Raw genomic sequence first — 63,857 nt, forward strand, 5'->3', positions numbered from 1 at the left:
AGGTTTGTAATAGCGATAGAATATGCGTAGTTATTCGATTATACTTCGATTTAGCGATAAAATTGGTATGATTACATTATGATCCGAATCTCCGGTGCTAGGCGTAACGAGTGTATCGAGTAGTAACAACGCACAAAGGTGCGGGTTGTTACAAGTGTCTGAGTCGAAGGATGAGCAATCGAAGGATTATGTCTATCCTTCGATTGGCTCGAAAGATAAACCACGAAGGATACTGATGGACTTCGAAGGATATGCTATCCTTCGAAGTATATATGGATCCTTCGATGGCCATTGTGGTCGACAGATGGTCCTTCGGACAATCTGTCTAATCCTTCGGTCAGACCTGCTGTGCTGGGTATATAAATACCCATGTAGTGTGTTGTTTTAGAGAGACTTGAGAGGCTTGTTGGATAGTTGCACACATAGAGAGAGTTTGAGAGCATTCTATCCAAACACACACACACACACTAGAGAGTTTGCAAGTTAGATTTGTAAACATTGTGCTTGTAACCGGAACCTTCATTCGTATTAATACAGTGGTGTTAATCGGTGAATCCTTGTGTGTTTGTGTTTATACTTGTCTCATCCCGGTTTGCTTGCTAGCTTGGATTCCGCACTCGCTAGTGGGTTTGTATAACAAGGTTTAGGTTCGTCATCCTCCGGAAAGGGACCTACACATTACACATCCAATCAACCTAAAAATTTATTTTTGTGACACATTGAGGACAATGTGTAATTTAAGTGTGGGGGGAAGCTAAAACCTTGAAATTTTGCAAGTCCTAACAACAAGCCTTACACAAAACTCTATTGGAACCGCTAAACACCCCAAATTTTTTCAAAAAATTTTCATTTTTTTACTTGTCTAAAGTTTAAGTTAGGAATCCTAAGTAAGGTTATATTTTTACAAATTTTACAACCGAGAGCGTCGTGATAAACAAGAACCAACATAAGAAAATTATGAAACGGCATAACAAGTCTAATTAAAATTTGATTATATATACTTGATCACATTAAAAACCCATTCCCACAAAAGTGAGTTTTGAGCCTTTATTGAGCATACAAATTTACATCCTTAGACTAAATGCTCATTTTTCGTTTCTTGTGTGAATAGCCGCTTGGTTCTTACAACTCTAGAACTTGCCACGACGATTCATTCCCGGTCCTTACCAACTTAAACCCAAGTAAGTAAATGATGGAGGCATTAGGACTAACCATTTTTCTTTCTACACCATTATTTTTCATTTTTTTTACCACCTACCCAAAATCCTCCTAGTTAACCCCTTTGAGCTTAAACCTTTCATTTCTTTACCCTAAAACCCATTTTACCCACAAAACCCCTTTTTATTTTCACCCTTTATTTTAGTAAAAAGCTCGGTTTTTCGTAAGCTCGGTTTTTCATGTGACCAAAAAAAAAAACGAATGATGAAGTTAAAAACAAACAAAGCTATGAAAACAAAAGCTTGTTTGGAGAAATACTTCAAAATAAAAAGTCACTAAAAACAAAGTGTTTTACGAAAACCGACGCTTTTTACGCTTTTCGCCCTTTTTACTAACCACTAACCCAACCACCCACCTTTAGCCCAAGCCTAACCCTTCACCCAAAAAAGTCCTCTTGATATTTACAAAGGTATATAGTTAAAAAGGAGGAGGATTGATTGCTTGGCAAGCTTATGGTAGGAATAAGTTCCATGCCGCTCTCGAGTGATTCACTAAAAAACTACACCTTCGGCCGAGTGTTGAGTGATTTCTCCCGTAAGGTATGTGAACTTGTATATAAATGAAATTTTAAAAAGGCATGCTAAGCCTAAATAAGTAATTTCTCTTATGAAACGTTCTAAATAAATCATAACGAATATGATTGTAAATAAAATAAAAATAAAACCAAAAAGATCTTGGATTCCCGACACTCTATGACAAGCCAAAAACCTTCTCTTCTACCTATTCCATTTGGGAGTGTAAGCCACATATTTAAAGAGTTTTGCTTGAGGACAAGCAAAAGTTCAAGTGTGGGGGTATTTGATGTGTGTAAAATGCAACATATAAATTACATCAAATGTGGCATAAAACTAACCCTTTTTGAGTACTAATGTTGGAAAAAGAATGTTTTTGTCTTCCTTTTGTATTTTCAGGATGAAATGAGCTCAAATTCACAAAAGAAGCAAAAAGACAGCTAATTCTAGCATCAGAAAAGACAAACCTATAGAAGCTTCCATTGCCCACCACGGGGCCGTGTCCAGTGAGCACGGGGGCGTGGTGAAAGTACAGCAGGCGCATTAATTGTAATTGCGAATTACAATTAATGAAGAGAGAAAGTGTCAGACGGGCACGGGGGCGTGTCCAGTGGACACGGGCCGTGCCCAGCCTTCTGTTCAGCCTATAAATAGGAGTGCTTGGTTTCATTTCAACTCATCCCTTGGCACACCACCTCTCTCACACTTCATCCACCACCCACCACCACCATAATACCATCATCCACCACCATCATCCATTGTCCATCGTAGAGTGTGTGAGTCGTCTCGGGATCCAAGATTGATTGTAAGAGTTCTTGACAATCAAGGCCATGTTTGCCTAAGTCTCTTACATCACTTGGTGAAGACAAGTGTTTAGTATAATACTTTTTATTTTTAATCTTTTGCACTTTTTATTTGGTTTTGTATTAATGACTTTAATAACTAGTTACTTATGTTGAAGGTGATCTTTCCTTATCGTTTGTCCGTGGTGTCTTGGCATTATTTTACTGTCTATATAAATAAAAGATTTTCACCATTCATATCTCCACGGTCTATATGGAGGTATGTTGGCTACCTGGTCGGGGGTTAAGGAAACGGTTTGGTAAGGGTCTTGCCCTTGTTCAGCGTTTAGAGGTCCTGCAAGGGACCTGGGTCAAATTTAGTAGGATCTCCTTCAATGCCCATAGGTATTGGATGGCGGGGATCCAAACTCTTTGACCCCCTCATAAGTTAACTACTATTAATACTATAACCCGGCTAATTAGGACTGTATCCCTGCTGACTCAGACTACTTAGCCGAGGGTAACGTCACCGCCAAAAGCGGGGCCTACCACAATTTGCATTAATAACTTTATTCATTATCTTCCAATAATCCAACCCTTTAGGATTGTATCCTTGCTGACTCAAACTACTGGGTTGAGGGTAACGTCGCCTTCAAAAGAGGGGCCTACTACAATAACTAAGATAATCTCTTAAACAAGTGCAAAAGTGCGAAAATAATCAAAGGTTATACTAATACACGAGTCGGATCCAAGTGATTCATCTTGTCTATCTGTTTTTATTTTATTTTTATTTTTCAGCATTTAGTTAGTTTTTATTTTCTTAGTTTAAAAACCTTTTCTAACTTTTTGATTTGATTAGACGTTGAGGATAAACCGGTACTAAAAGCTCTTGTGTCCTTGGACGACCTCGGTATCTTACCAACACTATACTACGTCCACGATGGGTGCACTTGCCCATATGTGTGTTTAGTGTTAGTGAATATCGTGTTTTATAAATTTAAAACTTGGCTAAAAGTGTAAAAAGGGCTTAAATATACATTAAAAATATATTACACTACACGCACATCAGGAGTCGTCGTCCTTTCATTTGACAAGCAGAACTGGGGTTACCCAGAACGGAAATTTTGGTCTGTTATCTTCTTTCTCTATCCACAACTGAAACTACACTGTCAATTCTTGCATTTCCGAAGGTGTAACGACTCTCACTAAAATTAATACTTATTATGTCAATTGTATAAAAAGGAAACCCTAATTGAGACACCCAAGTAATCCTGCACAATCCCTAAAAATTTCAGAACAATCAGAATCAGGATCAGGGCTCCTAAAACTCAGGGGGGGGTATTCCCTACTCGATGATTATCTTTATAAAACGTTGTCAAAATTTAAAATTAAGGAGACATCGACTCAGCAAGCCTAGTCCCACGCGTGGCAACCCTATGACCCTTAGGTATCCCTTACGGACCGTAAGGGAATAGTCTTACGGTCCGTAAGCATGTCAATTTTCGTGTATAAATAGCAGGCCTTGGGACTCGAAATCAGAAAGTAAAACGACGTAAAAACTCCAAATATACGTCGAGTTATAGCCGAAATAATCTCCAATTAGTATAGCAGGGTGCTGCTACGATGCCGGATATTAACTCAATCGCTGTTCAATTCTTTTCTTTCCGTCAGCTTTTATTTTTGTAAATAATAGCTCGGGATTTTACCCTCTAAATCCCTAAACTCTGCCCGTTATTAGGGTAATAACTCTAATCACTGGTACGATACTTTATCCGATCGATTGAGACTATCCGATGGATGTTTAAGTGTTGCTCAAACTCGGGTTATACTTTGTCATTCGTCGTGATTCCGACAGGATGTTTGACTGTTGCCCGAACTCGGGCTATACTCTGTCATTCATTGCGAATCCGCTGGATGTTTAAGTATCGCACTTTGTCATTCGTTGTGAGGATTTCTATCTCGTGATTATCGTTAAATTTGAATTGAGTTAATACACTAATACGAGTTCCATTATGTCTAGAAATTAGAACCTGTAATCAGGAAACTGCTAGAATACTTAATAGTTAAGTAAACTTAAATAAACTTAGCAGTTAAGTTAACTGAGTAGATTAATTAATCTATTAATCAAGTTAAGTGTGATTAATTAATTAACTAAGTGGGATTAATTAAGTTAAACTAGATTAATTAAGCTAAGAACGATTAATTAAGTTAAGCAGGATTAATTAAGCTAAGCAAGATCAATTAAGTTAAGCAAGATTAATTAAGCTAAGTAAGGTCTACTAACCACCTAAATAGAAATATATATAAATATAAATTAGATAATATCAAAAGAAGGTGCTAGGAAGGCGTAAGAGGATAGATATCTGTGGATAGGAAGCTTCCTAGAAGATGTATAGCTAACTTCCTAGAAAAGCTATAGGAAACTTCCTAGAACTTTCATACTTCTTACCTATAAATAGGAAGCTTAGGAATTCATTTTCCTTTGCTCATTTCTTCTATTCTTCTCTCTATACGTTGGTGTTCTAACCAATAATCACCAAAGCGATGTTCTGTCCGATTGATTCAGGAACCAACTAACGGATGCCAAAGTGTTGTACTTTGTGAATTTCGATAAACGGAATCCAAAATGTTATACTTTGTGAGTTCGTTAAATGGATACCAAAGTACTATACTTTGTGAGTTCGTTAAACGGATGCCAAAGTACTATACTTTGTGAATTCTGTTAAGGTTCGAATCTCGTGACTACCGTTAAGGTTTGATTTGGGTTTTACACAAATACGTATTCTATTCTGTTAAACTATATGTTTAACTACACGGATACTCCCAACTACACACTTACAATCAAACAAACTATTACTTCATCAGAAGATACAGAACAATGAAGTATACGCTTAATTATCAAAAGGAATAGTATCCAGAAGCTTGTTAAATCAATACTGCATGCTTATAATGTGAGTCATTCTCTTTTTATCAACTGTTTACAATACTCCAAAGTTATAATTACAGGGACTAAGTCGTGGATATCTTGCATCACTGGTTAGTGGGGTGTTGTGCATGTTACTAATTTGCTCCCAGTTGGGTTCATTGACCTACTAGGGATAATCACTCACTATCTGGGTTCATTGACCTAATAGTGGTATGACTATCGTCACCATTGTGACCTGTCACCATTGTGACCTGTCACCATTGTGACACAGTGCCAGATAAAAATAAGATACTGCCATTGTAATCGCTCTTATGCTGTAATTTATAACTATGGGTCATTTTATAAAACCTGAATGAACTCACTCAGTATTTCCCGCTGACAAAACCTTTTTAAAACGCGTTTCAGGTAATTACAGTAGATTGGTGTAAGAATTGGATCCGGCACTGAAGGCATCAAGAAGTGGCTTATTTTATTAATTAAATCAAATTAAGAAATATCATTTTTATTAAAGCTACCTTTGTAAAACATGGGTTTATCCCATCTATTTAATAAATAAAATCCGGTGTTTTAAAACTCTGATATTTTTCCTAACTCACGGTCCTGATGAAATTTCCGCTGCAATGTTTTTCAAAATAATCACAGGTACCACTGGGCTGCTCGCGGCGCCCGATTCCGTCCAGGATAGGGTCGGGGGCCGTGACAGTAAAGGTGGTATCAGAGCTAAGCCACTGCTTTAAGCCTATAAGTGTTGTGATAACAATACTTAAGCTTAAATAAAAGAGTTAGGAGATTGCTATTAACTGGTAGCACATCTGATAGCCTTTAGACTTGAACATAAGAAAAGATGCCTTAGTATAAGCTAAGCCACTTGTTTAAGCAATTAGGTGTTGTAATAATACCTAAGTTTAAACGGAGAATTAGGAACTTAATAGTATCTGGTAGCACTCAGAATAATATTTAGACTTGAACTTAAGAATTTTGCCTTAATATAAGCTTCAAGATAAATTACCTATATAACTATAAGGTGATGAATATTGGTATGATTATAAGAATGACAATTAGCAGGTAATAGCACTTAATTGCTATTTATTCTTGTTTATCGATATTACCTGGTCTAGAATAAAATATGATATGGAAATACAAATTTCCTTGATTCTGGATAAAAGCCCTAAAGAGGCACTGTTAAAATCTTGAAAAGATATTATTTATGGGAAATAGAAAATTTTCTCCGGCAAAACTGGGTATAGAGTAGCAGACTCTCCAGCTTGTCCGGATATACTGAGATTACCGCTCCGCCGCGAACCGGATAAGACGGGGTATATAGTATGTCAAACAAGTGACAAGACTTCCCTAAATAATATCATAATTTGATATCTGATTTGTTTTTGGAAATATGAATCTGTTAGATACATTGACCTGATAAATGGTATGTTTATTTCAGCATATGAAATATGTGATTATATAGATAGGATATCTATAAGGAAATTCCAAAAACCATAACGATTGGTAATTAAGAATAAAACACAAGCATATGTGTCAATAATAATAATTCTAGATTTCTTTATCAGAAATCTCTCATATATCTATAATTCCGATGTCAAACATTATTTCGTTTGACCATTTGTCTCATGTGACAAAATAAACAATGGAAACCCTTTAAGTTGAAACACCATCCAAAAATATAAAGAATTTCCAAAGCATTATCATAAATTATTAATGCACATAAGAAGCATGTAAAGTTGTGCGAATGCACAAGAAAACACATGAAACTTAAATTATACGTCCACAGACGTTAAAGTATGTCACACACGACTTTCAAGGCAAGACCTTTGGGGAATATAAATTAGGCACGATGACGCCAATACTAATTCCATCAGTAGAAAAACTACTAATCAAAAAGAAGCATTTTGCCACATGATCCTACAAACGATCTGAATATCGTTGAGGAACGTTGGAACAATATTTCACAACCATAGGTGCACAGTCTAATCAGAGTCATGATTATTGGCACTACGTACCTTTGCAATTCCCCTATTTCATTTCATTTCATTCGACATTCCTGGTAATATCACTTAACAACAGTTATCACATGAAATTCCAGATAAAGTTCCTATATTCCTTTCGTTGTAATTCTGACTTCCGCCTATAATAAGTTGACTTTCGCGTTTCTACTTCCCCAAATGGTCATCATACCATGAGGATTCCTTTCATAGTAGCAAATATTGATCCATTTCATTTCTTGGTAAATCCACACGTTACATATGCTCTGTTTGTTGCGCATATGATTCGCTTGCTTTATGAAAACCACAGGAGGGCTTCATTCCGAATTATTATTTTATCCAAACTCAAATATCATTTCGTTATATTTAATTTTCACTACAAACTGCATTATTGCAAAACGATAAATCTTTGATATCAAGTCAATGATTTTGTTAAATAATTGAAGTAAAGAATTTATACTTTTATATATATATAAATTATGCTGAGGTATACTTTCATTTTAAGTTTATGTTTAAGTTATCTGTTATTAATAATTTTATTATTAGTAATAATATATTAATAATAATAGTGTTAATGTTATACTATGGTTATTGTCTAGGGCAGGTATTGAATAGCCTAGCCTTAGTTAGGCATGGATTGGCCACCTATGCTTAAACAAGGCAGCACTATCCAATACCCAACCATGATAATGACCAGTTAATGTATATAAATTAAGTCATCATACTTATTCAGTAAATTTTAATTATATATATAAAATAATAATAATAATATTTTTATATATTATATATAGAAATATATATACTTTGTACTGTAAAGAGAAGACATATTTTCATCTAAATAATTGTCTGAGTATTCATGGACAAGACATATTATAAATAATTGTTCATCTTGATTAATATTTCACATTATTTTATAACATATATATACTTTAATACATTAAAATATCAAATGCTATTTACTCAAGCCAATATTTAAATATGTTTGGTATTAAAATAAACATTTATTATTTTACTTTTATGATTTAAAATATCTTGTTATAAAATCTTATAGTTAAACATGCTTGATCTTAGAGAAAATAATAATCGTAAGTTCTAGGATATTTGGATAAACATATTTATTTTGTCAAAATGACCATAGGTTTTGATATATTAACACTCTCTATATTAAATTATTATTCTACTCTATGATAACATAAAAGGAAAAGGTATTTAATAAAATAAAATATCACCTATCTTTAATCATACATTTTGGTCAAAATCATCTAAATGCAATTAAGTATTAAGACAAAAATACACTAACTTTATTATCTTCTCGTATATTCTTACAATTCACTCATCTCAACGCATCAATTTTCTCATATCATAATTCAATATGTGACAAATCATTTTCATGCTTTTATTTCATTTGAACCTGTCAATTCTAAGTCTTCCTCAGTTGCCAATCGACAGTAAGCTTTCTTTTGACAAAGAATTTTATTGATTCAAAAAGTCCTTCACATTCAGTGATTATATATCTTTTGGCTTGAACCCAATCACCTTGAAAATTATATCATTTCATCTCATTCGTTTGAACATTTCATCTTTTGAAATATCCAGATTCGCTTCCTTGAAACTCTCAGTTAATTTCAAAAACGGTGAATTCATTCGGTCATCATAATTATTAAGTTCTTTCAATCATACCAATACCTTGCAGTATCCGTATAAATTTGTAACTTGTGCTAATAATGAACCCTATTCGTACGTCACTCGTTTGATTCATCATTTTAATATTCTTGGTACAATTATGTCCTCAGATTACGATACACTAAATTCTATTGTCTAGTGTATCCTTACCATTTAAGTAAACAATACTGATTTTCGGGATAATCATTAACAAATCATTTTTCATACTTCCATTCACAAAATAGAGATTTATCAAATTCAGAAGCTCCCTCAATAGATCAAAGTAAGTTCTTTTCTGACAAATCATTTTTTATTTTCAAAATTCATACCCCTCAAATATCTTTTAATTCCATTCCACGATACATTGTTTAAAAGAAGTAACATAACCCCAAGAAAATATCATAGTCCAAATCTCGAGGACGAGATTTTATTAAGGTGGGGAGGATGTAACGACTCTCACTAAAATTAATACTTATTATGTCAATTGTATAAAAAGGAAACCCTAGTTGAGACACCCAAGTAATCCTGCACAATCCCTAAAAATTTCAGAACAATCAGAATCAGGATCAGGGCTCCTAAAACTCGGGGGGGTATTCTCTACTCGATGATTATCTTTATAAAACGTTGTCAAAATTTAAAATTAAGGAGACGTCGACTCAGCAAGCCTAGTCCCACGCGTGGCAACCCTATGACCCTTAGGTGTCCCTTACGGACCGTAAGGGAATAGTCTTACGGTCCGTAAGCATGTCAATTTTCGTGTATAAATAGCAGGCCTTGGGACTCGAAATCAGAAAGTAAAACGACGTAAAAACTCCAAATATATGTCGAGTTATAGCTGAAATAATCTCCAATTAGTATAGCAGGGTGCTGCTACGATGCCGGATATTAACTCAATCGCTGTTCAATTCTTTTCTTTCCGTCAGCTTTTATTTTTGTAAATAATAGCTCGGGATTTCACCCTCTAAATCCCTAAACTCTGCCCGTTATTAGGGTAATAACTCTAATCACTGGTACGATACTTTATCCGATCGATTGAGACTATCCGATGGATGTTTAAGTGCTGCTCAAACTCGGGTTATACTTTGTCATTCGTCGTGATTCCGACAGGATGTTTGACTGTTGCCCGAACTCGGGCTATACTCTGTCATTCATTGCGAATCCGCTGGATGTTTAAGTATCGCACTTTGTCATTCGTTGTGAGGATTTCTATCTCGTGATTATCGTTAAAGTTGAATTGAGTTAATACACTAATACGAGTTCCATTATGTCTAGAAATTAGAACCCGTAATCAGGAAACTGCTAGAATACTTAATAGTTAAGTAAACTTAAATAAACTTAGCAGTTAAGTTAACTGAGTAGATTAATTAATCTATTAATCAAGTTAAGTATGATTAATTAATTAATTAAGTGGGATTAATTAAGTTAAACTAGATTAATTAAGCTAAGAACGATTAATTAAGTAAGCAGGATTAATTAAGCTAAGCAAGATCAATTAAGTTAAGCAAGATTAATTAAGCTAAGTAAGGTCTACTAACCACCTAAATAGAAATATATATAAATATAAAGTAGATAATATCAAAAGAAGGTGCTAGGAAGGTGTAAGAGGATAGATATCTGTGGATAAGAAGCTTCCTAGAAGATGTATAGCTAACTTCCTAGAAAAGCTATAGGAAACTTCCCAGAACTTTCATACTTCTTACCTATAAATAGAAAGCTTAGGAATTCATTTTCCTTTGCTCATTTCTTCTATTCTTCTCTCTATACGTTGGTGTTCTAACCAATAATCACCAAAGCGATGTTCTGTCCGATTGATTCAGGAACCAACTAACGGATGCCAAAGTGTTGTACTTTGTGAATTTCGGTAAACGGAATCCAAAATGTTATACTTTGTGAGTTCGTTAAATGGATACCAAAGTACTATACTTTGTGAGTTCGTTAAACGGATGCCAAAGTACTATACTTTGTGAATTCTGTTAAGGTTCGAATCTCGTGACTACCGTTAAGGTTTGATTTGGGTTTTACACAAATACGTATTCTATTCTGTTAAACTATATGTTTAACTACCTGGATACTCCCAACTACACACTTACAATTAAACAAACTATTACTTCATCAGAAGATTCAGAACAATAAAGTATACGCTTAATTATCAGAAGGAATAGTATCCAGAAGCTTGTTAAATCAATACTGCATGCTTATAATGTGAGTCATTCTCTTTTTATCAACTGTTTACAATACTCCAAAGTTATAATTACAGGGAATAAGTCGTGGATATCTTGCATCACTGGCTAGTGGGGTGTTGTGCATGTTACTAATTTGCTCCCAGTTGGGTTCATTGACCTACTAGGGATAATCACTCACTATCTGGGTTCATTGACCTAATAGTGGTATGACCATTGTCACCATTATGACATGTCACCATTGTGACACAGTGCCAGATAAAAATAAGATACTGCCATTGTAATCGCTCTTATGCTGTAATTTATAACTATGGGTCATTTTATAAAACCTGAATGAACTCACTCAGTATTTCCCGCTGACAAAACCTTTTTAAAACGCGTTTCAGGTAATTACAGTAGATTGGAGTAAGAATTGGATCCGGCACTGAAGGCATCAAGAAGTGGCTTATTTTATTAATTAAATCAAATTAAGAAATATCATTTTTATTAAAGCTACCTTTGTAAAACATGGGTTTATCCCATCTATTTAATAAATAAAATCCGGTGTTTTAAAACTCTGATATTTTTCCTAACTCACGGTCCTGATGAAATTTCCGCTGCAATGTTTTTCAAATAATCATCGGTACCACTGGGCTGCTCGCGGCGCCCGATTCCGTCCAGGATAGGGTCGGGGGCCGTGACAGTAAAGTATATGTCCCAAAAGTGCATTAACTACAAATGTGGCGCCTGGAACTCAAATCGATGTGAAATTCGACTCGTCGTTGAGGAGATGATTCTTGCAAGTCTTCAGGGAAGACTTCGGGGTATTCCCTTATCACAGGGGTATTTCCGAGTTTTGCTTCTTCGGCTCCCTCTTCCACGACATGAGTCAAGAAAACAACACATTCTTTACGCAACATTCTTCGTGCCTTTAAGCAATTAGTAATTTGCAGAGGCGTATCCCGCTTGATGAGTCAAGATTGTTTCTTCGTTCGCCATCGCGGTGCGGATATCAATCTCCTATTGATCCAATCCATCCAACTGCCTTGTTGAAGTCTCCCAATTCACTGGCAGTAGATCAAGCGTGAACTTACACTCTCCGGGTCCTATCTTGCCATGTCCCATTTACTTCGTTGGCTTCTACTAGCTTCCCATTAGCTAGTTCTATCGAGTGCGGGTTATCTAACTTACTTACTACTAAACCGAGTATTCTCTCAAACCCTAGAGATGCGAAGCTAAAATTTGCAACAGTATCTAGCAGCGCAAATGCATAGCGTTGAGTAATATGGGGCGTACCTATATCCATGCTTGAATCCCTGGCGTGCTCCCCTAGCTCTGCTACTGAGCTTTTATCCTTGTGCCTGGTTCTTCTTAGGGCAGTATTTTCTGAAGTGCTTCTTGCTCCCACAGTTAAGACAACCTTCAGCACGTTTTTGTTTGTCACTCGTCCTGCCTTCGTCGTTGTCGTTGTTTCCTCCGTGATTCTCGCTATCATCTTGACCTTTATTTCCACTTTCAATACCTTGTCTACAAGTCTCTTTGGGATGCCCCCTCTTACCACAGTTATCACTTCTTCCATATTTACATCGCCCGACATGATAACGTAGACAATTGTCACACTTAGGTAGGATACCCATGTAGTCTTTTCCCTTTTTGGCCTTCTTCTTGTTACTCGCCCGAGTAATCATTTTGAAATTTGCGAACTTTCTCTTGTTATCTCCAGATGACTCTACAGGAGTCTCCTCTTTCTCTTCCACACTGGAAAATTTTCCTTGTCTAATTGCTTCTTCAGTGAGTGTAACGCTTATGCTGATAGCCTCGGTGATCGTTAAAGGTTTAGATGTTGTTACCAGGCTTAGAATCTGAGGTGTCAATCCCCCGATGAAACGTTCGATCTTCCTAGATTCTGGTTCCACCAAACGCGATGCAACTTGTGATAATTCGCCAAATCTCTGCACATATTCAGCTATCTTTGGACCTTCCATTTTCAGGTTCCACAATTCAGTTTCCAACTTCTGGACTTCGGCCCGAGAGCAATATCTCTTGCGCATTAGTTCCTTCAGTTCGTGCCACGTCAAAGCATACGCAGTAGTCTCGCCCATTGCCTGAACCTGAAAGTTCCACCATGACAGAGCCCTATTTATTAATAGTCCAGCTACGTACGTGACCTGATGTTCTGGGGCACATTTGCTCAACCGTAAGACAGAATCTGTCTTCTTAACCCAGCGCACGAAGGCTAAGGCACCCCCAGTGCCGTCGAATCCTCGAGGTTTGTGGTTCAAGAACTGCTCGTAAGTGCAGCCGCTGGGTGGGTTATTTCCTGAGGTACCTCCGTCGTGTTTGGGGCGAAGGGCCTCGAGTTGTGCGATGTCTTGTGAGATGCGCTCTTGTAGTTCTGACTCTGTTGTTGTCGGCAGAGGGTTGTTGGTATTGACGTTCCCTGGTATCGACATCTTATGAGAAGAAGTTTGGTTAGGTTAGGTCTTATTCGTTCGGGGAGTGCATACAGTTGTTTAGAGATCATATGCACATACTCATAATAGGTTACCAACCAATCAAGCTATAGTATAATCATAGTATAACTAAGCAACTTGGTAATTATATTTATAGCAAGTAAGCACGTAGCATTATAATTATAGCACACACATATAGGTCAATAACGCGCTTAACGAAGACATAGCGACTGAGCTTTTGTTGGTCATTGGTCACAAAGTATCGTCGCATGCTTAATGGTGATTGGTTTCTCATTATTTCCTGGCCACAATTGTGTTGTCTTCCGAAATGTATCACATCAACAGGGACAAAGGGTCACCCTACCCTTGTCCATTAAATATGTTAGTGTATCAAAATTACGTAGTCAGATGTGGTCTTCAAAAGTCTCCACAATCTCAGCTTATCACTAATGTCCTACCCAGATGTATTGCAATCCGCATAATCCAGAAACCAACTATACTGGTGACTGAGGTGGAGAAGGAAAGAAAAGTAAACTGTTAATATGCTTGAATTCCTCCCCGAGCTTGCATATTTGTCGAAGTAATTAACTGATCTACTGCTTGACAGTAAAGATACGAGCCTTAATATCCAAGAGGGTGTAATAGCAGCAGGTGAGTGTGCCAAAGAAGATAGTGATGAATGTGGGGGGGGGGGTCAAAGTATACTGGCATAGACAGGGTGGAGGACGTGGTGTAGCACAAGCTCCAAAACTCTGCGAACTATATCCTCAAACTGTAGCTAACGTTACAGCTGTCCTTGTCCCGTGTGTAGTTTCCACAAAGTGAGGGATGGTAAGGGTCTAAAATCAGTATAGTGTGTCATAGGAACCATTGAAACGGTTCGTCCAGCGATGTAGAGGCGAATGTATCAAACGGTGCGGCCGGTGAGGTCGTAGAAAATGTTGTTGTAGCAAAAGGAGCCGTTACGCGGGTGCTGACCTGGAGTACCTTCCCGGGGTGTGGGTATGTCTTGAAAGAAAGCGATAGGCATGTTAGCGCATTGGACGTCGATCTTCACGAGAGCAACATCAGCGGGCGAAGGTGCAGGTACAAACGTCTCAACTAATAGGAAGATTAATAGGTGCAGGTACTGGGTCGGGTATAAGGGATGCAATGTCTGGTAAGTCAAAAGAAACAGGGTCATGATCCATCAAGGGTGCGGGATCAGTAGGTGCAACATCGAGCTGCCCCACAAAGGTGCAGAAGCTAGCTCAGGGGCAGTCTCTGGGTCATGTAACGGTGTGGTGCGTTGAGCAAGTGATAGTTGCAGCAGTTATAACGGTGTCGTCGTCTGCGTCAGTAGTCGAAAGCTGTAATCTGGCTGTCTGTAAGGCTGCAGATGTCACAGACTCAAAGGAGTCTGAAATTGGCTGTATGTTAGAATCAGTGGATAGCTTGTTAACAGGGGTCTCAAAAAGTGAAAATATTAACAACGTGCTCGTCGAACTTTCCCATCATCATAGGTGTTATCAGAAGGACCATCAATAATATGCCAATGTCATCATCAATTATTCGTTGAATAGCCAACCTTCGGAAGAATGTCCACAGGAGGCGCATTGTCGAGGATCGGAGCCATAGTGTGTTCACCATCGGGATAACTAGTGATAACATGGTCATGGATTGAAACAAGAGTGATAGAACGATTCTTGTCAGAGAAGCCATCAGCAGGGGTAATTCTTCACCAAGAATCTGGCGGCGCGGATGATTGGACGTCGTCCTCGGCCTTGGTCAGCATATCAGGATCACTTCTCAGTGTCTGACGTAGATATCTCTAGCGTAGATGTAATCTCATCATCTGTGACGGTGGTCGTAGGGTTATTAATGTCTGATAACACGCTTTCTAAATAAAGTGACATGTGTGCCGGTACATAATAGTCATAGTATGTATATCCATAGTAATTACTAACAATTAGTGTATGCAAATAAAAGTAGTTTATCATGTAGTCATGTATACACCTTGTTCTTTACAAAATTTTCTATCCTCCCTAGTCTCTCAGACTAAACTTCCCAGTCTCTTAGACTACCCTTCCCAGTCTCCTAGACTGACCTCCCTAGCCTCTCAGACTAAACTTCCCAGTCTTTCAGACTAAACACCCAGTCTCTCAGACTAAACATCCCCAGCTTCTAAAACTGAACCTCCCAGGCCTCTAAGACTGGACCTCCTCAGCCTCTAAAACTGAACCCCTGGCCTCTAAGACCAAACTTCCCTAGTCTCTAAGACTAACTCCCTGGTCTCTAAGACCAACTCCCAGTCTCTAAGACTAAATAAACCTTCCCAATCTCTAAGATTGACCCTCCCCAGCCTCTAAGGCTGAACTCCCCCAGTCTCTAAGACTGAACCTCCCTTAGCCTCTAAGGCTGAACTCCCACAGTCTCTAAGACTAAACCACGAATTTTGAAAAGTGCATTTGTGCCTTTTGTTTGTAAAAATGTTTTGTTTTGTTTGTAAAAATGTTTTGTACCCTGGATCTGGACGTTTAGTGTATGCAATGTAAAAATGTTTGAAAATATTTTCGTGAGAGCCCTGATGATCATAGTCTAGACTCGAGAAAGAATCCTAGTTCGCTATGATCGAGGCTCTGATACCAAGCTGTCACACCCTGACTTTTGCGAAAGCGTGATTATGGTGTGACTTTCTTAATATCATTACATTCAATCATAACATCAACTATATGATAAAACCATAGGTTTGTCATCCATTAAATAAGTTTAAAACATAACAACATCGTTTTAAAACGTAGACTACAAATTCTAGTTTTACAAATCGTACAAAATGCTTTTGAGTTCATTAAAGACTCGACAAAAGATATTGAATAATACCAAGGTTTGGAAGACATGTCTCGTCCAGGAATAAGACACACCGCCCAAACTCAAAGACCATGGATGACATCTTTATTCTTAACGCAGCATAAAAACTTCCAACGCCCGCCAGATCCATTAAAATTTCCTGAAATACATGTAGTTTGAAAAACATCAACAAAAGTTGAGCGAGTTCATGTGTTTGTTTGTGTGTATGTATAAGCCTTTGAAAAATGTTGTAAGTATGTATGTAAGTCCCTGGTAATTAGAGTCACCCTTCCACCTAACGACACTGAGTGAGCCTTCCATTTTGACAACCGATTTTCCACGATGTCAAATATGATACGCTAATTATTTATCCGGTTCAAGTTATCCCCAACCGAAATCCCAAGATAAACACAAGGAATTTGCCCCGTTTGACACCCCAAGACAGCGGCCATCCGGTTAGTTTCCGATTCGTCCACACCAATACCATATATACATGACCTAAACATATTAATTTTAAGCCCCGAGCACACATGGAAACATCTAAGAAGGCGATCAACATTTTTAATATTAAAAATCGAAAACTCACCCATAAAAATGGCATCATCCGCGTATAGAAGATGAGAAATCGAAGAGCCGCCGTTAGGCATTTTGAATTCGTCAAAAGAACCCAAATTGCAAGCTTTCTTCATCATGCAAGATAAAGCCTCCATAACAATAAGAATTAGAAAAGGCGACAAAGGATAGCCTTGACGCATTCCTTTATAACACTAAAAATCAAAAGTAGGCGATCCATTAACGAGAACCAACAATCTCTCCGATTCTAAAACACCATACAGCCACTTGACCCGTCTAGGCGGGAAACCCACTTGCTCCAAAACAGCTCCGACAAATTTCCAGTGGACATTATCATAAGCCTTTTCGAAGTCAACCTTCAAAATGAACGCCTTCTTTTTCGCCTTCTTTATCCACGAGATCATTTCATTCACTATGAGCCGGCCATCTAGGATATTTCTCTCCCTTAAAAAAGCCGACTGAGTTTCGGAGATAACCGACCCTAACACCTTTTTGATACGGTTAGCAAGAATTTTTGAAATTACCTTGCTAATCACCCCAACTAGGTTAATAGGCCGGTACTCACAGTGTCACACCCTGACTTTTGCGGAAGCGTGATTATGGTGTGACTTTCTTAATATCATTGCATTCAATCATAACATCAACTATATGATAAAACCATAGGTTTGTCATCCATTAAATAAGTTTAAAACATAACAACATCGTTTTAAAACGTAGACTACAAATTCTAGTTTTACATTAAAATTTCCTGAAATACATGTAGTTTGAAAAACGTCAACAAAAGTTGAGCGAGTTCATGTGTTTGTTTGTGTGTATGTATAAGCCTTTGAAAAATGTTGTAAGCATGTATGTAAGTCCCTGGTATGTAGCAATAAGGAAAAAGAGATCACCAATGGTTTGCAAAGCCATTGATATGTGTGAAGTGATGCAGGAAGACTCAAACCTAGCAGATTTTGGCGTCAGGCACATAGTCACCTCATGGTCCACTCGGCGGACTCAGGAGTGGGGCTCGCTACACCCGAATAGATCTATCACTCATGTCCCTCGGTCCTACAACGAGGATTAATGGCCTTAAGCTCCACCTACCCACTCACATGATCTAAGTAGTAAAAACCCTCCCTACGCTAACCATACCATGTAAGTAAAAGTTTGTAACATTTGTCGCATGTATTTCACCCCCGAAGTATAAAACTGAAAACAGTAAAGAGAAAAGGGGGGGGGGGACATGAACTCACTGTATTGCGTCTTCAGTATGTGTAACCCAAGTCTCCTCAGCCAACACGACTACCAACAGTGTACTAACGTCTATTAGACGAACAGGTCGTGCTTTGTCTTATTATTTATATTGTTGAGTTACATTCTGATATTATTCCACGTTATAATAATGATATTTAGTTTTGGAATAATTGTTTATGCAATATCTTTGTATTAATACTTCTCAAGTATTTTAACTTCGTATATTCCTTCCCAAGGATGGGGGTATCTCATACATGTATTTTCGTATTTGTATTTGTATATCTCGCCAAGTAATGGCGTCATATTTCGGTGTATTGTTCTAAATAAAAATATGTTAATATATTCCCAATATATATTTCTAAAATCATATATTTCAAGTCTCACTTAAAAATATAAATAAACCTTGTTTTGTTTAATCATGTATTGTCCCAGAATATATATTTTTCTCAAAAATTATATATCTTCTAAATATACTAGGAAAATATATTTTTAACTCCCAAAAAAAATAATATATTTTCTCGTTGTCAAAAATATGATAGACTTGGTAATATTTACAAAATCATATTTTCACTTCTTTCATTTCCAAAATAATATTTACCAAAAATATAGTGTAATGGTATATCCCGGAATATTTCATAAGTTACGTTTTCTTGTTCGGTTTCTCAATATTACGTGTGTAACTTAAATATTTTATTCCTTGTAATTTTTGGTATTATCTTGGAGTTGTAATTTCCATGGTATTTTGTTAAGTTATATTGTTTTACCCTAATATAACTAGTTCACAAAATATACAGATAATCACACAAGCGTTTTAGTATGAGATATATATTCTAAATATATATTTATCAAATTTTACTTACGAAAATCAACCTCCGGCACTTAGTATTTTTTTGTAATAAAAATCATGGCGAAGTTTATTTTGAAAATAAAGTTAAAAAAAATATATTTGTAAACACTTACTAGAAAAATATTTTCTAAGTGTTGGATTTTTAGAAAAATTTCGCCAGAGTTTCCTTTGTAAATGGAGGCGTCCATGCTTACTAGCATATTATTTTCTTTTTGTAAAATCATTCAATCATTCATCAATGAACAACATACAATCTCTAATCACCAATCTTGACAAAAATAAGCATAAACCATAAACTTATGAACTTGAAAAATTTATAAAAACATGTAGTAACTTACTAGTATACTTAGTAAGCCTTGTTACCTTTAAAAATGTGATTGGTTCTTTAAAAACTTTATTTTTAAAGGATTTGAACATTTACAATTTCTAGTCATAATTTCTAAAAATATTTCTTTGTGAAATTTTCTTATTACACAAGTGTTCCTACACTTGTTTATCTACTAAAAATGTGATTAGTTTATGTAAAATCCAAGTTTTAACAAAACTTATTCCTTTCACTTGGTTCTTTCGAAAAACCACCCATAGATCTTTAGATCTACAAGATTACAACTTATTTTGGCCTTTATTTTTCAAGAAAACACTTATTTGTTCAAGTTCATAGTTTATGTGTGGATGATTCCATCATCCACAACATCTCTAACATTCACATCTTGCTAGTTCATGTCTTTAAACATGATCTAGCAAGTCCATGAGATGGACCATACCATTTTTACTAACAAACAACAAACAATAATCATAACAACACAAGAATAACATGATTTCATCTTCATTTTAACACTACTTCATCACTTTGTTAGTTTATGTTTCAAGACTTGATTATGTTCTTTAGAGTTCTTGAGATTTGACCATTCTTTTTACTATTAACCATCAAAAATATGAAGAAGATGAAGATCTAAGACACTTACCACTAGCACAAGGCTAGGGGAGTTCAAGAAGATAAATGAAGTGGATAAAAGCAAATGGTGATGGTCCTTCAACTTCCGAAAGCTCCAAGCTTACTTATACACCTTCTAACACCCTTGTATATGTGTGGAATGTATGTAGGATGGAGTGATGATGGTGGTTGTGGGGTTGTTGTTTGCGGCCGAACCAAAGAGAGGAAGAGAGAAGGAAGTGTGTTTTGGTGAGGAAGATGAAATGAGAGTTATAACCTTCAAGTCTTACTTATAATCCAATTTATCACTTTAATCCTTGGGTCTTATGTTCAACATGGAGAAACATAATCTAATAAAGTATTAAAACAAATCAAAAGGTGGGGCCCATGTTCATAACCGGTTATGGGGGGGGGGTTGGTTTAGTTGAGTTTCAATGGTAGTTAACTTAGTTAGTTAGAAGGTTAAGTGTTTAGTTGGTGGTTTATGGTGTGTTGCTAAATATATAGTGTGTTAGGGTGTCCGGGGATCCTAACTAGCTTAGAAAAATAAAAATAATGTGTTTGGCAATATTTTTGTGTTCCAGGTAAAGTCCGGTTGTTCGGTTGGGTGTTGCCCGTTAAAGTGCTAAATTAATCCATAAAGTGTCTTTTATGTTACTTTTAGTGACACATTAAATTCCCAACATTTTGGAAAGTATCTAGGACTATTTTGTCAAGTTTTTGCACTTTACTAGCATTATTAAATGCTGAATTTTTGTTATTTAGTGCAGAATTCTGCATTTAAAGTATGTTTTAGGCACTTTCCGGCACTATAACTATCACCTAGTGACGCAATTTGATGGTCCTCACTTCCCTACACTCCCTACCAGTGTAGTATTCTATCTCTGGCTCATTCTGGCCTCAAAAACATTGTCTGTCTAGGTGCTGGCATTGTCAGCATGTCTCTGGGTTATCCGCTCACTGTGCTTTGTGCATCCAGTTTGTCACTAATGTTTGTGTGAAATAAATGGAGTGACAGTGTAAAATGTGATGCATATGTATGTATGTAACAGAAAACAGAAAGCAGTTTAATCATAGTTGAAATTAAGCACAGTCATTAAGCACAAATTAAATATTAATTAATTGTACGGATACCTGTAAATGTGAGGGTTGTCACATTCTCCCCCTGTTAGGAAAATTTCGTCCTCGAAATTTGTACTACCTTAACTCTTTATCCTTCAGCTTAACCCACTTCGCTCGGGACTTTTATTTAATATCCTTCAGCTTAAAAGTCTCCATCTCGATTAGATCTTTTTTGCACTCCTCTCTAATCCAAAGCTCTTCTTCACCGAGACTCGCACCCTCCATTTTTTCATCCATGTCTTCCAAATCTTTCCTCAACGTCTTATCCCTAGCCCCGTCGTTCACCCTAATCTCTTCTCCCCACTTTTTAAGGGCCTTCCGAATATGCTTAAGTTTTTCCATAAGCGTCACATCCGGGGGTTTCAAAAGTGAAAGAAGATGAGGCCTCAAGCACCACACTTTCAAAGTCTTTCCTATCAAGCCATGAGTTGAAAAAATGGAAAGTTTTTGCTCCATAATTCAATTGAACCGTGGTGAGGACCAAAAGACTATGATCCGACAGAAACCTAGGTTTGGCATACAACACTGCATCCGCCCATTTAGAGAAAAAGTCATTGCACACCAAAACCCGGTCAATAAAACCCGGTCAATTTTACTACACTTATCCCCTTTGCTTGACACATAAGTGAACCTTCTACCCTTCATAGCATATTCATTTAGACCCTCATCGTAGATAAAACAATTGAAATCTCGCGCACTAGAAGGTTTAAATCTGGAATTGAGTCTTTCATCCGGACTTCTAACCATGTTAAACTCCCCCAACATAATCCATAAGCCTTGACTACTCTCTTTCACCAGTCTAATCGCTTCCCACACCCTTCTTTTATAAACATTCTTTTGGGGAGCGTAAACGTTCAAAATGTTTAGCTCCTCATTAGAACCTTTAATTCTACCTTTAATGACTAGAAAATTATTGTTTTTTTTTCCACCCCTGTCATCGAAAAATTCTTCGGATCCCATATACTTACAATAAAGTAAGGCCAGTTCCAATAGCATCCATAAAGTTAACTAGATAGAGTTTGGTGCTAGGCCAGTTCCAATTGCAACTATGAATCAAATTTCACAACACTCAAACTAACTAATATATGCACATGTTTGAAATGGCCTGCCACTAGTGCTAACTAGGTCCATGCATGCAACTGATAGTGCTCATCTATCAATGGTGAAAGATCTTCCATACCAATACATAAAAGCATGCCTTGAATGCTAGTTGGTTGCTATCTTTGTGAACTGAGCCTAGCTTGCCCATTAATGTGATTGACTTTTTTGAAGTCTTTTATGTTTTTACATTGACATCTTTTATTTAGCCTCAAGAACTCATCATTTAAGTCTAGATGTATGTATAACCTGTCATAAACACAAATTGCACTAAAATCTATCAATTCAACATAAACAAGAGGCATTTGTGTGGCGTTAGGCATCTTAAACTCATATATAAAATGGATTGTCAACTTAAGATAAATCTTTTACATGGACTAACTTTTATTGTTCCAATCTTGCTACACATGCCCTTTTTCGTTGTCTCTTGAACCGAATAAGTTCTCATCTAAGGAAACATGTTACAAACACAAGGTTGGGTATAAAGCCCTTTGAGAAGGAAGAAAGTGTTGGGTGGTGTGTGACAGTTTCAAATTGAAATAATTCAATGGTTCACTCGAATTTTTCAAGTAGATAAAACTCAAAATCAAAATTCTTCAAGTACATATATGTTAGTGTGATGAGTTCGTCAACCAGATCATGACCAAAAGAGTATTTTGATGATTTTTGAAAATCAAAATGCCTCTCTAAATGTGAGCCAAACATTCATCAGAAATGAATTCTAAGTGCAATAATTCTAAAATTAAAATTCTGAGGATTTTTTTTCCAATCGACCTCAGCCCCCCGTGAACCCCTTCAAGGATTGCCGCCCTTTGGACCCTGCTCTTATAGGAGCTGCCCCCAGACCCTCGTCAAGAGGGCATTGCCCCCTTGGAGCCCTCATTGCGTAGGGACTTCACCTCTAAGAACTAATGAGATTTCCAAATCCATAAAATCATAATAAATTCAAACAAGTGTGCGTTTTGCTCTCTCTTAACTTGTTTGATGTATGCCATGACACATTTTTGTCAATAAAACAATTTAATTACACTAAAATAATCAGCAGAAAGCTTGGAAAGCGTCACGGGTGAAGAAAGTAGAAGAGGCTTAATTTCCATAAGAAGAAAGGCAAGGAAGGTTTGTCTGGAAGAAAATAGAGATGTTTAGTTATTTTTTTTTAGAATAGTTATATTTAATAGTTACTACTTCCATCAACCCATTTTATATGAAAAAAAATGAAAGAGTCATTAGTCCTTCGGGTGTATTTTAACTTTATTGGTGTTAAAGAGGACAAGACAACTTAACATGTCTTTCAAACTACTCCTTCCCCGTGTTAAGTGGTGGCTTTAACCATGTTAATGGTCCCACATTATTGATATAAAAAATCAAAGTGGATCTTACAATAAATTACGAAATGCTATTGTTCTTAGGCTATAGGGTGTGGGGATCATGGTTGGGACATGATTTGCCACCTAGGAACATGAATGAAAGGCTACACCACCCCCTTGATTGATCCACCATGGTTTGCATGGATTAAACCATGGCAACCATGGTCCTCCTTTCCATTTTTCAACAAATCATTTCCTTTTTTTTTAGACAAAGATAATAAATAAGGGGTTAATGGTTTGAGTCATGACCACACCCTTAGGGTAGTGATTTTGGATGGTGGATTAGAGGTGAGTTACATGGCACTAACATGGAGGGTCATGGTGGTCATGAGGGTCATGACCACACCCTATAGCCTTATATATGATTTCTAATTTATAATGAAGTAATTCATGAGATCATGTACTCTTTTTTCTTAGATATAACTTTCCTAGTTATAACAAAAAAACACATCTTGTTGGATCCAGCATATTCTTGAAATAAACAGCTCGCTCACACTCCCTTTCCAAAAAAGATCAAGACCCCAGGTGCTACACTTAGATTTATTAGATTTGTTGCTAAAATATGGGTATTAAACCTGAAACTCCCGGCTGATGACAAGTAGCCCAAATAAACGAAAGAATCGGTTACATTTTTCATATGATCTCCTTATATAGATAGACCAAAAAATCGAACACGAACGGGAAGGGTGAAAGCTAGTTTGTATGCTAATTCCTCATCTACAAATCAGCCCTTCCCGTGGGTTATTTTCCCAACGAATAAGTAATTCTAGAAATTAAACCTTTATCTAATTCGAAAAAACAAAGCACAAGTTTAGGGCAATAAAATATGAAAAATCCAAATTTTTATATTTCTAATATTAAACAAAATGATTAGCAAATAAAAGTGCTAATGCTTCAACCAGACCATAAATTGTTAAAACTTCCATAAAAACTAGACTAAGTAATAAAGTACCTTGTATTTTTCCCTCCGACTCGGGCTGTCTCGCGATACATTCTACAGCTTGAGCCGCAATCATACCTTAACCAACTCCAGGTCCAATAGAAGCAAGCCCTACAGCCAATCCAACAGCAATAACGGAAGCGGCAGAAATCAATGGATTCATGATACGTTACTCATAAAAGAAAATGGTTAATGATACATTCAACCAATGAACTATGACTTAATTATTCCATTGCTAGTTGGTTAACATGCTAAATTAGGGGAAAAAAAGAATAAGAAATAAATACTATTTATTATCAATGTATATTTTAGCTAAGAAGTTAATGAAATGGTATTATTATTATTATTATATATTTTGTACTTAATTTAAATATTTAATATTATAATTAAAAAAATGATGGGTGAGGTAGAATTACAAGGTTAAACCATTTTCTTAGGCCATTGGGTGTAGTCTAACGTCTATAGTGTTAACAATGACATGACATGTTAACTAATATTGCAAATCACTCCCTCCTTGTGTTATAAGCCATTGAAAGAGTTATGTGTTAACATGTTAACCCAATGTGAAGAGATTAAATTAATTATTATTTTCTTTTTTAGACAAAACTCAATGTTAAAGTGCATTAAATGAGTTAAGTGTTAACATGTTAAACCATTTCCTTAGACCATGTGTAGTGGTTTAGCTCAATAATGCCCCCACCATGGGGCATTGTGCGACACGTGGCAGTCCAGTCAGCATGGGGCATTATTGGGGGTTATTGCAAAAGTGTCGTAGTGGGAAGAATGCCCAATAACGCCCCTTCCAACCATTAAACAACTTTTTTTATAGAGAGGAGGTTAAAAAAAATGAAACTACCAGTTGGACCACTCCCATTGGCCAGTCAACATCTCATACTCATGCAATTTGTTTGGTTGAGCGTTGTTAATAAAACGCTAATTCACTTTTTTTTCAAAAAAAATCCCTAACAACGCCCTATGTAATTGGGGGGGGGGGGGGTTGGGCGTTATTTTTGAAATTTAAAAAAAAAAAACGCCCCACTACGGGGGGTCTTAGAGTGAGACAAAGTGAAATGAGGAAAAAGAAAAGTTGATGTGTCACTTGGGTGGAGTTAAGTTAGGTTAAACCTTAAAGTATATCCAAAGGCCTTAAGATTAGATGGAGTAGAAAAGGAAAAATGGACGATATGACGCTTATATAGAGTTAAGAAAGGTTAAGATATACTTGATAGCCTTATTACATGATTGTTTTTTTACAACTTTGAATTAAACAACAAACTAAAGATAGTTATACTTAACTAGGTTATCACCCGGGTGCTATCCGGGTTGGAGAAAACTATTAAAATAAATATCAAGTGCATAAATAAAATAAAATACAAAGTCCGATGTTGCATAAATTAGTGATAGAGTGGATATACAATTTAAAGATAGTCGAGTCCTTTTGAAGATGCATATCCTTCGAGTTACCAAAACCTTTCTCTTAGTAAATTGAGTTCCCTCTATAAAAAAAATAAAATAAAAATAAAAATAAAAAAAAAATAAAAAAACCATATTATAAATGTTATATACGTTTGTGTATGTTGAGTCCCACTTCCCAAGCTAGCGACCCGGATATATTCATCTAACTGTTCTCCAAAACATGTATGTTGTGTTCACCCTTATATTAAATTTCATCCACAATACTTTTTTCTTTGAACCAATAACCAAAACTCGTCTTCTAAACAATGGCGCTAATCGAAAAGACGAACGCCACTTTGCCATCTTTTCACTTCATACAGTTCATGCCATGCTTGTATTATCTCGTCAATGTCGAAACCTAATCCTGAAAAGAAAAAAAAAACAACCTTCAAGGTCTAAAATTGCTTCCAAAATCTTTTTGAAAATTATTTTAATAAATACACTTCTTGGGGCAGCTCCATATATACCCCTAAAAACGTGCATAATATCAAATTTACTCAGCCCAAATAACTAATGTCGAAAATTCCCGTTCAAAATACTTCAAATTTCATATATACCCATCTATTAAATCAAAATCATAATATGACCATTATACACTTCTCTTTCTCCTTACACTCCAAACTCTTAAATCCTAATGCAAATTCAAGGAAAGGATATATATATGTCATAAATTTAAAAATTATGAATATTTGATATTATGGATTTTTGTTGGGTAATTATGATATTATACCAAGTTTTGAAGGGGAAATATGAAATTATCCATTATCTTTGATATATTAAAAAATGTTGACAAGTCGGCCCGACATGATTTGAGTAGTATGAAAATTTATCTATTTTGACCCGTTACCTAACATGCTCGTTTTGCCACCTATACCCATAAGAATGTGGTCAAGAGTAGTGTCCATTTTTATACAAAACCCCTAACCCGACCCGAATTTAAAGCCACTCGAACCAAAATTAGAGAATACCTGAAAAACCCAAAACCGACCAACCGAATTTCATGACAGCCTCCCAATGACCTAAGTGAATATGGGTTGGCCTGGTAAGAGAAGAACATATCTAAGTCAAGATGAAAAAAATGAAAGCCAATTGAAATGGTAGAAATTACTGTTTAAATTTCATAAAATACTCCAACTTCATAAAAATTAAAGTATAATGTTACCTTACAAAATTGTTGAAGACCCTACTTCAACTCATGGTCATCATCAATATCTGTACGCAGAAAAACACAATCCAGGTATGCCCAAATACGAAACTGGTATAGATTCTATCAAATGTGGACATGTAATCAAAAGGTTTCTGATGAACTGAGTTCTCTTTAGAGGCTCTTGTCCTAATGGCTTTGGTTATAAATTTTGCTTATAAGTTTATACGAATTATGATAATAGATTTTTTTAAATAAAATATATCAGGTAAAAAGGAGGATTTTAATGGTAGGGGCCTATGTCAAAGCGTACTCAATACTACACAACTTCGTAAATATAAGGTTATCATGGAATACTTATATAGGGATGAGCACGGTACCCGTTCGGTACCGAAATACGGAGAAAATTGGTACCGATACTGGTACCGAAAAAGGGGGTAAATGGGAACCGGTACAGGTACCAAATATACCCGGTATGGTTCGGTACCGGGTAAGTGCTCATCCCTATACTTATATCTTTACAAAAACCATACAAAAGTCCAGATAACATACGAGTTGAATCTCCATTCAAAGAAGTGATTTGTCCTGTCGACACCAGGTAACGAACTTCCATTGCTAATCGGCGAATCTATTTTTATCATTGTTAGTGTTAGTATGAGACTAAAATATGCACATAATAAACTACTTGTAAACAAAAAAAGTACCTCACAGTAATGGTATATGCATAATCACCTTCATCTCCCAGTCTTAATAATCAAAATTAAACCCCTAGTAAAACTTAAAATTCCAAGCAAAATTTAAACCAATTACCACCACAAATGTATCTAAAATCAACCAGCATATTTTACCTGAAGTTTGCCATTGTTAGCAACACTATAGTGGTGTACTCTGCAACAATACGACAACGTTTGCATCAATCCGGTCTCTCTTTTCACGCTCTCATCGGTCAATATACTGAGTGTGAAACCAAAGAAGAACTGAATTAGACTAAAAATTAACAAAACATATACCGTCAAGCATCCGAACACGAATAGCTTTATCTAAAGATAACACTAAGCATAACTATAATAATTTAAATAACAAACGTTTCAGATGAAGAGATGTTATGTATCCAAAATTTAAAAAATAAGGCAAATACCAACACCAATTATTGTTTTGTTTTGGTTCCCTTCACTTTCGGAAGAAGATCTTTTCTCCCCAACTTAAAAATGTCCTTGCCGCTGTCATTATCCAACTTGTGTTTGATTTCAGTTGTGGCAGATGATTTCTTGGCATTAGAAAGGTGGACTTGATAAAGCAGCCTAATGCTTGTTGATTACACCAAGTAACCAGAAATCAGTTATTATTATATCAATGATAAAAATAAACTAAAAAATGTTACAAACATAAAAGGGGATATGAGTACCAGTTAAGAAGTGGGATCAATGAAAACCTTGAAGAAACAGGTGCTGAACCAATATGACTTGATCTAAAGAAAAAAAAAAGAATCTATGTTTAGCCTTTCAATAACCACTTAAAGCTACAAAATCATAATAATACAACTAATATTAAGTACAAATTGGAACATATTCATCAAGATCATAAACGGTGAAAACAAACGAAGATTAGCATAACATCACAAATACCACTTACAACTGCAAATTCATCAAAATAACACAAATATCACTTACACATTGCAAAAATTTATAAGATCATAATCAAATCTATTAACTTCAGCATCAAAACAAAAGATACACTGAAAAGAAACGAACAACCTGCTCACATATAAACAAAAAATAATACATCAGATGAAACAAATTTATCTTTTTATCAATGTCTCAACTAAATTGTGATACGGTACCAACTGCCGGTATGAAGAAACGGTTTCAAAGATCTCTATCGGACCTTTCATCTTTATTATTATCCCTAAAATTCATTGTTTATCAACAACTGATTTGTGTTTGTAGAGAATCTGCTATCATCGGTGATCTAATCTGCCCAAACATTGAAAAAAAAAATGGATAATATGATCGAAGGAATGCCAAAACAAAATAGAAACAAATGAAATCAAGATAAATAAACTTTGAAAAATATAGATTCGATATAGAAACAAAACCTTGGATGAAGATGTTTGAGAGGCAATGCGAAGAGAGGGAGAAGACGGTGAAACCCTAGAAATGAAGAACTATTAATCAAACTTGGATCATCAAACTATTAATCTAACCGAGGCACCAATCAAAATGAAGAACTAAATATGTGTAAGATCCCTTTTGAAACTGAATGAATCTCGTAGAAAAAAAAAAGAAATTTATAGCCAATACCACAAGATCAATAGAATTGAAAGAAGATTTGGTATTAGAAGATTAAACATACCTCATGCTTGATGCTTTAAACCAGAATGGAGATGGAGATGAAGGAAAACGGAGATGGTTCTCTAGGGTTTTGGAAAACAAATTACATAACTGCGTATAAATATAGTCGGGTCATAATAGGATTTGGAGCAGGATATGGAGCGCGCCTAACCCATATTTTGTACCCAAAATTTTCCCGGCCAAAACAATCTGAGGTGCAATATCACGCTGACACGTGGCCCAAATTCTATTCATTTATTATATATAATAGATAATAGATAATAGATATATACATAAATATGTATGTGTGTATATATATATATATATATAGAGAGAGAGATTAAATAGAACATGAAAAGTCGATATATAAACCAGTGTTTGTTTAAAAGCATACCCAGTCATGAAACTCTCTCAAACTATCAGAAGTTTCACGATCCTCGGTGGAAATCGAAGTTTCTGATGGATGTTTCAAAGGCTCAGCAAGTAAACTAAGCAGCGTATGGGTCCCAATTGGCATTGTTGGAACTCTCCACATAGAAATTAAACCAAATTCCCGGAACAGTACATTGCTGAAAAAAAATACAACTACTATAAAATATTGCCACACGTAATACATTCATGAAGCTTAAATTAAGTAGAAAACAGAACTACAAAAAAATCAGTTACCTGTGCATCAATTCTCGGTTCAGCAGTTTTGAGCCAACTCTGGTAGCATCATTAATGGTGGAGGGAGGTGTAAAGCAAAGCCACTGAATGACCATAGCTTTTTCAAGACTCTGCAACCGGCATTGCTCTGCCACGTCGGATGACACGTCAGCTTTTTCCAACTTTGACTTCTCGTGATCTTGATAAAACCCAGTTGAAGTAGTGGGAAATAAAATATTAAGACCAGCAATAGAATGGGTTTAAGGTATTTAAAAATGATAATTAAGAACCTCTCAATAATTTCTTCAAAGCTTCCCTTTTTGAAACCGCTATCTACAAGATCCCCGGGAAAAAATGGCAGGTATTCTATAGCAGAGAGGAATATTTTATATCTGACATGAACACTGTCAACAAAAAATCATTAAAACATTAAACATTGTATCAATGGACATATAAAAGCTAACCAGTAAATATATTGTTAAATTACATTAAAAAACTAATCATTCGTCCCCAAAACGATGAAACAGTCATTAGCATAATCTCTTTGTCAAAAACATCAGAAACCAACTATTGTGACTCAAATTACAATATCACATAGTCACTTTCAACATACACATCGAAACACACCTTTAGCAGTTGAGATAACAACAGTACACTATCAAGCATCTTCTGATTCAAAAATGAATTCATTAAAACGATGCACCAATTACTTGTATATAACCTAAGGAAATTTCTACCAAAATCCACATTTTAGTTTTTTACTAATTTCAGTCTCAATCAATCCGAAGAAGCCAACTAATAAATAGTGTAACATAAGTGTGGTCAAGCAACTTAAATTCAATAAAATTGTGAAAACCCTAAATTACAAATATGAATAAGCTGTTTACCATAACTTCCCTAATAGATAACGAAATTAGGTTTTAATTATTAGAAGCAAATCCAGCAATGGAATACAACTACATGATTCAATCAGAGAAGAAGGATTTCATCACAACACTCTGAAATCGTAAATTATTGAAGCAAAGAAGTATGGTTTGATGATCGATTTTGAGAGTTAGGGTTTATACAAACATGGGTTAATCATATACCCTCAGGTTTGTACCCATCTCTATACGAAAAAACATACATGGATTAGATTATAGATCGAAAAAACTTACTGGAAGGTTTTCAATCGTTGCATTGGACCAAAAGGTTCCGCGTGTGTTAGACTTGAATCCTCACTTTAAGTGCCATTTTGAGATTAAAATACATATCAATTCGATGGTTGAATCCAAATAGCTTGAATGGAAAAAGAAGGACCTGTATGTGGTTGATTTAGGGTTTCTGATTAAGGAAAAGAGAAGAAGACTCGGACAGGTTAGGAAGACGAATGGGGATTTAGTTATTTAGGTTTATCATATTGCTTATATACACAGGTCAATAAACGGGTTTGGAGCAAGACACGCGGTATCCATAGAAACTAATTTTAACCCGGAATTTTGAGCGGGAAAATGGAATTGAGGAGCTCTATGGTAATGACACATCATTTTACATGCTCTTATCAATTGACACATAAGCCCTTATTTAACATGTTTATTATATATAATAGATAGGTACTGCTCTGATCAACCCGTTTTATACTCCCATCAACCCGTTTTATATAATAAAAATGAAAAGAGTCATTATTACATGATTGTTCAATTTCATATAATGTGCTACTTTAATTGAAAATGAAAATTGTTCAGTTTCATATAATGTGCCACTTCAATTGAAAATGAAAAAAAAAATATTACCTAATATATATAAAAAAGAAAGATGGACAATAGTTTACCTTAAAAATGTAATTTACACTTCAATAAACACAAAAAACCGGAATTATATATATATTATATATATTGTTAGTGAAGCTTGATGAATAGTAATTTTAATTTTATAATAATATATAGCTTTTTTATTATTTTTTATTTTAATAAAATATTTTTAATTATTTTTCTTTTTTTTTAAATCATATATTTCCTATACCGTATTTTTAATAATTCTTTTTTCTTTTTTAGAACATATATTATCGATTAATTTTATATATATATATATATATATTGTTATTGAAGCTTGATAAATAGTAATTTTAATTTTATAATAATATATAGCTTTTTTATTATTTTTTATTTTAAGGGTCTACATATTCACACACCTTATTCCCTATTTCCACACCCTTCTAGACGCCTCGTATAGCCCTATACGAGGCGTATAGGGTTGCTTTTCCCGACCAGCTTCTGCACCTCGTACAACGTCACATCAGTCACATCAGACGGGGAGTCTAGCCCTGTACGAGGGGTCAATACGAGGGTACTTAGACGCCTCGTATAGATTTATACGAGGCGTCTTGAGCTGACCGATTTGACTATGATGAGACTATGTCTGACATGACTTAAAGGCATACGGGGAGTAAAGACCTATACGAGGCGTCTTTAGCTCACATAAAATGCAACCTACAGTGCATTCTTGGTCCACACCCGAGCATTCAACAAACACTCACATTCACACATTCTGTTTCTTCTTGTATTTATTCGAAAGACTCTTGTTGTTTGTATTTGCGTTCTTATCATCCCGGAGTGTTGAAATGTCATCATATTGGGACGACAACTATATCTTCGGGCAGTATTCTAGCGAAAAGTGGGGGTACGAAAGCGTTCCGGTAACAGTTATTAGCTTAAATGTTTTAATTACTTGTTGTTTTAGTTTATTATTTACTAATGATGATACGGTTGTCTATTTTGGAGGAGTCTGGCGTTCCCGATTCTAATGAGCAAGAGGAGGTTGTGTCTAGTATACACGGAAAACAAAACAGACCGTTTCTAGATTTGAACAAGCATCCTCCTGTTGATGAAACAGCCCCTGTAGATGACTCATACCATGCTAGTTGATACGGAGGAGAAGGTGGATACGGAGGAGACGGTGGATACGGAGGAGACGGTGGATACCGAGGAGACGGTGGATACCGAGGAGACGGTGGATACGGAGGAGACGGTGGATACGGAGAAGACGGTGGATACGGAGGAGACGGTGGATACGGAGGAGACGGTGGATACGAAGAAAACCGTGGATATGGTGGATACGGTGGATACGGGGGATACGGTGGATACGAAGGAGACGGTGATCATCAGCAATTCATTTCCCCGGGCACTCCTTACGTTCATCAAAACAATTCGGACGTTGGAGGATATGGTGGTTATGGTGGATATGGTAGATATGGTGGTGAAGCACCTCCCATTCTGGACAGTCCGTACTTAAAAAAGACGGTATAAATTACTATTTTATTATTAATATTTTATTATTATTATTATTATTATTTTATTATTATTATTATTATATTATTATTATTATTATTAATATTGTCGATGTTACAGGTTTTCAACTCCTTAGATGAACTAAAGAAACGGATACAAGAAATAGCAAACGCGGATGGTTTCGTTATTGTCACCCGTCGATCAAAGAAAATTAGGGGAAGAACCGGGAGGGTATGGCTTGAATGTGATCGTGGTGGTGAGCACCAGAGTACAGCAACACTTAGAAAAGCTGGAAGCAAAAAAACCGGTTGCCCGTTTTACCTGCTGGCTGTCCGAAACCACCCGTATGAAACCTGGGAGATAAAAGACAGAACAATTGAACATAACCACAAACTTTGTGAGGACCTGTCGACCCACGCGTTTGTGCGAAGGTTTACTCCAAGCGAAATGAAACTGATCGAGCAGCTGACAGCTCAAAACATGGAGCCGCGCAAAACATTTCAAACGATAAGGAAGCAGGACCCCGAAAGGTTTCATGTTCAGAAAGATGTTCAAAACGTTGTAGCGAAGATTAGAGCCGAACAAAGACAAGGATTGACTCCCATGCAGTCACTAGAAAATGTGCTGATAAACAACGACTTTATTTACGAGACACGGGAAGAACCCGGAACAGAGATCGTAACAGAGATCTTCTTTCTTCATCGGGACTCGAGAGTCATGTGGCGTGCATTCCCCCACGTCATGATGATCGATGCGACGTACAAGACAAACATATACAATATGCCCTTTATCCAGATTGTTGGTATGACGCCTACCAACAAATCGTTTATTATCGCGCATGCCGTTGTTAGTAAAGAACGGGGTGATAACTTTGCGTGGGTGCTTTAGAGGGTTAAGTCAATGTTGGATGAATGTATGGAGCCACGTGTGATTTTAACGGATAGAGACCTAGCCCTTATGGGCGCGTGTGCTAAAGTATTTCCAGACGCCTCCAGGCTTCTTTGCAGGTGGCACATACAACAGAATGTTATGAAGCACTGCAAGGGTGCCTTCACAGACGAAGACTGGAAGAAATTTTTGTCATTCTGGGGGACATTGATTGAGTCTCCATCCATACCCATCTACGACTACCACTTGCGCAACATGCGAAAGCGACTTGTGGAGTGCAAACGTTCTAGTAAGTTTTTCTAATAACATACGACTCACCTATGCAAATTTTATTAAATTATTTTTACTTTTTAGGAGTCTTCAAATACGTGTACGATAACTGGCTAAAAGACTATAAGGAGATGTTTGTCTTTGCGTGGACTGATAAGAGGCGCAACTTTGGTAATCGTACTACAAACAGAGTTGAGAGCCAACACGCCAACTTAAAGAGATACGTCCTAGATAGGAGCTCGCTGGACCGTGTAGTTGGTTGTGTCCGGGATATAGTTGAGACACAGTTCGGTGAAATAAGGAAGACTTTTCGAGAAAGCATCGAAAAAACAATGAAACACCACAAACACCCGATGTTTCAACACCTACTTGGAAAAGTATCCCATACAGCCCTTGACTTGTTGCATGGAGAGGCAATTAGGAAGCTAGATGTCTTGGAGCGCTTTAATTCATCATGTGGTTGCCAAATGTGGCACAGCTGTGGGTTGCCCTGTGCTTGTAGGATAGAAAAGTACATGCGTGAAGGTAATAATTGTTAAACGTACAACACTTGTGTGATATATTTCCTTTTTTCATTTTACTTAAACAGTATTGTTTTTAACCGTGCAGAGCGTCCGATTCAACTCGAAGACATAGACGTCTTCTGGCGGAAACTTAACTTCCAAAGTTGTAAATTGATAGACGACTCCGTTGACGTGGTCGAAGAGCTAGATGTTGTTAGACAACAATTACAGTCGCACCCCCCAGCTCAGCAAAAAAGCCTGATTTCAAAGATTAAAGCGGTGTTGACTCCAACGAAATCTACCAAGAAACCACCGGTTGTCCAACAAAATACTCGTGGCCGACCAACAACAAAGCAGGTACAAGAAAGGTTGGACGAGGCCTCTCGTATAGATGAAGAATTGAGGAGAAGCTCCTTCGGTGATGCAAACACGTGCTTTGAAGGTTCACGACAAAGTAAGTACGATAAACCTCGCCACAGCTCGTACGTTCCGTCTCAGGCCTCACAACAGCCGGTTATAAGGTCCCAAAAACTCAAAGCGAGCCTAAGCCATTCAAAGAGTTCTAAGAAGAAAGAGACACGAGATGATCACGGTTTTCCTTTAATCATTGGGGACGAGTACGTGGGAATCATCGAACGGTTTAAGTCTGCCATTCCGCCAGTGTTCCATCCGTACGTCTCGTGCATACGAGATGTGATGCCGGACGGTCATTGTGGGTTTCGGTCTGTGGCTGTGGGCTTAGGGATGGATCAGAGTTCATGGGGGCTTATTAGAAGGGACCTTGTCCAAGAAATGGATCAGAACGAATCGATCTGGTTCCCAATATTTGAAGCATGGGCTGAAGGTTATTTTTACACGCATCGTCAGGGCCTAATTTGGGATTCAGTGGCCGGTTGTGGGGAGAATCACTGGATGGACTTCCCCTTTGCAGGACTTCTTATTGCACAAACGTACGGTATCGGGGTGCACCTGTTAACGACAACCATGGGTGCGAGTTCCACTTACTTCCCAATACTAAGTCCTCCGGCTAATCAACAACCATTATTCATAACACTTACACATGTTAACGAGAACCACTTCATACATGTTAAGCTGGAAGGGGATTATCCTATGCCACCAGCACACGGGCTATGGTTGACCCACCGAAGACCCCATACAGAACAATGGGAAGATATGTACTTGCCACGTCTAGAATGGTATACATCGATAATGAATCCTCGGCCAAGATCAAACCCCAGTCTTAATTACATAGATAGTTATACGGAAGAATGATTTTTGTAATTAATAGTATTTTTTTGTAATTAATAGTATTTTTTTGTAATTAATACTATTTTTTTGTAATTAATAGTATTTTTTTGTAATTAATAGTATTTTTCTATAATTTTCTACAAATTCTATAATTTTTATTATAATTTCTATCAGTATTCTATAATTAGAATTCATTAAAACAGGTTAATAAGATTTAAAAAAAAAAACACAAGTATACGACTCGTATAGAGCTAGACGGGTCGTATATGGTTGACCAAAAGACCATTTAGCCCCTGATATGCCCCCAATCTAGGCTTATTTCAGGGGCTAAAAAGTAATTTTACTTAAACCAGACGCCTCGTATAGAGCTATACGGGTAGTCTATTTGAGCGGGTTTTTGAAAATTTAAATTTTGAATATCTGAATTTCAAAATTTGAATTTTTTGAAAATGGACGCTTCGTATAGACCTATACGGGTCGTCTATTTGAGCGGTAACAATTCTTTTACTTTAAATTTGAATTTTGAAAATATTTTATGTTAATTACTATTTTACCCCTGAAAGTCCCCAGTATAGCCCTTTAACAGGGGCTCAAAGGTAATTTAGAAGCCTAGACGACATGTACAGGTCTGTACAAGAAGTACAACTGAGGCGGCAACTTTAACACCTTTTCCTTTTTTAATTATTAAAAAAGTTTTATTAAATGACCATTTTGCCCCTGTATAGCCCCCAGTATAGGCATTATTCAGGGGCAAAATGGTAATTAACCACTCCAGAAATATCTTTTTTGTTTGGTTAATTACCATTTTGCCCCTGAAAAATGCCTATACTGGGGGCTATACAGGGACAAAATAGTCATTTAACAAAAAGTATAGACGTCTCGTATAGCTCTATACGAGTCGTCTATGTTTCGTATAAGTCTGGGGGGGGGGCCTAGACGACACTGATTACACCCCCAAACAACAAAAACACACACATACGGACAAGACAGAGCTATACGCCTCGTACGTATTTCGACCGTATTTTTGAAGATTTGAAGCATCACCGGTACGTATTTCATCCCGTAGTTAAGTATTTTTGCCTCGTTTTTGCCTTTAGACCGTAGGTTTGCCCTGAAATTTGATTTTTGTTGGGTTTTGGGGGTTTGACTATAATGTTGAAGATGAACCAGTAGAACAGGACGCCGAGTATAGCCCTATACGAGGGCTATACGAGGCTCTGATTTTTTTTTTTGTAATGTTATTATTATTGTTATTATTATTCTTTTTATTATTATTGTTATTATTATTATTATTGTTATTATTATTATTGTTATTATTATTATTATTGTTTATTAATTATTATATTATAAATATTATTATTATTATTGTTGTTGTTATTGTTATTATTATTATTTATTAATTATTATATTATTATTATTATTATTATTGTTATTATTGTTTATTAATTATTATATTATAAATATTATTATTATTATTTATTAATTATTATTATTATAAACATTATTATTGTTATTAAATATTATTATTATTATTAATGTTATTATTATTATTATTATTTAATTAATTATTTACTAATTTATTTATTTATTATTGTTTTTATACGTATACGGTATTTATTTGCAGATTGATTATGGAGGACGATCTGATTCCGGGCGATGACATTCACGTAGAGCCGGTTCAGCAGGGTCCACGACGGAGACGGCGACCGCCTGTGGATACGCTGCAGGGGCATCCATATCTAGAGTTTCCCGACGGCACCGAGGCCGCCCGTCAATGCCAGAAGCTTAGGAGGATGTACATTGGATCGCATGCAACGATCGACTGGGATGCGATGGACGAGATTGCTGAGACGCCGAGAGTGCGTCGGTTTATACCTGTCGATTCGCCGTGGCATCGTCTTTTTGATTTGGCGCACACGCCGACCTACAGGGAGCTGCTGGTCGAGTTCCTTTCGTCATTCACATTTTACCCTCCTGGGGTCCCAGTGCCGCTCCCGCACCCAGGTGCTCCTCCTCCGCCTGAGGTTTCTTTCAGGCTTGCTGGCATTATGCGTTCGATGACGCTAGCAGAGTTTGCGGTGCATTGTGGTTTATACATGCAGGAGGAGATCGAGACTGAGATTTACACAGCGGGGCTAGTGGTGGTTGAAAAACCCACTCTTGTAGGGTTTTGGCAGGTGATTGCGGGGGCGGATCATTGGGAGCACGAGAAGTCGAAGGGGAGGGTGTCGTTTGTTAGGGACCCGCTGTACAGGTATGTACGTTTATTATGGCAATTATTGTGATAATATGCACTGTTTATTAATCTCTGTTTTTTGTATTTCGCTAACACTATTTGCAGGTATCTGCACCATTTGCTCGCTACTTCTATTTCAGTACGCGGCTACAGCCGTGAGTGGTGTACGACCATAGATCTTTTTTTCCTTTATTGTTTGTTGTATAGGAGGCCGTGCGCGCTAGCACACGGTCTAGCCCAGTACTACGCCTTCGCCCATCACCGGCAGGAGCGTGGATTTTTGTATGGCGGGGCGTACGTGACCGTCATTGCCCGTTCATTGGGCCTCGTACCACACCAGGACCCACATCTACGGACGCCGCCAGTCATGCCGACGCGGATGGGTTTTCAGACGCTGTGGGGGATGAAGGTAATCAAGAGGTTCGCCGTTGGCCCGCGGTTTAAAAACCGCGAGGGGGGCGTATGGAAAGAGGAGGCCCTACCAGAGCATTTCGAGCCCGTTCATCCTCCTGCAGATCCTGCTGATGCAGTGCCCGTGGAGGACCCTCCGGAGGATGTAGACAGTGCAGCGGTGCCACAGCCACCGCCACCTGCCGGGGCACCTCAGTTTCCACGACACATTATTCTAGGTCATGCCCCCGGAGCTGCGCTACATCCGGATGTACGAGCCGAGCTTGACAGGCTCAACGATTTGGTAGGCTGGCTGGTACGGGCGGAGCAGAATAGACGAGAGAGAGAGGGATTACCTCCGATACCGCTTCCACCGGTTCGAGCACCACATCAGCAGCACCAGCCGCAGCAGCAGCATCAGGATTCGGATTCGGATTTGGATGCATAGACCTGTTGTTGTTTTTATTTTTATTATGGATGTACAAACTTATCTTATATATTTTTGTTATGGATGTAGAAAGTTATCTTATATATGTCATATTTTTGTTTTCAGTTATTCGGTTACTTAATGATTGTTGTCTTAAATTTATATAATACGGAAACAAAATATGTTTTGAATATAATACGGAAACAATATATCCCTTGAATATAATACGGAAACAATATTTGAAAGAGATAAAATGTTAATCGAAAGAATAATATTTAAAAAAGCAAAATGTTAAAAACAATATAATATTTAATCGATATAATATATATAAAGAGCCGATTTTTAAAATAGTTGATTTTTAAAAAACAAAAACTTTTTATAGTGTAAAAAACAAAAAAAAAAAAAAAACCTTTTTTAAAACCATAAAAATTTTCAACAAATAAACACATCTTCAAAACTATCCAAAAAACCATACCAAAACACCCCTCATTTCAGCCAAAAAAAAAAACAAGTTTAGACGCCTCGTATAGGGCTGTACCCTTCGTATAGGGTTCCTTAAACATCGTGCCTGACACCCTCTGAGACCACCTTGAATTCAGTGCATATACGCCTCGTATAGAGCTATACGAGGCGTCTAGGGCACAAAAAGTGTGAAATTAGGCGGAGAAGGTGTCCGGATAGATCCGCCCTATTTTAATAACATATTTTTAATTATTTTTCTTTTTTTAAAATCATATATTTCCTATACCGTATTTTTAATAATTCTTTTTTCTTTTTTAGAACATATATTATCGATTAATTTGATACTTCTTTAATATTATACGTTGATAACTTTTTCTTAAAACTTAAGTACGTAGTTATGATTGATTTTTCCCGTACATTCCGTTATAAGTTTTTTTTTAAAACGAAATTGTACTTATAGTAAAGTATTTATTTGGTATCATAAAACAGTACGATGATAAACTAAACCGTTCTAATGGTTTAGCTTTCTAAACAACATGCTTTATTTTCAAATGATGAATAGTAATTTTAATTGGCAAATTGGATTTAAATAATCCCAACTTACTGTTATTGGCCAATAATAATCCCAACTCATTTAATCACTAATAATAATCCGAACTATTCACTTTTGTTTGTAAAATACTCCTAGTTAAAAAAACACTAACTAGGTTAAAAAGTTGCTGATGTGGCATGCCACATCACCTGCCACATCAGTTGCCACGTCATCAAAAATGCCACGTAGACAGACACGTTAGCTGCCACGTCATCAAAAATGCCACATCAACTGCCACGTCAGTAAATTTGCTGATGTGGCATGCCACGTCACCTGCCACGTCAGCAATTTTTTAACCTAGTTAGTGTTTTTTTAACTGGGAGTATTTTACAAACAAAAATGAATAGTTCGGATTATTATTGGTGATTAAATGAGTTGGGATTATTATTGGCCAATAATAGTGAGTTGGGATTATTTAAATCCAATTTGCCATTTTAATTTTATAATAATATATAGCTTTTTTATTATTTTTTATTTTAATAACATATTTTTAATTATTTTTCTTTTTTTAAATCATATATTTCCTATACCGTATTTTTAATAATTCTTTTTTCTTTTTTAGAACATATATTATCGATTAATTTGGTACTTCTTTAATATTATATGTTTATAACTTTTTCTTAAAACTTAAGCATGTAGTTATGATTGATTTTTTCCCGGACATTTCGTTATAAGTTTTGTTAAAAATGAAATTGTACTTATAGTAAAGTATTTATTGATGACAAACTAAATCGTTCTAATGGTTTAATTTTCTAAACAACATGCTTTGTTTTCAAATCATGTTTGTTTTACATTATCATTTGCTCGGCTTCGCCACAACGCGCGACGACAAAAAAACTAGCCTGCCTTTATCAACAAGATAATATATTTTTAGCAAACACTTGTCGAGTAAAACCCAAGAAAATTGCAGTTTATGTGTATTTCTTATACTCAGGTATTCATCCATTTTTATTTTTTGAACAATTTTATGTTACCTTGCACAAAAAAAAAAATGATCATACTTAAAATGCTTATTGCAGTTATGCGCCTACTACATTGAGAAATATCAAGGCGTGTTAGCCTATATGACACAGGCACAACTAGTAAATCATGACGTTTTACTAAACTTAAACTATTTTTAACTTGAGGGGATAATATAATCTTATAGTTGTATATATGTTTTAGTAAGATAAAAAGTAATGTGTTAAGCCCCGCACATGAAAATCCATGCCATCCTAAAACCATATTTGAATTACACACATTTAAACAAAAGATATTTATAACTAAACTAAAATCTAGTTTTAAAATACATGCATTCCAATATTTAAAAAGTATTAAGGCTATAGGGTGTAGTCATGATGATGATCATCATAACTCTCTATATTAGCGCTATATCACCCATTTCTAATCCATCATCCAAAACCACTACTGTGTGGTCATAACCCAAATCATTATTCTTTTATTTTAATTTATTTTTGTGAAAATGAAATATTGAAAATGAAATATTGAAAAAGAAAAGGAGATCCATGGTTGTCATGGTTTAATTCATGCGAACCATGGTGAATGAGACAAGGGGCGGTGTAGCAATCCATTAATGGTCCTACGTGGCAATTGATGACCCAACCTATGCCCCCCACACCCTTCAACCTAAAAATACATCTAGTCATCAAGATTAGGTAGGGTGTTTCGCAACATGCTACACAAGATCCGCCCCAAGAGCATGGTGAGTTTATTGACAACGCAATTCAGTAAGAATATTATCATTTACTTTCTTGTAGCTTGAAGGTCGAGTTTAAAAGTTACATTGTTGGAACTCTATTACCTTAATGGAATTTTAAATAGATCCATTGTGAAAGGTGTAGGTTAAAACTTTGAGAAAGAAAGAGTTAAGGTTTGCGTGAAAAAACAAAAATGAAAATGATATATATATAGATTGGTTTTAAATTAATTATTATTTTTTAAATGTTTAATGGTAAAATGACCGTTTGAGTTCTGGAATGATCATGACCACTATCTTCATACAATATGAAAATTTTTGGTACCGATCCAGATGGGACCAAGGGCGTAGTTTAGTGGGGGCCGGGGGGACCCCTGAAATTTTCGCTCAGTAGTGCCCGGTATGTAGTTTTCGTATACAATTACTTAGATATATACGTTTTTGACCCCCCGATTTTATAATTTTTTTAGATATATACGTTTTCAACCTGTTAGTTGAAAATCTCAATCTTCCCACTAGATGGTACAGTGTGCTCTCTTTTACGGGTAGATCACCTCATCCATCCATCCTCATCTTCACCCATTCTGAGCAGCCCTATAAAACTTTTGGTGCTTTAGTGGAAATATAATTTTAAATATAATAAAATCTTGTGGGAAAGATTCTTGATTGTTGGTGTGATATGGTGTACAAGAAGACATGATGACACATTTTCTTGTTGACTTATTTTTGGTTGGTTTAAATTACTTTCTAAAAGTAAACCCCATTTTTGGAATGGTCTTTTTAATAAGATTGGCCAGATATGCCTACTTTCTAACAATTAAAAATTGTTTTCCAACCAATTGTTAGTATTTATCCTATTGTTATTTAAACTTTTGCAATTTAATTTAGCATTTATAAATCGAGCTATATTTGTTTCTATATTTTATATTAACGTGCATATCATATCAAATTCGAAAACTTTTATTTCCTATCGTAATTTGTTCTGAAATAAGTAATTATTAGGTAATCATTGTCTTTTAACACTTTCCAGAAAGACTAGTTTTTTTTTCTTTGGGGGGTTTTCTTCTCTTTTTGTGGGAGTTGCTTTAGTGGGCTGGTATTGGAATATTCTATTTGTTCAATTCTATTAGAATGTGGGGTATGGGGCTTGGGTTGGGGCGTAGGTTGGCTGAAAACGCCCAAGCCATCACTCCGGGTGTGTTTGGGTTGGGGCGTGGCCCAAGGGGCGGGAGTTTGAAGTCGGGCGTGGGGCGGGCTAGCGATCCTATGTGGCCGGCTCCTATTCGTTTTGTTGGCCATGTCATAGCGGGACATTTAAAATTTAAAATTGAACCGTTTGGCCAAGCCAAGCGGTCACCCCAACCCCAATAGTCAACATCACTATAAATATAACCCCAACCCCACCGGCTACCCCATCCCAAACCATCGCTGTCAACCGCTACCCCAACCCACTAGATCGATGGCCTCTTGGACCCACGAAGAAGAGCTAGCTCTCGTCAAAAGCGTCGTTGACGCAATGAAGGGGCGACAACCCGGTCAAACACGATATTGCCCGGAAGCCTTTGCAAGCTACCGACATAACGTCGGACACGACCGGCACAACTTAAACGCGTGCCAACATAAATGGCGCGAGCTATAGCCGAAGCTTGATCGTTTCAAGGCCTACTACGAAGCCGTTCCGAGCGGTGAGTTAAGCCACGAGGACCGGGTGGCGGTGGCGAACATTGAGTTTCGGGGCAAGGAGCGAAAGGCGTTCAACAAGCTCGCGCTTTTTGAGATTTACCTAACGCTCTAGGTTTTTTTTTATTTTGTAATTTCTAGGAATTATGTAATTTTTAATCGTTTTTAGGTTTTTATTTTGTAATCGTTTTTAGGTTTTTTTTTTAATTTAATAAAATCTTAGGGTTTTTTTTAATGTTGTGTGTATTTTTTTAATTTTTTGTATTTTTTTAATAACCTGCCAAGCCACGCGGTTCACCCACGCCCCGCCATACCTCACGGACACGTCACTCACCAGTGGAGGGATCGAACTCCACGTGTTAACTCATGCCCCCAACCCCCGCCCCACCATACCCCATGGTCTTAGGATTTAACATTTTGAATGATTTTATTAGAATAATTAACAAAGTAAAAAGGTTTATTAAATTTGAAGCTAAATCACTTAAAATAAATACGAAACAAAACAAAAATCATGAACTTACTAAACCAACAACTAATTGTATTGAACTCGACTAAAAAATTCCAGTTACTTTCTCGACTCTCAAACTAGAGGTGCACAAAAAATCGTAACTGGAATCGCATCCGATAAAAAAATATGGAACCGGTTTTTTTAATATCTGGGTATTCTATACCTGAAACCGGAACCGACCCTACCCGTAGGATATAGATATGGTATGTATTTTCATCTCAATACCTGGAACCGGAACAGACCATACCAGATTAATACCCGAAACAGGGAAAGAACCGGAACTGATTATACTCGGCTATACCCAATACATGATTCTAATATCTATCTTTTAAATTTAGGTTAGTGTATTTTTTTTCATTATACATGTATATTTAATAGTAATAAAAAGAGACGAGGAAATAGGGTAACAAAAACGGAATAAAATATTAAAAAAACCTGAAAGAAAGGTATTAAAAAACTCGTAGATAGGGTATAGACAAACTCGAAAATAGGGTATTTTAATACCCGGTTTCTTAAGAACCGGAAGCGAACCTTACTCGGAACCGAGCAAATAGGGTATGGTTTTTTAGTCAAATAACCAGAATTAGAACCGAACCGGTTATAACAATATCTGGTTCCATAACCGGAACCGATTAATTAAAAATACCCGGCTTACGCACCTCTCTCTCAAACTAGATCGTGAGCTGTCCGACCCTGATTCTTTGTTGAGTCTCGTTCTTCATTGGTTCAGGCCATCCATTTGAGCCTGCCTTATTATGTAACAAAAGCCCAAAATCTTCTTTCTTTATTTAGTTAAGCCCAACAAGATTTTAGATATCAGCCCACCATCAAAGTGTGTTTGTCTACTTGCGTATAATGGTGCACAAAAAACCCGAACCCGGACCCGGACCCGAAAAAAAAACCCGGAACCGGGTATTATAAAACCCGGGTTTTTTATACCCGAACCCGAACCCGACCCTACCCGTAGGGTAGGGACCGGGTATGCATATTTGATCTAAAACCCGAACCCGGAACCGGTTTTTTTATACCCGATTTATACCCGAAACCCGGTTTTATAAATACCCGAACCCGAACCCGAAACCGGTTTATACCCGAAACCCGGTTTATACCCGAAACCCGGTTTAAAAAAACCCGATTTTGATGTAATCTTGTTTAATTATGTATGCGTTAAGACTTCTAGTTCTTATGATTTTACAAAATTATGTATGCACTTTGATGTAATGAATCTTGTTTAAGTATTAGGTTTCTAGTTCTTATGATGAACAAAATTATGTAATCCACATATTTCTTTTCAAAGCCCAAAAGAACAAAACTAAAACCCCACTAAATCTCGTGACAATGCATGGCTGGTCCTGGTTGTTCTCATTTGATTTTTTTCGGCTCAACATGCTATTGCTTGAGCCACCTGCATCAGTCGTCTAGCCTTCTCCAGCCACCTGCATCACTCGTCTAGCCTTCTCCAGCCACAACCGCACTACCCGATGCGGTTTTTTCCCAACCCGATGGGGGTTTTTTAATACCCGGTGCGGGTTTTTTCCCAACCCGATGCATACCCGAACCCTACCCGATGAATACCCGAACCGGACCCGAACCCGGAAATAGGGTATTATAATACCCGGGTTTTATAAAACCCGACCCGAACCCTACCCGAACCCGGGTATATAGGGTATACATTTTTGGTAGAAAACCCGGACCCGGACCCGACCCGGTTTTAAAAAAAACCCGATTTTTTAAAACCCGATCCTACCCGAACCCGATCCTACCCGAAACCCAGTTTTTAAAAAAACCCGATTTGTGCACCACTACTTGCGTAACATCCAACAAGAATTAATTTGACACCGTGGGATGTACATTGAACTAGAAAATATACCCGCCTAAGTAGCGCGATACCACTTTTATAATGTAGTGTTACGATGGATTCCATTCGAAAAAAAATTAAACGTCGAAGAGGCACACCTAACGACAATATATTTGGAAAGCACGAAAAGCCATGTCGTTATTAAAGTGTATACTAGAAAAAACGAATAAAAGAAATTTAATGGTATGGATGAGCTCGGTACCGAACTGAAAGTTTTGGAAAGCACGAAAAGCTATGTCGTTATTAAAGTGTATGCTAGGAAAAAACGAATAAAAGAAATTTAATGGTAGGGATGAGCTCGGTACCGAACTAAAAGTACCAGTATCGAAAACGACAAAAAGTGGGTAACGATTCGGTATAAAAAAAAATCGATACGGAAAATTTGATACCGATACCGAGTACCAGATGGTCATCCTTATTTAATAGTAAAATATGTGTATTATGTGTATATATAAAATTGATTAATAATAATAGGTAGAGGATCCTGTAAAAAGTGCTCAAAGTGTGAGAAGTGTATTATAACACTATATATAATACTATATAACACCATATAAACACCGTATAACAATATGTAACACCATATAATACCATATAACACTATGTAACACTATATATCATTATATAACAAATATAACACTATAGGTTGTCTGATAGCATGTCTATGATAGATGTATAGTGTTATATTTGTTATATAATGATATATAGTGTTTCATAGTGTTATATGGTATTATATGGTGTTACATATTATTATACGGTGTTTATATGGTGTTATATAGTATTATATATAGTATTATAATACACTTCTCACACTTTAGGCCCTTTTTACACTATCCTTACCCAATAATAATTTATAACTTATAATAAAAGACTCCAAATAATGACACATGTCATTCTCTCCTTCAACCTCATAAATTTTATTTATATTTGTTTAATAAATTTCTATTAATATTAATTAATAACTAATATATAGATATCACTTATTTTTATTCTTGTCTTTATCTAAAATTAATAAATAACTTCAATTTTGCAATTTAGACCCTTTGTTTTTTTATTTTTAACTCAAAGTTTTTCATCTTTTACAATTTAATCTCAACTCTTTTTTATTTTCAATTTTGGTCCACCATACTTTTCATCTTTCCCAAGTTTTTCGTTTCGTTCTAAATTTTGTGACTTAACGCACCGCAACATGCGTGCAGGGTTAAACATTTTTTCTTACATTTTTTCCCGTTTAACTGGCCAATCACGTCACATCTATTTTTTTTATATTTTACGTTTCGGTGGTGTCAAATTCTTAGAGCATTCACATCCTAACCATCAAATTATGTGAGGAGGGGTTTTTATATTATAAAGGGTATAAAAAGTGGTTGTGAGTAGAGGAGAGAGAAAATGCTACTGTTCATCTGTATATTTGGGGGACACTGTTCACCCGTTATAATTTTTTAATATATTTTGAAAGTGGTTGTGAGTGGAAGTTAGAGAAAAATGTAATGATAATATTATTTAATTGAAAGGAGAGAGAAAAGTATTTGTTTTTAGTGGAAATCTATACTATATAATAAAAGAAACCACTTTTGGGACACTTGTCATCATATTAGAGCATCTCTTATAGATAATTATTATTTTAATTTAATATTTTCTAATTAATTATAGATAACTCTCCTATTAAATATTATTTAGTTTAATATCTTATAGATAATTATTATTTAATTTAATCTTCTTCTTATTTATAATATTATTTAGAGAAAATTAACGTTTTCTTTTCTAACTCTTTTGGCCCCTAACACTAACCCCATCCATTAAATGTTAGGGGCCAAAAGAGTTAAAAAAGACGTTAGGGGCCAAAAAGGTTAGAAAAAAAGACGTTGGAGGCTTAGATGTTAAAAAAAATTTAGGCTAAAAGTGTAAAAGTGATATAACCACGGGGGCAAAATCGTAATTTTATTATTTGATGTATAAAATTAAATTTATTCAATTCGTACAATACACGAGGTTTTTTAAGGATATATATGTTTTTTATTATTTAGTACAGAAAATCACATTTATTCAAACCGTGTAATACACATATTTTTAAAGATATAATTTTTTTTTATTATTTGGTATATAAAATTATATTTATTCAACCCGTGTAATAAATGGGGTTTTTTAAAGATGTATTATTTTATTATTTGGTAAACAATATTACATTTATTCAACTCGTGTAATACACGTGGTTTTAAAGATATAACTTTTTTATTTTGTATATAAAATTACATTTATTCAACCTGTACAATATTGTTCTTATAGATATAACTTTTTTATTATTTAATATATAAAAATATATTTATTCAACACGTGCAATAAAAAAAGCTTTTAAAGATATATTATTTTATTATTTAGTATATAAAATTTATTTATTCAACCCGTGTAATACACGGGGTTATAACCTAGTATATTGATATATGAGTTGTTTTTTAGTGGAATGTATGTATAATTTGATGGGTTGGATGTGAATGCTCTTAGGACCTTCTTTGATCCGCTCAATGATTGGATTCACTTTTACTCTGACCCGACCCTTACAATTCGACTCATACTTTTCCTTACGCTATTTTCTCTGTTTCTGTTTCCTCAAGTTAAAAAACCCTAAACACAATCTTCCATGGAGATGCCAAAAGATGAAGATGCCATGAGATTGAAGACGGCACAATTTTCCAATGAAGACCTTTCTAATACCGATCCTATTGATTGATGAAGACGGCACCAGATCGTAGATTTTGTGAGAAATTTTTGTTTCCGTTCGAATTGTTGTATATGAAAACACGAATACGCGACCGATTTGTGAGAAATTTTGTCTCCGTTCGAATTGCTGTATACGAAAACACGAATACGCGACCGATCTTGGTAAGTTTTCTTTGATTTTAGTATAATCTCATATTATTCTTTTGTCTTGTAATTATTATGTTTTCAAGAAAAAAATAAATACTCAAATTAATGCAGTTGTTACCAAAAGCTTGTAGCTAGAATTACATTGGCTATACTTTATTTAGTACCTTTGTCGTTATTAAAGTTGATGGTATAAATTCAATGGGATTTTGATATGAACAATGTGAATGGTAAGTTGTTATTTACCTTATATATCAAATTAATTTTCTGCTTTTAAGTTCTGTTTTGTACCCCTGGTTTTGCATATTCACCTTCTAATTTTGACTTTTACAGATGAATCTGTTGTTTGCAATGGTTGCCTGAGTCTAGACAAAATACTTCCACAGGAGAATTGCCTTTTCTTTCTTAGATGCAGAAGGTATGACATATACGTTGTTTTATGTTTCTAGCATTCTGTTTATTATACCACAAAGATGACATAGATAGTTTTCTATACTTATTAGTGTGAATTTTAATTTGATTATTACAAAGTAGTTTAGTCTCTAATATTAACCACTATAGCCATTTTGTCATCTTTAATAAACTATTTACAACCTTGTGATACCAGACCAAAAAACGTTTTAGGTCAATTCGACGTGTACCAAAAAGTTGCCCGCTTTGAACCATTTTTTCTTACCTAAAACTTTTATGTAGTATGTCTATGGGTTAATGTTGGTATGTATATGTCACATGTAGGGTGGAGAGCCTGAAGCAGCTGCTGACGATATGAGCCTGCTGGGATTTAACTAAGCTCAATAATGTGGATCAATGGAAAGGTTAGTGTGTTCCGCCTGATTCTATACACCTTTTAATTAAGCTTGGTTGAAAACTCAACGGGTGAAAGTGGAAATTTATCTTTGGTTAATTTTTATTTAACAATTACTTGCTTTAACCTAGACACAAGTGGCAAATTTGATGGTTTGGATAATGGGTCAAAATGAGTAAAAATTGATTTGTTTGATTGAAAATTAAACAAGTTCAAGTTAAAATTAATCTCAGTTCAACATAATGTATATGATCTCTTTATCTAAACATAACCTACTATGACCATCTTCATCGTCGGTGAGGTGAAAGTAATTTGTGGTTAATTTTGAGAGGAGGGGGGTTCGACATGGCGAGGAGAGATAGTGGGTGAAATACTTGGAAACAGGCGAGTAAGGATTAGGAATGTGAGAGGAGGGGTTAGAGGAAGGGTTGCCCGTGGAATTTATTTTGGATAAACCAGTGTGGAGAGGCAAGGGTCCGTATGAAGCTGGTGATGGAGATGGTTTAATTACTAACATGTTTTACAAATTTCGAAATTTTAAAAAGCTCTTATTTGTAGTTTTGTCATTAATTGATCAAAGCTTTATATATATTGTATTTGTAACTAATAATATCAATTTTGTGTTACGAGATAGTTTGGTTTATCATGTAAAGACATACCCCTTATAAGGCTTGATTTTTTATATTAAATGGAATAAAAATAATTGAATAATTTATTCATGAACTAAAATAGTTTTCTATTTTTAAAAATAATCTTATATGTAAAATATACCTTAAACGAGCTGTAAGCCACATGATAATTAGAAGATTTTTAGAGGTAGCAAGACATTTTGCTATTATATTTGTTTTCGACGGCGAGTTGGAGTCTATCAGTGTATGCACTAATGGTTTACACCATCTTACATGTAATAAAGCATATTTATGGAATACGCTCATAGTAAATTTGTTTCTACTTCAGTTTATGCTCATTTTTATTTAACTGACTAAATCAACATATTAGAGACAAGGAAGATTGGCGGCTTTGGAGGAACAATCTAGATGAAGAATACTCTGTTCAACATGTGAAGATGGCGGTGAACCTGCAGGATAGTACAAACCAACAGTTTTCGAGATTTCATTGGAATAGATGGGCCATTCCGAAGGTAAACCTGTTTGTTTAGAGAGCTAACTTAGATAAAAGTTTTCATATATTTAATTAATATTGAATATAAATGTAATTTCATTGTCATTATTTAATGTAATATATGTATTTCTTTTGTGTTTTTTATTTTTATTTTAGACTTATGATTTGTATCATTTAATTGTACAGTCCGTGTAATACACGGGTTATAACCTAGTATACATATATATGCTAACAACAATAATATTTATAATAATAAGTATTATATTATGTATTAATGTAAATCTAGTTGACATGAAACATCAAAAAGTTTGAAAGTAAAAAACACACGCATATTAGATTTTGACACACGTGAGAAAACCCTATCTTTGTGTGAGAAAGTAAAAGACTATCAAATAAGGGGTATGGAGTGCATGCCCCGCTAATATTTCGGTTAATAGTGTAATATTTTTGATATTTTATCCAATGTTTTTAAAATTATATAGGTCCACCCTGTCAGTTATTTTCTCAAAAAAAATTTATATTTGTATTGAGTTAATATAATATATAATGCTGGGTGTTACAGTGCATGCATCGACAAGTCAAATTTCGTAAGTCAAAACAATTGAACGCATTTGATTGCAGGGTTGCGCAGCGGGAATGTATCATATATGAATATATCTTATCCAAAACTCCAACTTTGACTGCTTTTTTATTTTTTTAAAAAAAGACATGTGGCTATGGTATGTAATGCCACGCTGATGTACATGCTGTCTACGTGTCGGGTCACTTTTAAGACTATCGGGTGTGGGGTCGTCCCCTCTCTGTCCAAGTCCGTCCCCCACGTCGCACACCGCCCCTCATGGGGTTGTCGCGTCACTCCCGGCAGCTGCAAGACGGAGGCGACGAGGCAAACAAGTGGGCCCCCCTTTGACTTCTCTCTCTCCCCCCTTTATTATATATTAATATTATTATTGGTTTTTATTATGGGTTGAGTAGTCCTCCACACTCTTGGATTGTCCCTAAGGGAATGGTCCTCCACTCTTGTGAGGTGTCGGCTATGTGGCAGGTAGTCTCTTTGGGGACTAACCGAACCACACCATATAGTCTAATAAAACTTATATGGAAACGTAGATGTATTCATGCAATAATATGTTCGGGATTTCAGAAAACAACATGTTTGTAATCTTAAAAAAACAAGTCAAAAGTATTTTATAGTTGACGTTATTGTTTTTTATTATATAGAGAAAAATCGTGGTCTTGATCTTGTAATGTAGTCTCCCACTCAACCCATTAAGAAGTAATTTATTTATGAGAACACCGATAGCGACTCAATGACTCATCTGAGCTGTCCGACCAAGGGAATATCCTTTCTGTCCCCTCTGATGTTGCCAGTCTCGTGGATTACGTGTCGCGCGCTTACTCGTTCCAGCTGGGCACCTGCTAGTACTGGTTGTCGGCCTGTCCACTAAAGATCTTGGTTTCGTGGCTGGCGTCCATCCATTGGTGTCACGTATTGTCCTTTTTGTCGCTAGGAGCATCTTCTTTGCTGCCATGCGATTCCTTCCAGAAGATTCTAGAACCTTCTGGAAGCACCTGGATGCTAGATGATGTAAACGCCATGTTGGAAAAGTAGCGTGGACCCTGTGAAAAATTTACACTGATTTGGGACTATAGCTCTTCAGTTTGATTAACACCTTAGTTTGTAACTGAAATACAAAAGTGTGATTTATTATATATAAACCAATTAAATTATTTGTTTTAAATCCGGTATATTATTTGCATGAAGTTTTATAGAAAAAAGGGTAAAAAATTCAAAAGAGACAATAGAAATCAAGAAAAGGCTAATTACTTCTTGAATAACAGCATAAGTTACGGTTCATGAATCATGACTCAAAATTGAAACTTCTGTCAAATTAAAAGCATTTAACTTGAAATATTACAGGAGAGAATATTCCTCTCACATTTGCATAATCATACATCTGTCACCTAAAACAATGCAAAGTCTTTATGAAAACATAACACAATAAAATACCGTTTGTCCAATAAAAAATCTTCAAATAATATTATTTAAAAAAAGAAGTTGAGAACTTTTAGGAATTATATTCCTAATAACTTATTCATAAATTTTCTTTTACTTAAGGCTAAATTTAGTAAATGAATGGTTATTGTGGTTTACCAAAATTTTAAATTTGTTTCCTAACTTTCCAAAAGTATATGGACGGTTTTAGTGATTTCCATTTTGTAACACATTTAGTCCTCAACTTTACCAAAAGTCACATGAATGGTTCATGTGGTTTACACTTTTTAACGCATTTAGTCCCTAACCTAGACCTACTGAAACGTTAATATTTGTTAGCTAAGGACTAAATGTGTTACAAAGTACAAACTATAAGAACCATCTGTTTACTTTTAAAAAACTAGGGACCAAATCGAAAGTTTTGGTAAACCAAAGGGATTATTTACTTTATTTAAAAACTTTAATTGGATAATGACACCTATTTTTTAAAAACAAAATGGCGGAAAATTCTGAAACAGAATCCAACTATATATATATTCAGAAATTCTAGCAGTCTTGTAGATATAGATCAACACCCAGATAACAGAAGCTACTAGATTCTCGCAAATTCAATTCAATCATGGACAACCAGAAAAACAAACCCGTTGATTCAACGTGGACTAATCACGACCGTTCGTTGTTTCTACATGCAGTCGCCAACGGCCCGGATGATATCGCCGGAAGATGGGAGGAGATGGCCAATGCGATTCCGGGCAAGACTCCGGAGGAGGTGAAAGCGTACTACGAGGCGGTGGAACACGATTTACTTGAAATTGAAGCCGGTCGGGTTGAGTTACCGAATTATAATGATGATATTGGTGATGAGTTTGTTGTTACCGTGAAAAAAGAAGATGAAGCGGTTGGGAATTTGGATTCGGAGATGGGGAATGGAACGAAACGTGTGGAAAAAGAGAGGAAGAAAGCGACTCCATGGACCGAAGAAGAACACAGGTATGTTGTGGTGGTTTTTTTATTGATTTTGTCTTTCGTAGTTACATTCGTTTATGTTATGGACGGAAACCATTGCAAGATATTACAAAAAAGTGGGGTTTATAGGCTAAATGGGCTTGGCTTTTAACAGTTTCTTGAAAAAATTAACTTGTTTCGTCTTCTTGAAGTGGATATTAAATTTGCATGATTGAATTTGGATTCATGAATGATATCAGTATGAATTTGACTTTGCATAGTCATAGTTTCTAGTTACATTGATCATACCTATTGCATTGTTTGACTTAAAAAGTCAACCCAATGAATCTTGATTAATTTGGTTCATGTTCACAGGAGATTCCTGCAGGGGCTTAAGGTTTATGGAAAGGGGGACTGGCGCAGCATTTCGAGAATCATGGTGGTTACGAGGACGGCTACACAAGTTGCTAGCCATGCTCAAAAGTATTTCCTCAGGCAGGCGTCACTCAAGGAAGATAATAACAAGGATGAAAATAAAAAGAAGAAGAAGAGGAGAAGGTGTAGTATTCATGATATCACCACCGCGGATGTACCCGTGGTGGTGGACACACAGCCGAGTTCATCGACACCACCAACCTCTAGTTTGAATGGTAGTCAAGGAAGAGGAGTGCCAACACCAACACCAACACCATCATCACCCCATGAGGGACAATTCAATGGCATTGGCAGCCAAGGAAGAGGATAATCATCGCTAAAACTATGGTCGGGAATTCAGGGCGTTACAACCACCGTTACCACCATGGTGGTGCACACACAGCCGATATCATCAACACCACCACCAGCCACTAGTTTCTATGGTGGTAGCAATGGTAGAGCAGTACCAACGACAATAGCAACATCGTCGTCCCATTATTTCTGTGGCGGTCAAGGAAGAGGAGGAGGACAACCGCCCACTAATTTCTATGGGGGACAAGGAGGAGGTGCACCGCAGCCGCTCAATAGTTTCTACGGCGGCCAAGGAAGAGGAGTACCGACACTGCCAGCCACTAATTTCTATAGTGAGCAAGGAAGGGCACCACCGCGGTATGAGTTTATAAAAAATTTGGCTCCTACCCATGTTAAAGATTACTCTTTAGATGAAGACTTTAGTTTTAAAAACAGCTACTTTAGTGAGACTAACCTTTGAATAGGACAGAGTTAACCTCCAGTTAACCATCAAAGCAAATTGAATTGTGAATAGGTAACAATATGAACCAAGAGACAATTGTGAATAGTGATTTGATTTGATATGATATGATTTGGATTGGATTGGTTTATTTTGGTTTTTGTTTACTCTATTGAAGAAGTACTATTGCATGATTTTCTATTAGTCTTTTAAGCTTGTCAAGTTGCCAATTACTCGTCCCGATAAATGTTACCTGTTCTTTGAATGCTTTTATAAGTTTTGGGTTTGATCATGTTCTTGATATCGGTCATTACAAAATGAGTCAAACATCTAAACAGATTACAGAAAAGAGATTGGAAATGAGATGGTAGAAAATCTCAAATGACAAACAGAAAATGTGTTGATCAATACTGCAAGAAAATATTATGTAAGAATCTTAAAAACGGAAGAAAATGCCATTAGCACGAGTTGTGCTACAGGCTTGACCGAAACACGTTCAATATATCATGAAGCTTCGAAAACTGATTAAGCTGGATCCATCTTGATCTTCTTATAGTTCTCTCGGTCCTTCGTGACTTCGTCCTTACGTTTTCTGATGATTAAACAAATAAGTAGCTGGTTAGTAGTAAGAATCATGACCATGATAAAAAAAATGAACCCTTTGTTTAAATCAAAAGCCCCAAATAAATTTTCTTTAGCTTTGTTCATATACCGAACTTTAATACAATAATCAGTTTAATAACAATAATTAGTTTCACATAAAAAATAAAAATCAATTTTAAATGCAGAAAATCGTTCAATCTCTAGGATCAATGATTGAACATCAATGAACTCGATCGATAATAAATATAAATTACCTTTTCGTCAGCTTTCTCTTTATCGGTTTTCTCTTTCGCTTCTAGCTTCTGTTTCTCCATTTTCTGCAGAAGAAAAGCAATCAATTAAACACTAAAAAATAAAACATAGTAACATACACATACGCAATACCTTAACGTAGAGATTTTCGCGGGCATGTTCCTCATCTTCGAGCACACAGCCTTGGTCGCTGAAAAAACGAGAGACTAATATGGAATATGAGTTGTAGTTCGTAATAGACGTCAATATGATATCAGTTCAGACACCTGCTGCAACGGCATCCGAAGAAGATAAAAGAACTTGAAATTTTACACATCCATTTTCGAAGCCCTGTAGTAGTCATTAGATAATTTAAAATAGAGGCCATCTCTATTAAAAGATTAGTGTGATTTTATTACACCAGCAGCAATGTATGTTCCTAAAGAAGTCATGCTTTTATCATATTAGAAAAGCACTTTTTTTTAAATCGGCTTGTTTTGATCTGATTATCTGAACCCAATTTGATCAGAACCTGTTTCGACCATTTTGTTAGGCTTAGTAATAAGTTGTCTTTCTTTATAAGACAAAAGGTGCGCCTTAACGCCTTTAGTCTACGAGAGCACCGCGTGAGTTTCAAGAAAATTTCCAAGTTAGTACAAAAATGCTAAGACAGCAATTTAAAAGGTTTTAATCACTTCGAAGATCAACCGATTTTATGTTTTTAGCCAAGTTTTTTTTATGTTTAAAGTGCAGAAGTCAGATTTGGCAAAACAGACCGCCCAAGGGAGGAACCTTTCAAATCATATCTTCTATGAATCCTTACTTCTGTGCCCATCCCTACAAACCGAAACTGAAATAATCGTCACGACAACATATTTAATACATAAAAGTTTCTCATGAACCAGAACATATGTTACATTTTCACCTCTTGATGGTTATATCCTGTGGAGACCAAAAAATTTAGTTATCCGTGTGTCCGAACATGACGGTGATAGTCCTCCGCAAAAGGACCTAAAACTTAACACAAGTCAGTTTAGCCTAAACGTGAGAGACGCTTTCTGTTATGAGAACAATGTAAAATTAACATAATAATGATGCATATATGAAATAACTCCAGCACATTAAACTATCTTTTAATGTTTTGCTTTTAGTTTTTCGTCATTTAAGTATCATTAACAGAAATTACCCTAGTGATATGGATATGAATGCAGTGTTCAACAGGCTCTCTGCCATTCCAGACGAAATTGCCCTGTCTCCCGAAGCTAATAGCTGACTCTGTGGATTGCGTTGGTGGAGCATGTCTGCCTCCAGAGCTCTCTCCCTCTCCTCCAAATTAGATATACACGCGGAAGTAGCGGAAATTATCCTTTGCCTTCTGACAAGATCCTCATCAATTCTTCTTCTCGTATATAGGCGATTTCTCACTCTCAAGCTCCTTTCAAGATCATATTGCACTTGTGCAATTTCGTCTGGAATGGCAGAGAGCCTGTTGAACTATGCATTCATATCCATATCACTAGGGTTGGGGGTAGAAGATAAGATAAAGGATGAGAGTGGAGTGAAGGAATGAAGTAAAAAACCTCCATTTATAGCCTAAGAAAAGAATCTCGCCCCGCGAGTACGCCGGACCTACTATACTCAAAAAAGGCTGTTTGTTTGAACAAACTCGGCGACCGTATAACAAATTGTTGCTTATAGCTGCATGACACGGGTTGGTTGTAGCTACGTAAGCAGGTTGTACAAAGTTTGTCACAATGTTATATTATGTGTGCTCCGCAAGGTAGCCAGAGCCAGCCAGGTTTTCATGAAAAAGGCATGATCGTCTTCAACTGCATAAAAGTAGTGCGGAGAACTCGTCAGAATTAGGCCTGCCATCCAATTTGGATGATCCGCCGAATCCATTGCTGACTTCACCGCGATCGATTAGGTGAAACGGTTCTGCAAAGTTTGTTTGTTCATACAGGCAGCGTGGTTATAGTAGTCAGAATTGTGCCAGCCATGCAATTCGTACTGCATGGCGAGATTACTCTACCACTCTATAAATGGAGGCTCGATAAGTGTCTTCTTCATCAAATTCAAACCAAAGAAATTTCGTAATAGCACGTATAGCTATGGATGCTGCAATAGATTCATCTTAGGCGGTAAGCGAAGGAACTGTAGGGCTTAGGGCAGCGAGTGAGCCTCGGATTTTTATTCAATAGCTCTAGGGGAGGTGAGAAGAGAGGCAATAGCAATTATAGAAGGACTTAACAATTCATGGCATGAATTAGAGTTGAAGGAAGAAAGACATGAAATGCTAGAAAGATGGAATCTATGAATGAGCTCTTTCGTCTAAGCCTAGAACTAGGCAAGAGCAAGGAATGGACTTTAAGTGAGTGTGAAAACCGGAAGGAGGGGACAAAGGTCAGTTCTATAAGGCAAGAAAGCAAGATCAGAAGAAGGAGCAATGCAGAATAACTAAGCATGACAAGGAGAGGATAGCTAGACTTTCAAAGACGGTAGCAATGGCAAGGAGACTAATCCCGATATTCTTTCCCTAGCAATTGGAGGATTTTATTGATCCAAGACCTGTATGTAGACCTGGGCCTCCCCCGCTTTCAGTTAAGGCCAGAAAGAATTATCTTACCTTTCTCTTCTGTCAGTTCCTTTCTTTGAAAACCAAGGATGAAGCTAGAATGTGGAGTACGGACTTATCATGCTTCCCAATTCCACTAGCATAAAAGAGTTTATTCAACTCCTGGGAGATTCTATAGTTCCTGAGCTACCCCAATTTGATGAGAATGAGGGAAGAAGTCCTTAGCTATTCCTTTGGCCTATAATAAGAAAGGTCCATCAAGACTCAGAAATTACCCTCGATCTTTTCAATCCCTTTAGTAGAGAATTCTTAGCCTTCGTCTTAGAAACTGAGCTCTCACAAAGCAAGTCATTACTTACTGTTTACACACACTTTCTATTTTACTTAGCCTACTTCTTTATCATTAGATCAATTAGGCAGGGGAAGACTCTGTGTACTAACTTTCTCTTCTTTCTTCTTCTTTTCAATCTCTTGCCACTTCCCTTCTTTGCTAGCACGTACCTGTCTTTGCTTTGCACAAGAGATCCCCCTACTCTTCACACCCCTCTAGTCCTGATCTTGCTTATGCATTACTTGGGAAGGATTGTGTCACACCCCGCTTTCCACGTGTCTCACCGGTGGGCCCGGTGGGGGATTACCGTGACGATGTTGGCAACAATATAGTCAAACCACACAATTATATAATGCACAGCGGAAGCATAAGATAAATATATAAATTTCAACCTCTGACCATAATATCAATGTATTACAGAAGTTGAATATCCACAGTGGATCGAAAATAAAAGTAAGGTATTGTTCCATTAGATACTGCAATCAAGCTTGCGAGGCTTATCCCGACGCTAGGGAGCTAATACCAGCCAATTACGTTTAGGTACCTGCACTTAATCTTTTTGGGGAAAATACGTCAGTTTACACTGGTAAATACATTCAACTGACACATTTGAAAATGTTTATTAAAATTGATTTGAATGCACAAGGCACAAACTCTTTTATAACTTGGGAAAATTCATAATGATCTTGTGAACGTTTTACATGTTCTTTTATGCGTTCAGTAGCCCGGGTCGTGCCGGGTTAAAGATTTATAGACACACCACGTTTGCGTAAAACCGTAGTACAGAAACCAACGGCTACGTCTTTTAGTTTTAATGTCGACACTTTATACCGGGTGTACGCCTACACCGGGATGTCGATGGTCGTGGCCATTTCGTAGAATGATGCCAAGGATATCCGGGACAACGGTCATTAAACCCCCCAAAGGCTTATAAGCAACAAAACTGTTTAAATGAGCCAATCATATTTAATCAATTAACCACCTAAGCGATGGAAGTATATAATGCTCAATCAAGCGGTATTAATATACCGTAACCCAAGCCCATATAGGGGAAATAAGTCAAAAGTATTTACCTTTGCAAGTATTAATCCTTAATTTAGATCAAGTCACCGATAGCTTTTACTGGGGCTCCTAATCTGGAACGAAGGTTTTAATTAACCTCTTAGAATCCTAACGGTCCTTAAAGTAGCCGTAGCTTAAACCGGTTGATTCCGATATATAGATATGGTTAATTCGCACGAAAAGGCGAAAACCGAGAATGGAGTATGATTTGGACCCAACAAGTTCAGAGACTTGTTTCATATGGGTTTATAGTTCATACTCTGGATTTTGGGGTTCAAATAGTATAATTTGACCCGTATCGGCTATTGCACGAAAACTAGTTTCATGAGCCGTACCGTGTGCGCAAATAGGCGAAACGGTTAACCATAAGAGTCGTACGCTTATTTCCTAAGTCAATATGCCTTAAAAGTATTCTGGTATCAGTAGGATACCTTCCGTAATGCCCGTAACGAGTTTAAGTTAATATTATGCCCCGTAGGGGCTTTTCGGTCATTTTAAAGACTTTAAAAGGGATTTTCGAGTTCTACAGGAAATTTGAGTTTCCCGAACAGTTTATAAAGCTTAAAATACTTTATTTATTATTTAAAATCAGTACAACTGGAATCGGGTCAAAAGACCTTGTAGAACTCCCGTTTTGGCCAAAAAGGGCATATTCGGTATTTACCGAACCGTAGCCATAACCGCAGGTTATGAGCAAGGTAAAAATTATTAAAAATCTTTAAAATTCCCAAAATATTATTTTACCACAGTGGGTAAAAGTTTTGGTGACGAAAACTTGGGTTAGATGGGCGTTATGCTAATTGCGCCGTTAATTACAAAACTTTCTTAAAAGTGCGCCTTTTAGCATAACTCTCATTCTAGGCCTCGGATTGACGTGAAACTTCAGGGACATGCTTATAATTTAACAAGCAAGGTTTTGGTCCGTTCACGTGTTCGAAATACTCGTTTTAATTTTAAAAGGCCGTTACGGTCAACTTTTAGGCGAATGACGGAATTGCGTAAAAGACTCGGGTAACTCATGAACCGACCACAGAGGCTTATACCAACATGTGACCTGGTCCTAAGAGAGTCCTAAGGTATATTTATACCTCACTAAAACGGGTCAGAACTGAAGTCAAAGCAAAAGTCAAACTTTTGCGACTTTCGGCTCCGAACCGGTTCTATATAGTAAATGATCGATTCAAACGAGCGCAAACATGTTTATATACATATTATCATGTTTTATGATTGTCAAAACAGGTTCCATAACATATATATTACAGATTATGCATAAATCGCCAAAATGGCTTTCTGTTGACTTTTTAACCGCACGTTTGACTCGATATTTGACATAGTTAGAGTGGTGATCAGAGGGAACCCTTTTAGGGGTTTATTACCCACATAAATACCAACTCAAAACTACTTTTGATTCGTCATAAGACTGAACCATTTGCAAGATATTGCAATGACAACCGTTAGTTACGACGGTTGCGTTTATGAGCTATAACTATGGAAATGTGAAACCAAAATGGTTATGAATGACTTACAGAAGCTAACTCTTGATGAGAGAACAGAAAAGAATGCTAGGGAGCTCTTGAATGATCAGATATAAGTGTTTTTGAGTTGTGTGAATTGTTATGCTTAAGGCATGCTATTTATAGCCAATGCCAAGCCTTATTGATCATTGCAAGCACTACTATCAGACCAGGGGTGATGGTAGGTGTCCCCTAAGTGTTATGGGTTGAGCATAGGGTGCCCATGCCCCATAATTATGTGCATGATCGTTCACAAGCTCCAAAAGTCAAGAAAACACAATTTTTCTGCATCTGGGCACTTTACGCGGCCCGCATGGGAGTTCCATGCCATTTTAACGCGGGTCGCCTAAAGTTCAAAAATCAGACGCGAAATAGAGGAGGCTCGCGGCCCGCCTCAACTTATGTTGAAACCTTACGCGGGTCGCCTAAGGTTATATTTTCTGAATTTTTAAATCTTTTTGTAATTATTACAGAATCTGGCCATTAATAACGAAATCTTTCGTAATGATTCGCCTGACCTTTCGGTTTTGAAGGGGTAACTTTGCGGTTTGGCCCTCGGTTATTTACCGATAGGGGCCTCGTATTAATTACCCGCGTTATTAAGTCCCCGGTTTATTTATTAATTATATTGGAAAGCCTTAACTTTCGCTGTTGACGCTTTTAACCCTTCTTCTACGAATTCGATCGTAACTGTCTCATTTCATATCGAAACTTCGCGAAATTCATATATATTATTTTAGTGAGGGTATAATACCGTTACAAAGTCTTTGGAACGTTAAAGGGTCACTCAGAGGTATTATTAAACATGTTGACACAGTTAACCCCTGTAGTTTGTAATCTCTCACTTTCTTCCGCGTTTTATTTTTGTACGATCTATAATTTATTCGTTTGAAGGTTTAAGCATTATTTAGGGATACTATACAGTATATTTACCCTTGTTGACATTTATAACCCTCGAATTTATATATACTTTCAAGGTTTGTCAAAATTAGTCCTTTATTTATTATAGATGCCACGTGTAATCAAATGACACGTGTTAACACATCATTGGACACAAAATTTCGAGGTGTTACATCCTCACCCCCTTAAAATAAATCTCGACCCGAGATTTACTCAAATAAATAGGGGTATTTTTCTTTCATTGTAGCTTCGACTTCCCACGTATATTCGGGACCTCTACGAGCATCCCATTTGACCTTTACAATCGGTACGTGCTTTCTGCGAAGCTTCTTCACCTGTCGATCTTCAATCGACAAGGGTTTTTCTATAAACTTTAAGCTCTCATCTATATGCACATCTGTGTGTGGAATCACCAACGACTCGTCGGCGAAGCACTTTTTGAGATTGCAGATGTGGAACACATTGTGAATTCCATTGAGCTCTTCAGGCAAGTTTAGTTTATAGGCAACTGATCCGACTCGTTCAATGACCTCAAAAGGCCCTATGTATCTCGGACTCAGCTTGCCCTTCTTGCCGAAACGCATCACCCCCTTCCAGGGTGACACCTTAAGTAATACCTTTTCACCTACTTCGAAGTGAAAATCCTTACGCTTTGGATCAGCGTAGCTCTTCTGCCTATCGCGGGCAGCCTTGAGACGTTCCCGGATCTGGACAATCTTGTCCGTCGTCTGGAAAACAATCTCTGGTCCCGATAATTGGACCTCTCCTACTTCCGCCCAACAAACAGGCGATCTGCATTTCCTACCATATAATGCCTCAAAAGGCGCAGCCTTTATGCTGGTGTGGTAGCTATTATTGTAGGAGAATTCGATCAGGGGTAGGTTTTTATCCCAGTTACCACCTAAATCGATCGCACATGCACGAAGCATGTCTTCTAGCGTTTGGATAGTACGCTCACTTTGGCCGTCCGTCTGTGGATGGTAAGCCGTACTAAAGTTTAAACGCGTGCCCAAAGATTGCTGGAAACTTTTCCAGAAGTGAGATGTGTATCTAGTATCCCTGTCGGAGATAATAGACACAGGTATGCCGTGTAAGGCTACAATCTTATCAACATATAGTTGGGCTAACATATCGGAGCTATACGTCTCCTTGATGGGTAGAAAGTGAGTTGATTTAGTCAGCCTATCGACTATGACCCATATTGTATCATTTCCTTTCCTGGTCTTGGGTAACTTGGTTATGAAATCCATAGTTACGCATTCCCACTTCCACTCGGGAAGTTCAGGCTGTTGTAGCAAGCCAGACGGCTTTTGGTGCTCGGCTTTGACTTGAGCACAAGTCAAGCACTTTGCTACATGGGCGGCTACAGACTTTTTCAAGCCTATCCACCAATAATTTGCCTTTAAGTCTTGGTACATTTTGTCAGCACCAGGATGGACTGAGTATTTGGAACTATGGGCTTCCTGGAGAACAACATCTCGTAGTCCCCCATAAAT

General features: G+C 36.5%; 2 protein-coding genes and 1 long non-coding RNA gene across 21 annotated transcripts; 2 read left to right on the forward strand and 1 right to left on the reverse strand.

The window, feature by feature from the left end:
* Positions 1 to 25,991: 25,991 nt before the first annotated feature.
* Positions 25,992 to 31,610, reverse strand: LOC110890658 (nuclear pore complex protein NUP107). Of its 19 annotated transcripts, XR_002564673.2 has the most exons (17): positions 31,387 to 31,610; positions 30,520 to 30,633; positions 30,251 to 30,428; positions 29,979 to 30,153; positions 29,607 to 29,695; positions 29,350 to 29,404; positions 29,095 to 29,227; positions 28,925 to 29,008; positions 28,660 to 28,722; positions 28,393 to 28,561; positions 28,103 to 28,208; positions 27,959 to 28,031; positions 27,807 to 27,882; positions 27,273 to 27,322; positions 27,079 to 27,149; positions 26,222 to 26,474; positions 25,992 to 26,151 (listed from the first exon to the last, which is right to left on the reverse strand). XR_002564673.2 is itself a non-coding variant. In XM_022138276.2 (7 exons), exons 3-7 carry the CDS (start codon positions 30,343 to 30,345, stop codon positions 29,160 to 29,162), a joined length of 477 nt encoding a protein of 158 aa, XP_021993968.1. In that variant the 5' UTR covers positions 30,346 to 30,428; positions 30,520 to 30,633; positions 31,387 to 31,610; the 3' UTR covers positions 28,896 to 29,159. The 19 variants fall into 19 exon arrangements, 1 of the variants encoding a protein (XP_021993968.1); XR_004879721.1 differs by having other exon boundaries at positions 25,992 to 26,474; positions 27,959 to 28,000; positions 28,393 to 28,555; XR_002564675.2 differs by having other exon boundaries at positions 25,992 to 26,474; positions 28,393 to 28,555.
* Positions 31,611 to 48,812: 17,202 nt separating this feature from the next.
* LOC110890659 lies at positions 48,813 to 51,183 on the forward strand. The gene is made up of 4 exons (XR_002564684.2): positions 48,813 to 49,130; positions 49,446 to 49,530; positions 49,848 to 49,927; positions 50,917 to 51,183. It is a non-coding gene; the product is annotated as an uncharacterized LOC110890659 (long non-coding RNA).
* A 2,440-nt stretch (positions 51,184 to 53,623) lies between these two features.
* On the forward strand, positions 53,624 to 55,272 carry LOC110892185 (transcription factor SRM1). Its single transcript, XM_022139464.2, has 2 exons — positions 53,624 to 54,025; positions 54,356 to 55,272. The coding sequence occupies exons 1-2, from the start codon at positions 53,655 to 53,657 to the stop codon at positions 54,723 to 54,725; spliced, it is 741 nt and encodes a 246-aa protein (XP_021995156.1). The 5' UTR covers positions 53,624 to 53,654; the 3' UTR covers positions 54,726 to 55,272.
* Positions 55,273 to 63,857: the final 8,585 nt, after the last annotated feature.

Source organism: Helianthus annuus, chromosome 14 (assembly GCF_002127325.2).
Source record: "Helianthus annuus cultivar XRQ/B chromosome 14, HanXRQr2.0-SUNRISE, whole genome shotgun sequence".
In the NCBI taxonomy this organism is placed as follows: domain Eukaryota; kingdom Viridiplantae; phylum Streptophyta; class Magnoliopsida; order Asterales; family Asteraceae; genus Helianthus; species Helianthus annuus.

Bases quoted from the DNA above. Each gene is read 5' to 3' on its own strand.
- LOC110890658 (XM_022138276.2), bottom strand. From the start codon at position 30,345: ATGGTCATTCAGTGGCTTTGCTTTACACCTCCCTCCACCATTAATGAT. The intron at 29,405-29,606 runs GTATGTTTAATC...CTTCATTTCTAG, and splicing joins TTTAAAGCATCAAGCATGAG to GGTTTCACCGTCTTCTCCCT. The intron at 29,223-29,349 runs GTTTTGTTTCTA...TGGGCAGATTAG, and splicing joins CTCAAACATCTTCATCCAAG to ATCACCGATGATAGCAGATT.
- LOC110892185 (XM_022139464.2), top strand. From the start codon at position 53,655: ATGGACAACCAGAAAAACAAACCCGTTGATTCAACGTGGACTAATCAC. The intron at 54,026-54,355 runs GTATGTTGTGGT...TCATGTTCACAG, and splicing joins TGGACCGAAGAAGAACACAG to GAGATTCCTGCAGGGGCTTA.